This window comes from Megascapheus bottae, chromosome 11 (genome assembly GCF_031878675.1).
Source record: "Megascapheus bottae isolate mThoBot1 chromosome 11, mThoBot2.hap1, whole genome shotgun sequence".
Classification (NCBI taxonomy): domain Eukaryota; kingdom Metazoa; phylum Chordata; class Mammalia; order Rodentia; family Geomyidae; genus Megascapheus; species Megascapheus bottae.
Window position 1 is genome coordinate 59,140,702 of NC_143519.1, and position 60,948 is coordinate 59,201,649.

The 60,948-nt window shown below is 41.3% G+C and overlaps 1 protein-coding gene and 1 long non-coding RNA gene across 4 annotated transcripts in view; both read left to right on the forward strand.

Annotated features, from left to right (window-relative positions):
- LOC150057182 (uncharacterized) overlaps positions 1 to 84 on the forward strand; it is a 9,376-nt gene extending 9,292 nt beyond the window's left edge. For both annotated transcript variants that reach the window (XR_016537053.1, XR_016537054.1), the window contains exon 3: positions 4 to 84. This is a non-coding gene — a long non-coding RNA (uncharacterized LOC150057182). The remainder of the gene's footprint in view (positions 1 to 3) is intronic.
- Positions 85 to 32,822: 32,738 nt separating this feature from the next.
- LOC150057183 (zinc finger protein 627-like) lies at positions 32,823 to 60,464 on the forward strand. Of its 2 annotated transcripts, XM_090342366.1 has the most exons (6): positions 32,823 to 32,859; positions 33,845 to 33,904; positions 56,196 to 56,533; positions 56,728 to 56,788; positions 57,076 to 57,566; positions 60,287 to 60,464. In XM_090342366.1, coding segments are annotated over exons 3-6 (588 nt in total). In that variant the 5' UTR covers positions 32,823 to 32,859; positions 33,845 to 33,904; positions 56,196 to 56,499; the 3' UTR covers positions 60,289 to 60,464. The 2 variants fall into 2 exon arrangements, with proteins under 2 accessions (XP_090198492.1, XP_090198493.1); XM_090342367.1 differs by lacking the exons at positions 32,823 to 32,859; positions 33,845 to 33,904 and adding an exon at positions 48,996 to 49,106 and having other exon boundaries at positions 56,407 to 56,533.
- Positions 60,465 to 60,948: the final 484 nt, after the last annotated feature.

The following is a 60,948-nucleotide window of genomic DNA, read 5'->3' on the forward strand; positions in this document are numbered from 1 at the left end:
TAGGACAACCTGAATTACTTTGGAGAACGAAAAACTGACATGAGTTTCAGCAATAAATTTCAAGGAGTGGAAATGCCTTCCCAAGTAAGTTTCTCTTGTCACAAAAAGTTATTTATGGGGAGATGTTAGTGGCACATTTAGCCTGGTCGCATCTGTAACCCTTCTTTAACAATCAATGATGGCAGAGGACTTGTGACTCCTAACCATTTCCTGATCTTTAGAGGCCCACATCTGTAGCCTCATAGGCTAATTGGCTTGGTTCTCATCAGAGCATCACACATTCCATTTTGTATTCTTTATTCCCTACAGCTTCTGGAATTGAGTCCCCTCCCAAAAAGGAAGGTCAAATGTCTGAGGTTTTCTGATGCCTGAACATGATCTCTGGCTAGTAGATGATCTACTAGCCATTGATTTCCCTAGAAAGAGAGATTGGATCTTTCACCAGTTTTTGCTAAGGCAATGAGCAATTCAAGGTCTTTAGAACACTGCCAGGATTGTTTGCTGGTGACCCCAGTATAGGGGAAAAAAGAGTTAAGAGAAGAGAAAGAATGAGAGATCCTCAGACCAAGAACGAGAGATAAAGGCACAAAGAGATAGTGGGAGTATGAAAGAAAAAAACAAAATAAACTAGGAAAATAAGAATTTTACAAATCTTGTTCCAGCAGACATTATCATATACTTTCTCTCATTCCATATTCTTAACATTTTTTAAACTATCTACTGTTGTCCTATTTTCCTCTGATAATACTTTACTATGAAAATATGAAAAATCCCAATTATATTGGATTGGAGTGTTGGTCACTATAAAAAAATACCTGACCAAAGAACTTAAAGTTGGGAAAGATTCATTTGGGCTCACAGTTTCAGACTTTACTTTATGGCCACTTGATCCCATTGCTTTGGGCCTACACTGACACTGAACAATCATGTCAAGGAGGCGGGTACTGTGCAGAAGGATTGCTCACCTCAAGGTTCCCAGGAAGCTGAGGAGAAGGAAGGGTTAGCAACATGATCCATCCTTCCAGTGACTTCTTTGGTCTCATGAGGCCCCAACTCCTAACATTTTCCCCACCTCCTACTAATGCTTTAAATTTAGGAAGCCCTCAACGAATGAATCTGTGGATAAAGTCAAAAGCCTCATAATATAATTACTTCCCCATACCCACCTCTGAACGCTGCTGGTATACTGGGGATCAAGCCTTCCACCTATGAGCCTTTTAAGTGCACATTTCATATCCAAATTCTAACACACAAAGATGGAACCATACAGTGTATTCTGCAATCATCATCCCAACCTAGAGTCATGCTTTGTTTATTCCTTCCCCACTCTTCTCAAACCCTGGGTCACCCTTCCTACTCTTCTTTCCTCAACCAGGATTACTTTGAAGGAAATGCTGTTCATCATATCCTTTTATCTCACAAGCAGTTTGGCATGACACCCAACATATGCACTCTAAAAAAATCCAACAACTACAAAACATCTACCTGACACTGAAGACTGGCACCTGTCTGTATTTCTAGATACGGGCTGCGATTTGAGAATGGTGTTTCAAAGCCAGCCCTGGCAGGAAATCCTTTGCTTCTTAGCTCTAACTAAGAACCAAAACAGCCTGAGCTGGAGATGTGAAGTGGTACAGCACTGCCCTATTGCATCTTGCATTGCCCTATTGCATTTTCAGGCATCTTTCTCACTATTGCCCTTTCATTGTTTGCCCATCCTGGGGCTTAAACTCAGTGGCCTGGTGCTCAGTAGGCTTGAACTCTTCATAACTGGCACTTTACCAGGTGAGCTACATCTCTAGCTCAACTTCTGGCTAAGTATATAGAGATGGATTATCTCAAAGTTTTCAGCCCTGGCTGGCATTATTCTTCATTCTTCTCAGCTTCTGCCTCCTGAGTAGCCTGGATTACAGACATCAGCCACTCACATGCAGTACAAGTGCTTTTGCTTATTGGAAATGTGGCAGTTCACTTTATCAGCTCTTCTCAGTTGGTTCATCACCAGACATCTGGAGTTTCTCAAAGAGAATTCTAAGAAATCCTTTTTGAGCAACTTGCTGGGAGCCAAACAGTATTGAAAGGTTCCCTTACCAAAAAAAAAAAAACAAAAACCATATTGGAGAAAAAGGCAGATAAAGAATCTCTTCTCTGTAGAGGACCCCTCACTAATGGTACAGAATCATCTAGTGCAGCTATGTGGAGATGTCATTCCTCCTGATGAGGAACTATCTCCCAAACCACAGTCCTTTCTCTAGTGCATGACAACAGATTGTGTCATCGCTGTTTCAGCACCTTCACTGTTCTCATGGTCATAAGCAAGCCCAGAAGCAAGGGCTTGTTCTTTCCATGTTACTGTCTGCAAGTCTCAGGTGGGCTCTTTTTCCATGGTAAGTAATTAGTCACAATGAGGAAAATACCTAAGAATGTTGATAATGTAAGGGCTCATTCTAAATGTTGTCTTCCTTTCTTACTGCTGTTCACAACCTGAAAAAGAGAAAGAGATTAGCATACTGACTTTACTGTTGGGGTACGTGATCAAAGGAATGAGTCAGACACAAAAGCAGAAGTTGGAAGTTAAGTTAAACATTTTATTCCACTCCTAGCATCGAGATTCATACTTACCGGTCAGGGACACCTCTAAGATGTGAGAGAGCAACCTCACCTAATCTTACAAGCTCCTTTTATAGGCCCCAGCCATGTGGTTGGGCTGGCCATACACAGGTGGCCAATGGAATTCAGCATGGTTGATTGATGGCTGGGGCAACTACTGACACCTTTGCTATTTGAGGTGACCTCTCATCTTAGTGGGCTTCTGGTGCACTGCTCTGACGACAAAGGAAAGGGAGGGAATTCCCTGGCAGGCCAAGGGGGGTGGGGTGGGGAGGAATTCTGGTAACTTCACCTGGTTTAACTGCTCATGTAATCTGAGCTGTTACAGGAATTCTGCAGCCCTGGCCTTAGGTCAAGTCCTCCTTTGTCATAAAGATGGGAAATTCCTATAGGGGATGGATTTTGGGGAAGAAACAGATCCCATCATTTACTTCTAGCATTCCCACTAAAGTGGAGGCTTTTGTTGCTTTACAGAGTCGCTATGTCGGCTACTTTGACACAGTGAAGGATGTGTTGAACTGGGAAATGCCAGTTAAGAAAACTTTCAAAATTATGAAGATTGTCATTTACTCCATCCAAGGTAAGTGCTTTAGAAAGGAAGGAGAAGACAAGAGGATGTGCGCCCCACTATTTGGGAGGGTTTTGCTTATGTTATGCAAATAATCCTATATCACAGCTAAGTGTCAATGCATGTGACCTTCTCCCTCTTGAGCTGCCATGTCAACTCTCCTTAGATGCCTCTCTTATTCCCTTACCCATTTCCACTTGAGGGGAGGTTCTACCCCTTGCCTTCTGTTCTTCATGTTCTTGTCTCAACCTAGGATAGATTTTTTTTCATAGGAGATGAGAAGATTCAAGAACCCAGTAGAGTCCTTCTTTCTCAGATTCATTTCTCCTTCATGGTTCATCTCAGCATTGCTGGCCCTGCTTCATTTTCGTGGCCAGTCCTTCCAGCGGCCCTTTCTTCTCAGAACTATAGTCTTTCTTTTCTCTCTTTCCTCCTCCTCTAAGCATCTCCTCACTATCTTCTCCATCAGGATGCCTTATTTTATTTGTTGCCACCTTTGGCCAGGTCATATGCAAGCATTCAGCTGGGGTTGTGAGCAGAAAAGACAAATAAGTGCTTAGATTTTAAAAAACCAACTACAATGCAGGGGTTCTCAAGGCTCTTTACCTAAAAGCCTCCTTACTGAGAAGGCTGACATGTGGAGGACCACAGTTCGAAGGCAACCAGGACACTCTGAGTCTCCAATTGCAACCAAAAATGCAAAATGGGGGCATGCCTCAAGTGATAGAGTGTCAGCTAGACAAGCTGAGCAGGCTCAAGACCCAGACTTCAAACTCTGCTACTTGCAAATACAAAAGTTAGACTCTGTTGCAGGCCAGGTTTAGGTAGTACAGACAAGGTTCCTAGAGGGCAGCACTTGGATTCCCCTGACCGCCCTTGTTTGACACTCACACCTGAATCTCCATGGACATAGAACAGGTTTGGAGAACTTGTTCTTCTACTAGACTCCTCTAGCAACTGCCAAGTTGGTGCTGTTTCCAAGAAATCAGACTGTCTAGTTTAGACTTCCCAATATTGCTGGAAAGACTGGCACAGACCACCCAGTTCTCCAAAGTTTTCCCCTGGGTTCTCCATCTCAGTCTTCCCACAACTTGGACTACAGGCTTGGGCCGCTCTACTCTTTTCCTAGATGAAGTCTTTCTTTACCCAGGCTGGCCTAGATAAATAGTGAAAGAGGTCATTTATTTAGAAACCTAAACACGTAGAAGAAGGCGAGACAGAGAATTTTCACTTCATTTTGTCTGTATTTTGTGGGTGGGTGTGTGGGGGGATCATGAGATTCCAGCCCAACCTGTGAGTGGTACCTGAACTCTTTAGCTCAAGGCTACGACCCTACCCCTGGTCCTGGGTGTTTTCCCTAAGCTCTGCAGTACCATTGAGCCAAGCCCCAGTTCCTGCTTTCTGGAGGTTAGATGGAGATTTGTCCTTTTGTGCCCAGGCTGGCTTTGAACCTTGATCCTCAGATCTCAGACACTGAGGAGCTATGGTTACTATGGAAGCCACTGAGCCCAGCTTTGTCTGTATTTTTCAAGGATGAAATTCCTTTGTGTGATGTAAATTGTTTAAATGTGGGGAAAATAAAGGCTTAGCACATTGTACTTGTGAATTTCAGTGGCTTATTGCTAGAGGATATCAGTAGAAAGCAGTTGGACAACTGGAACAAGGGAGAAGAGAGTGCAGCAAAAGCCATGTTTCCATCAGAAATCTTTCTGATGATAGTGTTTGATCCATGAAATTAAGAGACACCAAAACAAGGCAAGATGAAAACCCAATCAGACATGCTTCATGTTAATGTGAAATAGGCAGGGTTGAAAGGAAAAATTTCATTGTGGACTCTGAAACCAGATCTTGGAGGAAAGGCTAAAGGAAGAGGGGCCATTTGAACTGAGGAAAAGGTCACACACCCTGGGATCACGTTGGTTATCCTAGCTACTTAGGAGGCTGAGAACTGAGGATTGTGGTTTGAAGCCAACCCAGATAGAAAACACTTATCCCCAATTAATTATAAATATTCCAAAGTGAAAGACTGTCCCATCCAGCGGGACATCAACTAGGGCCAAGAACCTAGAGGGAGGAATGAAAGGGACAGGAGACATGAAGAAGGCAGCAAGACAAGCATCCTGATCAAGCTGCCAATTTTATTTTTCACACAAGGGTTTATATGCCTCTTCAGGAGAGGGATTGGGGTATAGGAACTGCTCGGGGGAGGGGGTCCGGTAGTAGGATGTTTGCTTGGGGTAGAGGCCAGGTAGTAGGATGTTTGCATATCAACGCAAGCAGGCATGTGCTGCTTAGTGACCTACTTACAAGATGCAAGCACATTCTTACAGTAAGAATTCAGGGAGGGGAGAATGTCCCCGATCTCCTCCCGTCATCTTGAAATAAGTGAGGGGCAAGGATATAGGCAATATCTGAATTATGGTAGGCATTAACCTGAGAGGGGGGACAGAGGCCCTGATTCCTAGAATGGAGGCCATGTTGAGGAAGAAGCAAGACCCACTGGCTCATGTATCTGTCTTTCTGCTGAGGCCAAGTATCTTTTTGCGGGGGAATGGTTTTAATAGATACCAACCTCCATGCTATTGGGCATGTCCCGAGACTGATGGCTGTTTAGGCCGTCTCCTCGCTGTCTTAGCTGCACCTCATGCAAATGCTTACACCTGTCAATGGTAGATGCATATCTCTCAGGTGGGGATTACGGTTCCTCTGGGGGCCCCATAGTCCTCATAGCCATTTAGCCTCTCCCCTGTCTAGGCTGTTCAGCACTGGATGGAAAATTCACCCATCCAGAGTCACCATAATGGCTGGGACCAACTAGGGGACTTTGAGTTTAGCACAGAATGTCCTATCACCAAGAATTTTTGGTTCCAGTCCTCTCAGGAAACGGCTGTGGGGTGGTAGTAGAATCAGGCAGAACAGAATATGTGGCAGCAGTTTCATCTCTCAGTAACTCCAAAGGAATGTCACACTTCCTGCTTGGTTGCCTGCAAATTTCTGCACAAACTGGTTAAAGAAGCTTATCCTAAGGCCTGACTTCGGTGAATTCTCCCAATGATTCCCTGGTTGCTTTTCCTGAGCACACTCATTTTGTCAGGCTGACAACCCATTAGTTTTTTTTTTAACCTTTTCTTTTTTTAAAAAAAGAATTTATTAACGTTGATTTTTACATCATATTTTAAATGACAAGTTTAACATACAAGTGTTCAAGGAGGCAATCTCTATTTACAATCACTGGGACTTAGTATTTAGAACTTAATCACAATGAAGCTAAGGCTTGGATGTCATAGAAACACATTAATTTATGAAATAAAACATTATGTCTATAGAGTCATAGGTTTTTATGTCCATATAGTTACGTTTATATTTCCATTACCATGACCATAGCTTTGGACATGCAGTTATTGAGTCCTCGCTCTTGTACTCTTTGGATTTAATAGCCACATATTAAGGATACCATGCGCCTTTTGATCATTAGGTCTTGACTTGTCTCACTCAACATGATTCGCTCTAGATTCATCCACTTCCCTGTGAATGTCATTAAACCCAGTATAGGGTTGAGAATCCAAAATAATACCAGGGTGACAACTTTTAGTAACCAGATTAAACAAGGATAGGATTCTCTTAAACAGGCACAGAAGACTTGAAGCCATTCCCCACAAGTGCAGTCTCCACTCTTGCACATTTGTTACTATTTTTTCCATGCCTCTAACTTATCCTGTCTTAATTTTTAAAAAATGACTTTTGATCCCTTCATCTAAAGTGGATTAATGGGTGGAGATTCAGCTTCTGTAATTTCTTCATGCTGACTCAGGGGTGTTGTCTCTATCCAAGCTAGGGACCCTAAAACTTAGCCTATTTTACCAAGAGTTTGCCAAGATTTCATATCAGGAGTGATATTTTACTTCAAATCGGAGATCATATAAAACATTTAACAACTGCACAAACTTTTTCTTTGGCTACAACAGTGTAGCTTACTTAGCACCCATTTGGAAAGGCATTTTCCTGATTGTCAGGGGAAGTTAATCCCTGTGACTCTAACTATGCTTCAGTTGCCAGATCTAAACAGATCAATAGGGACACAAGCCTCAGATCCACAACTTTCCTCAATTTGTGGCTGGTGTCAAATCAAAATTCGCTCAGTTAGAACTTTAAACTACCCACTATCACAGATGATTGACAAGTTCCTGCCCAGTTATGAAAGGCATGGGCATTAGTAAAGCATGCTTACAAACTAGTCTATGACCTCTCAGCTCTGATTAAATATTGAGTGGCCAAGCACAAGTGACTCTAGGATCTGATACCATCTCTGCCATCCAAGCAGAGGCTTTCTGCGTCTGGATGCTTTATTTCTTTTGTCCCAGTGGTGTCTCTCCACACAGGGATGAACATCCCATTGGCATTTCACTTTGTTGGTTGCTGGACTTGAACTTGTGGCCTGGTCACTGTCCCTCAACTCTCCAGCTCAAGGCTAGCACTCGGCCACTTTGTGCTCTAAAGCAACTTTGCCCCAGCCTTCTGCTGGCAGATTAGACACCACAGTCTCACAGGAACATTGCTTTGCCCTGGCTGGCTCGAAACTGCAGCTTTCAGATCAATGAGTCCTACTAAAGGCCCCATTACTCCAATTAAAGCAACAAGGTGGTCAACACAGAAATAGTCTCTAAGGATGATCTTACCTGGAACCTGGTAAGAGCCAAAGTTACATCTGAATAAGGATTGCTGTCCTTCTCCATGGACCAGCTAGAAATTGCTATAAGGAGACTTTACAAGAGCAGGCTAAATAGCAATTAAGCAATCATTTTGGTAGTCCTAATTTTCCTTTTTTTTCTTTCTCTCTATTGAGACAAACATTTAGGACAACTTCACTTTCAAATTTTGTTCAGAAACCAATTTCCAATGTTCTTTAAAACTTTCACTGATATTTGTTTAAACAATTAACACTTTAGCCTTTATTTGCATTTGAAAAATCTTTAAGGGCCCAAGAAAGCACCCTTTGCCTCTAAGCCTCCTTTTAGAAGAGTAATTTTTTTTTTGCAGTCTAGATTATTGCCTAGAACTCCAACAAAAGTTTAAACTCAAATAAGTGTTCCTTAATGCAAGAACTACAAACATCCTTAGTACACCAAAAGTCTAAGTCTGGACTTAGTTTCCTTCTTTTTCTAAAATACGTCCAATTGCAATCCAGTAATAGGAAACCAAATTATAAACTTTTAAACATTCCTTTAAAAACTCTTTTCCCCAATTTAATACATTTTAGGGGCAGGTTAAGAAACACTAATCACATCACCTCTGACATTGATAAACAAATTCTGATACAGCTCTATGCATTACAATATCAGATTTTTAAATGCAGATTTCATTTAGAAAATACTTTTTCTACTTTAGAAAAATACTTTTTACCAGTTCCTCATTAAAACAATGCAATAATCCTTTGAGACATTGTAAAACATTCAAACCTAATAATTTTCTTGAAGTTTAGACTTAGATTTACCCAATTGCCTTTGTGTTTCAAATATGAGCTCATCCATTGTGTTATACAGGATGCTGACAGTTTAACCTTGAACATGTTCATTCATACCCATTCACACACAGGTTCATACTCAAAGATCTTAAAAACACACAAAATTAATATCGGGCGCACATTTTCCGGAAGTTTAGTGACAAGAGATTTTTTGCTAATCTTATTCTTGTGTGTGACAACCAAGTTTTAAAACAAAGCTTTTTAACAAAGCAACTAGCTGAAATTTATTTTTTCAGAGCTAGTTCCTGATATTACACATATTACATAATACCTTTTACAGATGAAAGTTTGGTGGGAGTCTTAAACTTAGGGAGAACTAAGACTGAAGTTTGTGTCCTGCCACCAACTGTCTCCAGACTGTCACTTCAGGAGGTTGTGGGAAAAAGGAAACTAGAGGAAGTCTGCAGCTGCTTTGTCTGTCCTCTACTCACCTCTCCTGCAGCTGACTTGGAGGGGCCATACCAGACCCCAGTGGGGCCAAAACTTTTACTTCCCAGAAATATTCAAATAGATAACAAGTACACACAGAAAATCCATAGGCTCCATATTTAGAACTGGTACCAAATTTAAAGACAAAACTAGACAAGGAAAAATACCCAAGGAAAAATATGTAACACAAACAAGACAGAGAAGCAGAGACTTTTAATAGACTCCTAAACTTTTGATGGCATGCCTGGTCTTAAACTACCAGAGTGATGGAAAGACGGTGGGGCCCTGAAATCGGGAATTCAGAGGGCGCGCCTCCCCTATGGAAATTTCCATTCCTTGGCAGCTGGCTGGCAGAGGCCATCCTAACCTACTCTCAAACAGAACCAGACATTGACTTACAACAGAAAATGGGGCTCAATCGGATACATTTAACACAACAACATGAACTCAGATGAACATTCTCACCAAACAACTTATTTAGACATGTCTTGCTAGTGAGACTCTCAGGCATGCCCTGTTACAAGAAATCCAGAAGGTGGTCAAGGCGTCCCTTGACCACCCAGGCCTTAGAGAGCTTGCTGCGTCCAACTTTTTGGCCTACCGTGCACTTTTTAGACAGACATACAGGGTGGTCAGCTGAATCTTACTTACCTTCGGAGGCCTTTGCTTTAAACCTAGGCATCTTTTCCAAAAATGGTTGTTAAAGGAAAACCACTGTTTCTAGAAAAATGCAATCTTTTATCTCAATAGCATAAGTATACAAATTATTAGGAATTGATGAAAGACTTGGGAGCCCTAGTTGGGTGGCTCCCATGGGTGTATTTACTGCAGGGAGATCATGAAGAAACCTGTATTTGAAACTTGTATTTGCCTGATCCTTATTAATTTTAGTAGCTCCAATTGTTTTTCCCACCAATAGGCCACTGCTCCCCATGTGATAAGACTGTGGTGGCCACTAGAATTGGGGGAGCAGTTCTATGCTAATTTTTCATAACTAATGCAGTCATCATAGAATGTCACAACATCTGTATCTCGTCTCTCCCTAAAGATTATGGGGCAGGTCCTCTTTAAGAGCCGCAGATGAATGGCTCTGGCCAGGACAGGGGGCGTGCCAATTGCTAAGATGCAGCTAAGCCAGCTAGCCCAGGAGCTGGGGACTGCAGCAGCTTGTAGGAGCTGAGAACTTAAGGCCTGAGAGGCAGGCGATTGTAGCTCCTCAGGGACAGGGTATTTTAGGTGGACTTAGGCCTTTTGTCTGGCCTGAAACAGGGTGGTCGGCCGACTCTTACTTAGCTCCGGAGGCCTTTGCTTTAAACCTGGTTGTCTTTTCCAAAAAAGGTTGTTCCTCAGCATTGAATGAGTATCTATAGACATAAATTCCCAAAGGGTACTTAGTGGGTATAGACGCAATTTCCCAAAGGGTGCTTAGTGGGTTACATCAGTCTGCCAGATAACATTCAAAAAATGCCTTTAAATATTTCCTTTTAACCCGGTTCCTTGTGTTTTGAGGGCCTCTTTTAAACCTGAGATGAACAATTCCTGTGATGATGATGCCTGTCCCATGGCCAGTCACTTACCTTGCGCTGTCTTCACTCCTCAGCGTTGACCGAAACTGATGTTGCGGATGGGTAGCTCCAAGCCGGTCACACAATCACTTGGATCCAAGTTTTCCTGGAAGACAGCGTTCCTCAGCCTCGTGGGCTCCCAGGCCCCACACTGGGCGCCATTTGTCCCTTCCAGCGGGCCCTCAACTAGGGCCCAAGAACCTAGAGGGAGGAATGAAAGGGACAGGAAACACGAAGAGGGCAGCAAGACAAGCATCCTGATCAAGCTGCCAATTTTATTTTTCACACAAGGGTTTATATGCCTCTTCAGGAGAGGCGGGAGTGGATTGGGGTATAGGAACTGCTCAGGGGAGGGGGTCCGGTAGTAGGATGTTTGCTTGGGGTAGAGGCCAGGTGGTAGGATGTTGCATATCAGTGAAAGCACGCATTTGTTGCTTAGTGACCTAATTACAAGATGCGGGCACATTCTTACAGTAAGAATTCGGGGAGTGGTAGAATGTCCCCGACAAAAGAGCTCTAGCTCTGGGTGGGTAAGAAAAAGAGTCTGAGTGTTCAAGTCCTACCTAAGTGAAGTGAGGTCCAGAGAGACAATATGTAGGTATTCTCTAATATGTCTAAGCTAATTTATAAATAGAAAAGTAAAGACATATGAGGTTGTGTACTAGATTACACAAATGTATTAAAGGAAGGAAGATATTTCTATGAAAGAACTCAAATGGTTTATTTCTTTAGAAAAATGAACTCATACTCCACTAAAACGAATACCAGGAAACTGGTACTTGAAAAGCATGGTATTTGCAAAGAGGAGGAATTTAGATTAATGTGGAGAGAATAGGGGAATCAGCCATAATATTTCACAACATATATCCTATGAGCCTAGGGAAATGGAGAAGATAGGTTGGGGGTTGATATATCCATCAAGATACATTGTACTTATAAACTGATTGTTTAATGTAAACCCATTTGTGTAACCACTTAAAGATAATAAAAGTATAAGTTAAAATGGCATAGAACTATTTCTCTGAAATGTACACAAACTGGATTGTTTGGGTATACCTGACCAATATTATCCTTGATATTGATTTATAAATTTGACTTAGAGAAAATTAAATTTAGATTATTATTATAGAATTCTAAAGGTAGCATTTCATAAGCAAGAAATTCTGGAAGCTCCTAATGTTGTTTTTTTTTTCCTGGAATGGTGATGTAGTAAGAATTTATCTTGTAGAAGGTTAAGATATGATTTTTCTCTTTCTCTGTAATATTGTGAACTGCTTTAGGAGCCAGAAACCATTTGTAAAGGACAAATTCTATGCAAGATCAAATGATTAACTAAACCCACAACCTTAGCTGGCCAATATTTTCTCTCTTTATTCTCCATTGAGTTAACTGGCAAGACATTTTGCTCTGTACTCTAACAAACATATATGTTTTCTTTTTCACTTTTATGCAGGAGTAGGAGAAGGTAATGGAGCAGACCTGAAAATTGAAATAATAATGCAGCACAAAACTGTATTTACTTGTACTCGCCAAACCTGCACGGTGAGCCAAAGCTCATAAATGAGAATTCTCATGTTTGTTTCAAAGCTCCCAGTCAAGTGGCATGATGGTCTTCCCCAAAGTAACACTCACCAAAAAGAGACAGCTCTTGCCCTCTGTCACCATTCCAGTTGGCATTGCTTAGTTCAGATGCAAAGCAGAGCCTTGTTCCAAACAGTTTCTGAAAGATATTGTCAAACTGTGCTTCAGTTTAGTGCTGCTTTGAATTCACTTGTGCCCACAAATGCTAAGAATGTCCCCAGGAATTACTCGAGGCTTTAAATGCATACATCATGTCAGTATTTGCCATATGATCTTCCTTTTGATCCTTTTGATCATTTATTACAAATCTCTGATTCTCAAATGCAGTGTTCTTGAAGGTCACATTGGCACTTGTGGAAGTGGAAAGTCATAGGTTCAAAGAGTGATGCAGAATCTGTCCACTCAGCAATGGGCTCAGTGACTGTCATTGAGATGTTTTGTTGGATGTCACATTGAGATCAGTAGAGACAGCATATGGACTGAGGAGATGGCTCTTTACCCATAGCCATTTCTGAAATGTTCAAGAAATTCTCAAGACTGTACACCTTTTCTGGGAGAAATTGGCTAATTTCCTTTTTAACCCCAAAGGATCTTTTAGAATGATTCCCAGGTTCCTGCTGTAACTTCTGTACATGCACACAAGTGTAGTGTGTGTTCCTCTGTGTGTGCTTTTTGTGAGACTTTGTGCTCAAGACTTGTGCTCTAGTATTTGACCCGCTACTTAATTTCTGGTTTTCAGGTAATTAACTGGAAATAAAAATCTATAGACTCTATCCTAGGCTGGCTTTGAATCATGATCCTCAGATCCCTAGCTACTCAGGCTCCTAAGCAACTGGCATTGCAAACATGAGCCACTGGTGTCTGGTTCCATAGGAACTGTTAAAAATGCAGTTTGTTTGTGGTTGGCTTCAGGTAGTGGAGACTATTCACCCAAAACCATTCGTGTTTCCTTCTTTTGTTACCTGTGGGTGTACTCTGTTTTTGGTTATGTTTACCAGTTATCCTTCCATCAACTAGAATGTGTTTCTTCGGGCCCTGAGCAGATATGAAGGAGCCCCGCTGGGGGAAGACACCACATCTGCCACAACTGCATTTGCCACCACTCATCCCTTTACTCTTGACTGATCAGGGAAGCTTTTCCTATGCTTGGTCAATGCAGGCAGCATTCTCCAACATGGGCTTTACAATTTGGAATTGCTGTTGATTATTTGCCTAGTCCCTAAACTCATTTTAATTAGCAGCTATTGCTGAGTAAGCCTTTGAAATGTCTCTTCTCTCATTTTTAATTCCCACTACTGCTGCTTAGTCCATAGACTTACTTGCTTGTTTCTGGGTTTATAAAATAGTCTGAATAAAGCAACCTGCAGACTATTGCAAAATGTATCCTAAAATACTGCTCTCACTGTGAGCAGAAGGCACAGTGTGCCTTGGTTAGAGCCAGTAACCATCTCCTCCTCCTCAAATTCTTATCTATGAAATTGGAGTATATCTCAAGTGTTGTGAGGTTTAGGTAATATATTTGAATTTAATCTATGTTATCAAATCAGTGTAAAAAGTGATCATTTTGAAACCACTTTGTCACATAGGACATTGCTCCCATTAATTCTTAGCCCATTTTCATTCTTATTTTTCTGGATTTAAGCTCTGAAGATATAACCCTAGTGTAGCCAAGCTATTTCCATCAATATCTGGACCTACAAACTCCCATTAGAGAAGACTGACTCATCTCTCTGGCTCTTAGAATAAAATTCTCAATTTCATTGATATTTTTGTGGGTTTCTCTTCTCAGGCCTATATTATTCCTCCTTTATTAAAATCCTCCAATGACCAACTGAAATTCTACTTTCTAGAAGATGCTTTCTTATTCAAACTTTCTGCTGTATACTGCCCTCCCATGGGACACACTTGCACATTTCCTTATAAAGCTTGAAAACTGGAATGGCTCATTGACCTCATCAGCAACATAATATTTGTCATGAAAGTGGGGTCAATTATTCATTGCTTTTTGAACATCAATATACTGTTTCAGACTGAAGTTAAAAGCGCATCCTTAAAAGAATATAAAAATCAGATGATTCACGCAGAACAGTAATGTGTATTACATTAGAAACTCCTGGTCATATAGGATGACACTAAATGAAAGTATCTCTAGGATATTGAAATAAGAGCTTTATCTTGTGTGATTGTGGCTCTTAATGCACTCTGTTATTCCTCCTCTGTTTTGTTGCCCTGTGGTTAATCTCATATTGTTACTGTATCTGACTTTGTGACCTGGTATGGTGTATGTATGTTTATTTGATTATTTAAAATAGGAAAGAGAAGGGGAAACAATATGATTGGAGAAGGTTTGGGGAGGAAAATGGGGACAAAACCATGAGAGGTTATATCAGTGTGTGAAAAGTAACACACCTACTATCTGGTCAATATAATTGTAACCACTCTATACATTACAATAAACAAAAAGAAACTTGTCAAAAATGAATACTTTGCTGTTCAAGTGTAGTCCTAAGATAGCTATCAAACTTTAGGAGCCCAGGACTTTTACCACTTTAGAAAAAAATTACTACTACTATCTATATAAAATTACCAAGCAATGAAATTATGAGTATATAATGAATTAAGGATGATTTCATGAGTGAAAAAAATACTAAACGGATCCAGGTAACCTGAGGAGAAATGGAAAAGATTGGGAGAAATTGGGAAAAATGTTTGAAGGCGTGCCATAGATCAACATGCATTGTACTCAAAAAGTGACATGTTCAATTGAAACCACTAATTAAATATAATGTCTCATGCCTGTAATCCTAGCTACTCAGAAGGCTAAGATTTGAGGATCACAGTTCAAAGCTTGCTGGTCAGGAATGTATGAGATTCAGATGTCCAATTAACCACTTCCCCAAAAAAGTAAGAAGTGGATTAAGTGGTAGAACACTACACTAGAGCCAAAAAGCTCATGACAGTGCCCCGGCCCTGAGTTCAAGCACACAATGGGCACACACCTGGGCATGTCCACATGGACTGGCTCTCTGTCTCTGTCTGTCTCTGTCTCTGTCTGTCTCTGTCTCTGTCTCTCTCTCTCTCTCTCTCTCTTGCTCTCTACCCCCTCCACACACATACATATGCACACGTGCACACATAAATTTTAAAAAGGAAAATAGATTTTTCAATATCATAGAAGAGCAAAGTTATTAGTGTACTTCGGTAGCTACTTTAGAGAGTTATTCATGATAATTCTAAAAATAGTAACATTTATAGAGCCCAATCATAATAAATCGCACTGCCTAGAAGCTCTTCAATAGTAAATTCATTTAGTCCTCATAATTCAAGTGCTATCATTACTTCTATTTTCCTGGGAAATTAGAAGTTTGGACAATTAGATATATCAAAAAATTAGTAAAGTAGCAAATTCAGGATTTACACCCAACATAGTAATCTAATACCTTGGATACCACGCCAGTAAGGGAATAGCTTTCTCTATTTTTTCTTATTCACTTGGTATCATAATGATGGACAGCTGTGGAGCAAAAACCAAGAGAAACAGGAAAATCAGAAATGATATTATTGAATTTTTCACATAAATTTCCACTAGAAATGTCTTCTTCCATTTCTGCTAAGTATCTTAAGAAATTGTGTGTGTGTGTGTGTGTGTGTGTGTGTGTTTAAATTTGTCTTCTGTTGCTAACTGCAGAAAGGAACTTAAATGACATAATTAAATAAAAAACATACTTTTATTTCTAAATTGTTGTCATGGACTACAGTATAAAATTAAAATTGTGGGCTGGGAAGGTGGCTTAGTTGTAGATTGCTTGCCTAGCATGTAAAGCCCTGGGTTGGAATTCCCAGTGTCACACATACATGCAAAAAGCTGGGAAGTTGCAGAGAGCTAACCTTGAGTAAAAAGAAGCTCAGAGACAGTGCTCAGGCACTAAGTTCAAGCCCCAGGACTGGCAAAAAAACATTATTTATTTATTTATTCATTGATTTACTTTTGTCTTCCTGCCTCAGGTTTATTGGTAGAATTGACACAGGCCACACCCCACCCTCTAGATGGCAGCCAGGGAGCCACAGCAGTTCACCTGTCATCACACTGGCAGACAAAGGTCTTCTCTGTGGGGCCTTCACAGAGCCCTCCAGCTTAGAGGCTGGAGTCAGTGCACCCTTAGGAGGCTGTGGCCTGAGCACCCTTAGGAGCTGGGGCCTGGGCCTTAGCTGGCATTGCAGCTGGGGTCTGGGCCTTGGATTGGGCCAGGTGAACCTAAGACCCTTGGAAATGTAGGAATGGATGCGATTCCCAAGCTTGGGGTGGGCGATGTAGGCAAGTTGCTGGAGCTTGCTGGTAGCCTGCTGTGGAACTTGTGTTTGTTGCTTTGGGCTTCTCCAGGGTCTGATGGCCTTGGGCCACGTTCTCATGGCCTTGGCATCGTTGACCTGCATCTTCTTAAAGCCCTTCTTGTTGTGCTTCTTAGCAACACGCATGTTCCTCAGGAACTTGGGGTCCTCCCCTTCAGAGATGCGTATCTTTGTGATCTGGGTTTCTTGACGCCATTTCTGTGCCATTTCCTGGACTGTGTGTGCAGTGTGGTTCTTGGACGCGGCCATGTCTATCTGAACTGCCAACCCGCCGGAGCTGATGCACCTGGACTCAGGAGGGAAAATTTGTTGTTTAAAATTAAATTCTGTACAAGTTTCTCGTTAGGTGAAAAGACAACAATAGTAATTTATACAGCAGCCCAAAGAACTGAGCTGAGGGACACGACAATATATCATGATTCCTGGCAGCTGCTCAGCGGGCTCAGCTGTGAAGACCACAGTGGATAGCCAGCCCGGAGAGACGACCCTGACAGCCTGACTGCCAATAAACCATGAAAGGGCGATACTAAAGCTGTGACTCACGTCGTACAGCACCAGCATTGAGCAAAAACAGCTAAAGGAAAATACATTCATCCAGTACCAGCACAAACACACACAAAAACTTAAAATTTTCTAGACTGTAGACCAAATCTAAGTTAATTCTGTTGAAAATTGAATTGTTCGTTCTGAAGACACGGTCCAGATTTCAGGGTCTCCTCCAAGGAGCTGAATCCAATGTAAGAGCACAAGAGTCCTTATTGCAAGCTCGAGCCTGGACTCAAGACCGACACTGACACAGCAGGTCTGAATTGAGAGTCCTGACTTCCTGTTGTACACGGTTTCTCTAGGGTTAGCTCACAGGGTTGATGTATTATTAATTGATTGGCTAGTGCTAGGGGATATGTGCCGAGCTGCAGGGCAGCTGAAGGGCAGCTGGCCAGGGTATCTCAATGGTTATCACAGGATGTTTCGATGGTTATTTTATCCTGGGGCCTCAAATCACTGGGAGTAGGCTGTAATTTATTACTTTCTTTGAAACTGCTATCTCTGCTGGTTTAGAGTTACTTCAGAGTAACCTTCCGGTGGGGCTTGCTAAAAAAATACCTTTTTGCTGAAGTTCATACAACTACAATATTCCCTTAGGTTTCCCAGTGGTACACTGACACAGCCTCTGCTTAGCAAGTGCTGGGTCTTAGGTTTGATCCCCAGCACCAGGCACACATACACACACAAATACTTCTTGGAAATGTCCTTTTCAGACAACCTTCCCATAAGTATCACGTTTAGACTCCTACTGGCCTTTGGTAAAGTCATGATTGGCATTTACTAACATCTGACCAAATCTGAGCCCCAGTACCTGACACCTACAATCCTGGCTACTTAGTATGTGGAGCTGAGAGGGTCAAGGTTCAAAGCCAATCAAGGCAGGGAAATCCATCAAACTTTTTTCTGCAGTAAACCACATAAAAATAATCAAAAGTAGACCTGTGCTTAAGTGCTAGAGCATCAGCCTTGCACAAAATAGCTAAGCAACAGCATGTAATCCGTGAGTTCACACCCAGTATCATCACACACACACACACACACACACACGCACTCTCGCACACAGGCACCACAAACCACCAGTTTATTCACACAAAATTGCATAGAATGCATGCAATGGATAGAATAAGATTTGATTCATGTGCTAATTCCAAGAACTAGACATACTTTGATTACTGTGCTGTTAACACAATCTTCTTATGTTACTCATCTCCCATGGTCTTGCCTGTCTGGCCAGCTGCAAATAGACAAAGTTGGCAGTTGTAATGGGAGCTCCTGTCACAGGTATTGGGGTTGGAGAGAGGCCAAAGTCAGAGGAGCTGGATAGCAGAAGGACTAGTGGTAGGCAATTATAGCAGTGGGGAGTGTTGTGCTTTACTTAATTTTTGTTATGTTTTGGGGTGTGTGTGTGTGTGTTTGTATTTGCCTGTGAGACTGTCCTGGGACTTGAACTCAGGGCGCAGGCATTAAACTTATACTTTTTTTGGTTCAAGTTTTGTTCTTTGTGCCTAGAGCCACAAATCCACTTATAGATTTTTGGTAGTTTCTTGGAGATAAGAGTCTCACTGACTCAGTACCAGCTTTCAATCACAGTCGTCATATCTCAGCCTCCTGAGTAGCTAGGATTAGTGGCAAGAGACACAACGACCTGGCTGTCTGAAGTTTTAACAAGGACTACCTTGTGTAGTTTTCCTCAGAAAGACTACAATGTGGCAACTGGGAAATCCATATTGGACATTTGGAAACTGAGGCTCAGAGGAGGGAAGTTCCGACCCAGGGGGCAGTGCCACGTAGGCACTCACAGCTTTGCTTCTCTGAAGTCCTGTATCTGTGGCTTCCTGACCAGGCTCTTGATTGAGCTATGGGTTTCTGTTGCTGCACACCCTCTTGTGGGGTGTCCCCTGAACACTGAGGACACTGGGGTGGGATCATCCTCTGGGATGTTCCTCATGAGCCCCACTGTGTGTGCAACGTCAGCCAGGGCCACCACCTTCTTCATGCCAGAAGTACCTACTCCCATGTGCAGTAGCCAAAATGTACTGTCTAGAAGCCCCCCTGCTTCTGCAGTCAGGGCAGTGCGCTGCCCTGGCATCGGGTGAACACCACACATTAGCCTACCTTCCTGGGGTGGCCACACAACAGCCCAGGGGAGAAAGAGGTGCTCTCCCTTCTGCTCATCCATGCTACACTGACAATATTAGCTCTCCCGGGTGCCAGGGATCAATAATCCTAACTACACAGGGAGCTGAGATCTGAGGATTGTGGTTGGAAGCCAATACAGGTAGAAACACCAGTCCACGAGACTTCCATGTAATCAACCACAAAAAAGAACATGTAGAACTGTGGCACAAGTACTAAACCACACTCCCCTTGAAAGATAAAGCAAAAGAACAATGCCAAAGGCCTGAGTTCAAGCCTCAGTATTAGCAAAATCATAAATAGGGAGAGAGCAAGACAAGTACTATGTGTCTTGCCTATAATCCTAGCTACTTTTGCAACTTAACACCTTTGTATCTCAGCTTTATAAAAGCAATAAAAATTTTTATAAATGCTCTCTAAAAGGATGATGGAGAGGAGGGTAGTGACAGGAGGCAGAGGTCAGCTGTGTGTGGGTCTGGCAGATCCCTGTGTGGTGCTCAGGTGCTGTGTTTTCTTTGCCCAAAGTAGAGGGGGACCCCCTTAGCATAGGGCAAAATGCTAGGTATTGAAGGTCTGTCTTTGGAAGATTCTAGAGACACTGCAGGGAGCATGTGTGTGATTCTTGGGATTGGATGTGGTGGCTGCTGTCCCTCTCTGTTTCAGAGCCTGTGGGCCAATAGCTGTCCTAGCCTCCATGTGCTCTCAGTTGTCCCCAGTGCCACTCAGTCACAAACTCTAAATCCAAGTGAACAGAGAACAGATTTACTAGATCCAAAGCAGATCTTGGTATGTAAGATGCAACCTTTTAGATGTTTTTGCCAGGCTTTGTGAATTCATTGAATGGCCTCCTATCTGGATCTGAATTATTCTGTGCTGCATTCTTTCACAATCACCTTTGGGCTCCAGGAGGATATAAAGACTCCCTGAGAATCATCCTGTGTGGAAACAACAGCCTTAAGATGCGTCTTAGCAGCTGAAAACCAATGGCCCAAATCTCAGGAGATAATTTGGTCCCTGTTTTGTTCCTGTAATCAAGTGATAACTTCTCTGGAATTCTTCTAGGGACAATGTCTGAGCTCACTAGTGGTCAACCAGGCCACCCTGGGATTTGGGACTATTTTTTGTATGCAAGCTCTTCTCCCTGCCTTCCCCTAAGCCTCCCTATTTAACCTAAAATCCATATCTGTACCTCTGAAGACAGCTGAAGAATAGTGCTATCTTCCTAAGCCTGCTATAAACTTAATATCCTTTATCCACACTTCACCATATCTCTTTGTTTGTCTTCTGTAGGTGAGTGGCTGGACCTATTGCGGGTAGGACTCCTTGATTTGGTGGCCGGAGTCTAAAGTCCTGGTTTCGGTACAATAATGGTACAGACAGTTTCAGACTGGGTTTCTGATTTCAAACCTGGGCCCATATGGTTCTTCCTCTCGTTAACCAAGAAGATAACAAGGACTTTCAATTAGTCCAGCACAAGGTGGCTCACGCCTGTAATTTAGCTACACAGGAAGCTGAGATGTGAGAATCAAGATCCAGAGCCAGCCTGGACAAATTCAAGAGAACCTTATCTCCAGTCTTCCAGAAAAAGGACACACGTGGAGCTTTGGCTTATAAGTTTTCTGCCTCAGGTATAAATAGTTAAGGGAGAGCATTAGGCTCTGCTTAAAACCCTAGTACGAACACACCCAATCATGAACATGTGCATATGTGGAGGCACACGCACACACACACACACACACACCCAAACACACACACACACACACACACACACACACACACACACCACCCAATGACTTCATAAAAATAATAGCAAATCATATTAAGCGAAGTAAGCCAGACTCAAAGGAACTTAGGCTCAATGGTTTCCCTCATTAATCATAACCAGTAGAAACCTTGGGCTCTAATAGGAAAGATTTGCAATAGAGCAATATCTTGATACATAAAGCCATACAGTATGAAGCTAATTGAATGGACCTCTAGGATATTGAAACAAAAGCCAGATAACGAATGATTGCTGTCCTTAATGTGCTATGTTATGTCTCATCTCTTTTGCTGTTCCTTTGTTACCTCATATTGTCACAATATGTCACTTTGTTATCTGATATATTGGATACATTTGTATTTGTTTACTTGAAATTGGACAGGGAAGGGGGGAAAACCAAGAGTGGGAATGGGGGAGGAGGGTAATGGGGACCAAGACATGTGGAAGGGTATCAATGTATGTGAATTAATGCACCTTCTATCTGGCAAATATCATGTAACCCTTCTATTAATTACAATAAAAAATATATGAAAAAAATAATAGGAAACTGATCACCAGGAAAAAGAAAGAATTGGCTGTTTTTTTATTTCCTTTCCTCTCTCTCTCTCTCTCTCTCTCTCTCTCTCTCTCTCTCTCTCTCTCTCTCTCTCTCTCTCTCTTTTTCTCGTATGTCAGCATGCTTGACCTCATGGCGTGGGCCCTCTATCTAAGCTTTTCATTCAAGGCAGGCATCCCACTACTTTCAGTCATAATGCTACTTCCAATTTTCCAGTGTTTAATTGGATGTTAGAAACTGAAAGGCTTTCCAACTTGAGCTGACTTGAAACTGCAATCCTCGGTCTCCTGTGCAGCTAAGATAACAGACGTGAAATACTGGCCTCTCACATTTTTTATTCCCCTTTCTTTTCATCTGGTGTTTCTCATTCTATATCCTTGGAAGAATGGGGGGGAGGAATGGTGGGAGAAATGCAGCAGTGGTATTCTCTGGATATTATATTGAAAATAATCTCTAAAACTTGTAGGTGGAGCTGGGCACTAGTGGTTCTAGCCTGTAATCCTGGCTTCTCTGGAGGCTGAGATCTGAGGATCATGATTCAAAGCCATCACTAGCAAGAAAGTCTGTGAACTCTTATCTCCAATATCAATTCAGGAAAAGCTGGAAGTGATGCTGTGGGTCAAGTGTAGAATACTAGCCTTGAGCACAGAGAGGCTCAGGGACAAAGCTCAGACCCTGAGGTCAAGCCTCAGGACTGGCAAAAACCAAAAACTTGTGGGTGGGGATAGAGGAAAAAACTGGGAGATAGTGAGGAAATGGATGCCACTGTTTCAACATCAATATACACATGACCTGACTGTTGACATAATCCCTCTTTATATAATCTTTCTATAATCAGTAAGAAAAAAGTATGTAAATTGAATTTAAAAAATTTATAGCTGTTTAATTGCCTATAACCTGTAGCTTAATGCCCTCTCTGCATTCCCTCCCCCATCACTCAGCTTCCTTCAGTAGAAGAGGATTTTCTATTCCCTTTGCCCTCCAGAGCTTTGAAATCTCCCAGAATCCTTGGGCCCCATTGTTTCTAGTCCAAGTCTCTGTCTCCTGAGAGTCCTGGGTCTGGCTAGCTCAGAGATATCTGTGCTCACAAATGGCTCTGGGCCAGAGCACCCAGAGTTCCCTGGGCTTCCCTATTCTTGTTTGTTAACCCAAAGAAGCTGTGTTTAATGTTTGCCGTTATGGTCTTGTGGTCTATGTCCCTGTTAGGCCTTGGATTGGAGGAGGCCTCTCTGAGGACCAGGCACCAGAGCAAAGTTGGGAGCATCTGAACCTAAGTGGGTAAGGTACCATCTCAACACCATACGCTAAAGCTACTACAAGCAAACTGGACTCCTAGTGGCTGAGCAGTAAGGAAGGAACCCAAAGACAATAGTAAAGTAGATATTACAGGCAATTAAAAGGCTGTTTTGTATTCTATTTTATTTTTGGTGCAAGGCCTGGTATTTGAACTTCTGATGTTCTTCCTTACCTATTTACATTCAAGGCTGCCATTCTACACCCTGACCCACAGCAATTTTCTGCTTTTTTTCTGGTCAATTGGATATCAGAGTCTCAGAGGCTTTTTTGCTTGGCCTGCTTCAAATTGCAATCCCAATCTTCAGCCTACTGAGTAGCTACGACAACAGGCATGAGCAACCATCTTCTGATGATTTTCTGTTTTTCTTTCTTTTTTTTTTTTCATGGGCCTTTCTCTTGAGCAGGGGACATTATTCACCAACAGGCATGTAATATGATGCAACACAGTTTAATGATTTAACATACCTTAGCAGAATTAACACAGTTCCTATATTCTAGTCCTAACTTGCCTAATTCTAGCCTGCCTATCCAGTGCACATGCTGGACCCACCACTCTGACATCTCTTAGTTTCTAAGTTAAACAGGGCCTGCCAGTCAGTTGGTAGATGCAGTTCCCAGTCCTGTCATGGTGTGAGCTCTGGGGCCCCATCAGTCCTCATCAGTCCTCTCAGTTCAAGAGTAGCTCCTGTAGAGCAAAGATCCTCAAACCAGTCTTGGTTAAGGCCAGAAGAATTGCTGTCCCTCATTTTTGGTCTTTTGCTTATATTGGGCATTGGCTATTCCTCTCTGGTCCAAACTCTTTCTTGTTTATTTTGCTTGGTTAGGGCCCAGAAAAGTCTCTTTTCAATTAGTTGTGCCCAGGGTTCTGATGGGTTCTTACCTTTTCTCCTATGGCAAGGTGTCTGGTAGCCATTTGCGATTACTCTATCCTCTGTGCCTGGGTGCTGGCCGTTTCCATCGTTATTGCCACATGCCCTGTTCTGGTGGTTTTATCTCTTATGGCCATATGCCTTTAGATACAAGTTGGCATTAACAATATACTTCTAGAAGTAGTTTAGCTATATTTCATCCCATTGTTTTTCATTCTAATCATATTCATTATATTAGCATTTTCACATCATATTCATCTAGTATTTTCATAACACATTCATTATTCTAGTATTTTCCCATCAGATTCATTATGTTAGTATTTTCACATTATTACCCCCTGTTCTACCTTCCTATCTTTATGGTCAAAACAGCCTTGAACTCAATGCCTGGACCCTGTTCCTGAGCTTTTTCAAACAAGGCTAGTGCTGTACCACTTTCTGTCACAGCACCACTTACTGTTTTCTGATGGGTAATCGGAGAGATGAGTTTTTATTGACATAATTGCCAAGGTTGACTTGGAATTCCAGTGCTCAGATCTCAGCTTTTCAAGAAGCAAGGATTACAGGTGCATTTGCTGCCTGTATATTAGTTGTAATCTTCAGACATCCAAGCCTATACATCTGGTATTTTTACCTTTTTTTTTTAGGGGAAACCTAGGTCTCACCTGGGGACATGAGCGAACACATTGTGATGGCCAAAATTGACACAGGAGTCCAAGGTAACCAGAGGGGTCCAGCCAGTTTAGGATTCAGGCACAGACAAATTGGTCCTCTATGCTGAGGAGATGCCATGCTCTCTGGGCCACATGTTCTGAATATCTGAGACATCACAGGAATCCAGAATGCTCCTGGCCACTGTGTGTGTGTGTGTGTGTGTGTGTGTGTGTGTGTGTGTGTGTGTGCATGTGTTTGTGATTATTGGTCCTTAAATTCAGAGCCTGTGACTTAGTCTTTGGAGAAAAATTAAGAAAGATGAGCAAGCAGGAAGGAAGGAAAGCAGGCAAGCGGGAGCTCAGGTGGTAGAGCAGTACCCTGGCTACCACGGCCCCCACTTCGGGGCCAGGGCCAGGGGGACCCATGTGGGGTCTGTGGCTCACATAGGACAAGGAAGGTCATAGGCCTGAGGGGCCCTGAGGAACTGAACCTTGCCTGGTAATACCATGTGTAGAAGGGAGCAGCGTAACAGGGAAGACAGGGCATCCTCCCAAAGTTCCCAAGCGCATCCACTATCCAGAGAGTAGAGCAAGGAAGTTTCCACTCAAGGAACCCAAGGCCTCATCTCCCACCCTGCCCTGTGCTGAGTGGGTGTGCCCGAGAGCATAGAATCAGTAAGGCCCAACATGTACTTTGGAATGAATAGATAGGTCTTTCGCAATGCAGAGTAAGTTCTGGTGGTCGGCACCCCAAATCACCATAAGGCAGGAATTCCCAAATTGTTCAATTGCAATGAGATATTGTGCAAAGATATATGATGGTAAGAAGCAGTGCTGTGGGCAGGGACAGAGATGTGTGGTAAAGACCACCTAGCATACACAGGCCCTGGTTATATCCTCAGCACTGCCAAAAATGGAACTATGTAACCCCTCTATACATTACCCAACAATAAAAATTAAAACAAAAACTGAACTAAAAAACCAAAAGCAAATTGTATGTTAATTTTGGCATTTCCTAATTTGTTAAGTATATTTGAGGATAATGAACATGTTCATTCATGTATTCATCCATCCATCCCACATAGCCATCCCTCCACCTATCCTTCCATGTCACTCAACCATTCATCCATCTCTCCAACATCCATCTTTCTACACATTCCTTTGTTGAAGACATGTCACAAATACATAAGAGATAATAACAGCTACCCGGGTAGATTCAGAAGATGGGTACAATCTGAATTACTTAACATGACAGCCACCAGACGCAGATATCTGTGTCATAGTACATTTTAATTGGTTCAGATGCGATCAAATGAAAAGTTACCACTAGCCACATTCCCAGAACCCAAAATCACATGAGGCTGCTGGGGTGTAAAGTATAGAACATTTCTGCTATCACAGAAGGTCAACTAAAGAATTGGACAAAAGATGAACTTATTCAATTTAGACTATTGCAAATAATCTCAAAAAATAACTGTTACATTACTTTCACCAGTAACCCTTCTATTAATTATAATAAAAAATAACTCTCATTAAGTCCCAAATGATGATATAAAGAAACATTAGTAAAACTGTATTTTTACATGATGTTTAAGGTAGTTTCCTCTAAATATCAGATTGTCATATTATAGACTCATTCAGACAGTTGAAAAATCAAATGAGTACTATACTTGTATGCATTTTTCAAAATGGTAATTCTCCACTTGTTCCAATCAGTTGAATTTACTGAGCTAGGGAATAGTGGGAACATGAGGGGAAATGGTGGTTGTCTTGATAATTGCATTGCTATAATAGTAGACCTGAGTGAGAAAACTGTATTTGAAAAATAAAAGTCTGTCATATGGTTCTGGAGGCTGCAGGGTCACAGCTCTAGCCTGTGTATCCAGTGAGGCAGATGCATATCCCACGTGGGTAGTGGATGGTGAGGCAGTGAGGAAGGGAAGGAACCCAACTTACATTTTCAGGAGGAACTCATTCTTAAGGTCCTTCAGCTGTAGCACTGGCATTTGCTTATTCTTTAAAGGACCAGCTGTGTTGGGTAGTTTATGCCTAGCAGATGTGGACTCACATGTGTTCAGAAAAGGGCTTGGCATTGAGGTAGAAATACACAAAGACAAGACAGGAAACTACCTGTTATTCACACATACTCCAGGCAAGTGATAACCTTACAAAACAGAGGACATCAGAAAGGTTTTCCGTAGCAGGGGAGAATTAACCCTCAATAAGCCCTGTCCTGAAATAGCTAACAATTTATAAAACCAAGAGAAAGAGGTCCGGAAGTTTGGCCTAGTGGTAGCGTGCTTGCCTAGAACGTACAAAGGCGTGGGTTTGATTCCTAGGTACCACATACATAGGAAAAGCCAGAAGTGGTACTGTGGCTCCAGTGGTGGAGTGATTGCCTTGAGAAAGCCCAAGAACAGTGCTCAGACTCTGAGTTCAAGCCCCATGACTGGCAAAAAACAAACAAAGCCAAACAAAATAAACAAACACAAATCCTAAGAGTAGGAATCAATTTGTTTATAAGTGACTAAAATGTTTCCAAAATTAGGGCTCAAAGAATCAAATTATGTAGTACTCATATAAATGATAGAAATCATACAGAAGGTTGATAAGGATTACTAAAGTTACCCATGTGTTAACCATCTGTGTCTTATCTGAGTAGTCCTAACTGTAAGGGATACATTTTCCTTTGACATTGGGGTGAACTGAATAAAAGAAAGAAATCACATGCTGATAGACCTGGATGCCAGTAGCTCATAGATATAATCCTAGATACACAGGAGGCTCAGAGGATTAGGGTTCTTAGCTACCCGAGACAGGTAAATATGAGATACCAGTATCATTAGTTAACCAGTAAATAGCAAGAAAGTCGAGGCGCAAGTGTACTGATACAACACCAGTCATAATCAAATGCCAAGCCTTACTATACACAGACACACACATATAGACGTTACCAGATTCCCCACACTACTACGCCTAATTAGCTTTATATCATATTCATACTGTATATGCTATATGTACTGGGCTTCATTGGATTGCCTCCATTTTGATGAAGCTCAGTAGTCAGTGTAAAATAAATGTATGCCATCGTCAATTAAAATGTGATACCCAAATCACTGCACTTCTAGTAGGAGAGATAAAATTTAAAAAGCCAAAAACACATGGGGTCACCAAGGAGAGAGAACAATTGGAACATCATACATCACTTTGGATGTAATGTTGGGGAAACTCTGACATTTTCATAAAATTAACATTTATGTGTTATGAGCTAGTAATGATTTTCCAGAGTATTTACCTGATAAAATGCAAGTATTATTCTAAACCAAGACTTCTAAGGAATGTGTAGCCCAGGCTCAGTGGCTCACGCCTCTAATTCTACCTACTCAGGAGGCTGGAATTGAGAGTATCTCTGTCCAGGGCCAGACCAAGCCAAGTGCTTGCAAGCCCTCATCTCAACAATAAATAGCTGGGCATGGTGACTCATGCCTGTCATCCCAGTTCTGGAAGAAGCCAAAGTAGGGGGCTAGAGGTCCAGGATGGCCTGGGGTAAAGGAAGGACCTATCTGAACAGTAACCAAAGCTAGCAATCTGATCTCATTTGTTTGAAATAGAAAAATAAAATCACATTCTGCATTTTGAGGATAATTTGCTTTTAGCCTTTAGGTTCAAAACTACTAGCCACATGCTGGTAGGTCAGGCTTGTTATCCTAGCTAATCAGGAAACTGAGATCTGTGCATCAATGGTTCAAAGCCATAAGGGCAAGAAAGTCTGAGAGACTCTTATCTGCAAGTAACTACCTAAGAGCTGGATGTGGAACAATGGCTAAAGTGATCATGTACTAGCCTTGTGGAAAAAGCTCATGGACAATGCTCAGGTCCTGAGTTCAAGTCTCAGCACTGGCACACATGCACAAGTATTAGGACAAGGTAACTAGGTGATAGGCAGTCAGTAGTTTATTGGAATTGGCTAGGTAAATCTGTGAAAGCTTTTTAGTGCTGGATACATGTCTTACTAGGTCAACACATGGTGTTCTAATGCTAGATGTGTTGAGTCCATTTTCCACTCATGAAACAAAAACCTGAGAATGAACGTCTAAATCAGAAAGGTTCATTAGCAGGGCATTGTTGGCTCTGTCTTGTAATTCTAGCTGCCCAGAAGGCTGAGAACTGAGGATTGCAGTGCAAATTGAGCTTGGATTGCAAAGGGTATGAAGCTCTTATCTTCAGTTAACAAGAAGATGGAAAGAACCAAAAAGAACAGAAATCCTGGCCACGTGTGAGAGATCAGCGCTGCAGCTGCAAGAGCTGTTTCGTGGCAACCAGCTGGTTTTCGCCCATCTTCTTCCAGATGGTTTAGCAGAGTTCGGCTGGCTCTTGCTCCACTGACCTTCCCTCAGAGCTCAGTGAGGGCGACACTAGCAGCTGGGCTGGCAGCCTGCAGGTGGACTGCAGTCCATCCAAGCCCCGCCCCCGGCCCCACCCACCCGCGCTTAGACACGCCCCTCCTGCCCAGAGCACCATGGGAGCTGCTTGCCTGGAATCCCTGTGGAAAGCACAGTTGGAGGCCAACGGACAGGGCTCTTGGTAGACCTACGAAAGGAGCATCTGGAGTTTGCTCGTACATTGACTTTACCTTAAAATAGTACTGCAGTTATAATGTAGATGTTTATTTATATGTAGTTTGCTTATCATTAAGAAGTTGTTCGTTTATTTCGTGGGGAGTGGGTCCTGAACTGGGTTGGGGAAAGGTCTGGGTTTCTTGCGCACGGTTAGTGCTGTACCATTGGAGCCACACTACTTATGGCTTTCTGGTGGTAAATTGGAGATAAGAGTCTCCTGGACTTCCCTGTCTAGGTTGGCTCCAAACGGTCATCCTGAGATCTCAGCCTGCTGAGTAGCTACGGTGAAAGATGTTTGCCACTAACAACCAACTAAAAGTTTTCTTAATAATAACATTGTCATTTTCCATATATTCCAGTTTCACTCAAATAATAACTTACAAAAAGTTGTTAGGAAGTACAGAGAATATTGATCTGGCAATTGTAAGTTAACTTGATGAAGAGGTCACCACTGAAATTTATATATCACCTTTTTCTCTCATAAAAGTTTAAAATTGCTGGATAAGATGAAAATTTAGGGCTGGGAGTTTGGCCTAGTGGTAGAGTACTTGCCTAGCATGCATGAAGACCCGGGTTCAATTCCTCGGTACCACATTCATAGAAAAAAGCCTGAAGTGGTGCTGAGGCTCAAGTGGTAGAGCTTTAGCCTTGAGAAAGTCCAAGGACAGTGCTCAGACCCTCAGCTCAAGCCCAGGAATGGCAAAAAAAAAATAAAAAAAGATGAAAATTTATTCAGGTTTTCAAGATAGTCAAGCCTTGTGTGTTACAGTTTTAGGTATAGAATATTAACATTTGCATCTAAGCTGTGTAATTCTAGCTAGTCAGTGGACTAAGAGCTGAGGATGGTGGTTTGAAGCCAGGCCACGCAGGAACGTCCATAGTTAACCAGTGAAAAGTGAAAAGTGGAGGAGAGTGGCTCAAATGGTAGAGCACAACCTTTAAGCTAAAAGCTACAAGGCCGCACTTAGGGACTGAGGTTGTGTCTGTGCCAGTGCAGTCCCCAAAAAGGCCACCATAAAATACACATTGTGTGGCATCTGCTTACTACAGGAATGTCACACTCGTGATCCTTCTGCCTCCAGAGCAGCTGAGATTAAAAGCATGGACCATCACACTCCGTTTCTCCTTCTGGTCCTTCTTCCTTCCTTCCGTTTACTGTGCTGCTTCTTTTGGGACAAGGTCTGAGACAAGGAGAGCCTAGTTGGCCTGGAATTCCAGATCTTTCTGTCTCAGCCCTCTGGGAGCTGTTATTACACATAAGCTTCACCATAGCTGACATATTATTGTTTCCTACCATAGTATAGTTTTTACATTTTTTAGGAACACTGCAGAACGCACCATTTCATGTAAAATTTGTTTCAGCCTGAGATACTTACATTAATTACATAAACACTCTGCATTATTTTCTTGGTTTTTATTTTTTTCCTTGTTACACTTAGTGAAGTTTGAACTCAGAGGCTTGTGCTTGCCAGGTAGTTTGGGGTTGATTTTATTTTAACCATTGAGCCATACCTATTGTTAGCTTTGTGCTTGTGATTGTCTGAATAGGGCCTTCCTTTATCCCAAGCCGTCCTGGACTTCTATCCCCCTATTTATGCTTCTCACAGAACTGGGATGACAGCATGAATCACCACGTCCAGCTTTTTATTGTTGAGATGAGGGATTGTGAGTACTTGGCTTAGTCTGGTCCTGGACAATGATATTATCAATTCCAGTCTCCTGAGTCGCTAGAATTAGAGGTGTGAGCCACTGAGCCTGGGCTACACATTCTATGGAAGTCTTTCTTCAGATGCATTTATTTTTCTCAGGGAAATGTCTGGAATATAAGTGCTAACTCATAAAACATAAATGTAAATTTTATGAAAATGTCAGATTTTTTTTCCCCAACATTTTATCTAAAATAATTTAGAAGTGTAAAAATTGCTCTGTATCCTTGATGATCCCATGTGTTTTGGGCTTCTTAAATTTAATTTCTCAGGCTAAAAGTGTAGTGGTTTTGGCCTTTCATTTTAATTGTTGATGAGGTACATTTATTCTACAGTTACTCCAGGGCTTCATCAAAATTCAAGTCATAAGAAGCCCTGTATATATAGTAATTATATTATGAATATACATGAATATAATATGAATACATGGAGCTGTTGGGTTAGTAGTTTGTTCATAAAATCTGAAACCAAAAAGTATGAAATATTGAGAACTGGTAAATCCAGAGAGCAGAATGCTTTCCTAGGTAGGAGCAGGGAATTAGTCTGTCCAAAAGATTGTAAATGATATAGTATTTGAATTAAGGATTACTCCTTGACAAAAGAATGTAGCTTCATCATGTACATAGTGTGTATGAAGCCTTTGCCTTCAGGTCTCAGCGTCAAATTAAAGACAAAAAGAAAAATAGCATTTTTATACCAATAATACATTTACATTGTCATTTTTTCCACAGGTGCAGATGGTGCACAAAATGCCCTTGGCACCAGAAATGTAATCACACCATCTAATATATTTATGAACACTACTAGAACTATGATACTGAGATAAAAAACTCAGTCTAGTTGTTTTTTTTTTTTCTGTGTTGATCTTTTGCTCAATGGCAAGACATATGTATAAAGATTTTCTTTGAGCTAGGCACCAGGGACTCATGCCTGGAATCCTAGCTACTCAGGAAGCTGAGATCGGAGGATCAGATTGAAGCCAGTAGTGGCAGCAAAGAATCAGAAGTGGAGCTATGACTCAAGTGGTAGAACATTAGCCTTGATTGAGAAAAGGGCAAGGATAACATTTAGACCCTATGTTTACGGGCTAGTACTGTGTTAGAAAACAAGAGCAGGCAAGTTTGCATTTCAATGTAATCTGCTTTTTCGCCTTTCTTAAGTAAGCAGATTTAAAAATGTAGAAAAGTGTTATTAGTGAACAGACTAATTCTCAGCAGTGCTATTAATTGGAACAAAACAAAGATCAATGTATAGGAATGTAGGGTTATGTACTTTCTTCAGCAACAGATATTTGAATGTCCTAAGTAAAAAGACTATGATTAACTCAAGCTACTTGAGACTAGTTTTAGACACTCTGGGTTAGAAAGGTCAAGTATTTATTTTTTCTTTTAATTGTTACATAGCATTTCACAGAAAAATTCTGAAGCAATGAATAGTGATGAATATAAAGATAAAAACTAGTCATAGAAACTGTCACCATACAAAAAGTTTCAAAATTATCTCCTAGACTTCCATAACCGGTTAGATTGCTGATGTCTTTGAATATTAATATGTTCAGATAATTCCTCCCTGAATACAAGTACCTCTGTGCAGATATGATTATACAATCTATCATCTATAAGTCTGTCTTTTCTATCTGTCATTTATGTACTTCCTGGTATTGGAATTGGGGCTTGAACTCAGGACTTGTCCTCCTGTTTTGCTTTTATTCCCAATAAATTCCTGGTTGAACTATGCACCCTAGCTATCACTCTGTGTGTCAGGAAGTTGTGTCTGGACATAGGAGTTTGGATTCCTGGTCAATGGCTCTACATCTTAAAAAGACATACTGGCCATACAAGTCGTGTATCAGCCCCTGTATTCATGATCTTTCATGTCATATACATGTTTCTCACATTTTCCTGTCCCATTCCTGCTAAGAGAGGAAGTTCAAGCATCTTGTCAGAATGTGATCGCCACACCTCCCACTGGCTCATTGTTCATCCCATTATTCTGCAGACTCCTTCCTTAGTTCTTTTGAAGAAGTGTGCTGCTCAGTCCTCTGAGGCTGAAAAGCTAAGGATAGAAACTCCAGTGAAGGCACGAGGGCAAGGTAAGTAGTCCAATTTACTTCTAAAAAGTCATTTAACGGAAATTTTCTCAACAGATTTACCGTTATGTTAAAGGTCAATCAAAATGATAGCTAATAAAGGTAAGCTTAGAAGTAGATCCACAGAATAATTAAAGTAATACCCTGCATTTGCCTTTTTCATTACAGGTCAAAAGTGACCTTGTGAGTTGATAATTTTTTAAGTCATCAAGCTCTCTGAATAGGATCAGTGGAGCAAGCCACAGAATGGGGCTTCGTAATGAGTTTCACTATCCACTCCTGCTCCTGGCCTTACTGTTTAGTTTTTTTTTTTTTTTTTTTACCAGTGCTGGGCTTGAGCTCAGGGCCTAAGCACTGTCCTTGGATTTTCTCAAGGCTAGAACTCTACCACTTGAGTCTCAGCACCATTTGTGGCTTTGATCTTTGTATGTGTTACTGAGGATTCGAACCAGGGTCTTCGCGCAAGCTAGGCAAGCACTCTACCACTATGCCAAACTCCTGCCCCCCCTACTGTTTCTTTTTATCCTGTTGCTTCAATTGCACCCAATAAATTAGCCACCAAAATGGTTCCATGCACTTATCTTGGGTAAGCTTCTGTATATATTCAAGTGATGAAGATCTGGGTCACTGAAGTAATTCCTGCTAGGCCCGGGAGCATGGCCTAGTGGTAGCCTTGTTGCCTGGCTTGCATGAGGTCTTGGGATAGATTCCTCAGGACCCCATACACAAAAAATGCTGGAAGTGGTGCTGTGGCTCAAGTGGTATTGCTCTAGCCTTGAGAAAGCCAAAGGTCAGTGTTCAGGCCCTGAATTCAAGTCCCAGGACTGGCAAAAAAAAAAAAAAAAAGAATTTTGCTCTTGGTTACTTTGAGTACTTGAGGATTTGCACTTTTGCTTCTTTAAGGATCAAATTTTCTTTTGCTCTAAATACCATGATTAATCTGATTTTAGTAGGTGACTCTGATAAAAGATAATGGTTTTCTTGGCAGGACATGACTCAGTCTAATGCAGCAGAAGGGCAAGACATGTGTGAGAGAACATAACCTTTGGTATGTTCATTATTTACATTCTATCTTCTCCTATAAGCGGTCTTTGTATTTTCAATAATATAGCCAAAGGAATTTATCTCCCAGGTTACTCTATAAACAAGCAGTGGGACAAAGCATTAAGTGCTCTATAATTCATTTCATAAGTATGAAAATTTAGACAATCCTTAGAAATGTCAATATCTTATATTCAATATGATACTTAGAGTTATACTCAAAATAGATGATTATGATTTGTGCTTCTGATAATAAATATGCCTCATGTAGCTGGGCACGGTATCTCATGCCTATAATCCTACCTAGTCAGGAGGCTGAGATCTGAGGATCAAGGTTCAAAGCAAGCCCTGGCCCTAATGTCCATAAGAGTCTTATCTCCAATTAACCACCAGACAACTGGAAGTGGTGCTGTGGTTCAAAGGGTAGGGCAGTAGCCTTGAGCTGAGGAGCTCAAGGAAATACCCAGGCTCAGAATTCAGGTCCTACAACCCAGAAAAATAAAAAAAATAAGTAAATATGCCTCATGTGATAAAAGTTTAAATCCCAATCAAAGACTAAGCATTCTGAATTATGAATCCTATTTTGTTACTAACTCTTAGCTTCTTTTCAAAGAGAGATAATTCTCAGAGGCTTCAAATTCACAATTTCATATTGAAATCACTAGTGCCAAAGTTTTGTGTAGAAATATATCGTATGCTGTGAACTTCAGTATGTGGATTGAGCGAGTGAAGAATCTGACATAATCTAACTAGTTGTGTCTGAGAGGTGTTTGAGAAGGGTGTTTAATATCACAAAGCAGAATATTTCATTTTAATGAATTGGATCTGAAAATAAAATCAAATGTTTATTGGATAATTTAAATATAGCTCAGCATAGATTCACATTAGATATTTTGCTGTGAATACACACAGATTAAAGAACCAATATGCATGATAACCAAATGGAAGAAAGTCCAGGAACCCATATATACAATAGGAACTTAGGAATCATGGCTTCATGCCATGTTAAAATTGTGTTATATATTCAAAACTGAATCAGTTTCCCTTTCTGAATATTAACCTATGGAGACACCATCGGTGAACGAACTATGCATGTTTGAATTGTATTGACATGATGGACAAGGTATCTGTCAGCAAAGAATTTTAGCTCTAGCACCCCTTCCAATGAAGATGTTGAGAAAGATTTAAATTTCCTTTGTTCCTGAGATGGAAGCCAGAAGGAGGAAAAGTCCCTATTCAGACAACGGATTTCCTAATGAGACCTTGATCCTCCATGGAAAGAAAGCTGACAGACAAGTGAATCTCTAGGGAGATCATTGTCCAGGGAGACGAGCAGAGCATGCCAAGGTTCATCATTTTACCCTGACAGTCAGGGGTTGAGCAGTTGTCAGCTAGAAAGATACCCATTATCCTGGTGTTTACGTTGTAATCAATTGGAAAGAAATTTTGCCAAAAGTCCAAGACTCATTTTTCACACTTAACAAATAACTATTCTTATGCCAGACTCAAAGGAACATAGGCTCAATGGTTTTCCTCATTGGTCATAATCAATAGAAACCTTGGGCTCCCCAGCAGAGATTTACAACAGAACAAACCGAGATCCATAAGGCCATATAGTATGATACTAAATGAAAGGACCTCCTGAATATAGAAACAAAAGCCATATAATGAGTGATTGATATCCTTAACGTGCTATGTTATCTCTCATCTCTTTTTGCTGTTCCAGGCTTATCTCATATTGTTACAGTTTTTCAGCTTGTTGTCTGGTATATTGTACATATGCTTATTTGGTTATTTGAAATAGGGTAAGGAAGGGGGAAAAACAATATGAGGGGTGGAGCGGAGGGAGGGAAATGGGGACCAAGACATAAGAAAGGGTATCAATGTTTGTGAAGTAATGTACCTTCTATCTGGTGAATATAATGTAACATTTCTAATAATTACAATAAAAATATATGAAAAAAAGAAATAGCTCTTCTTACCAGATACTTCTCCTATAGGTAATCAAGAGCCTGGGATTTGGTAGGTCCATGTTCAAAGCCAACCCATCACGAAATTCTGGGAGACTCCCTGTTCACAATAAGTAGCATTAAAGGAGGCAGGCAGTGTGGCTTATGAGATGAGGTCGAAGCCAGACATGGTGTAGAAAGTTGAGCAAGAGTTAAGAGAAGCCCTAAGTTTAAAAGTTGACATGGTCAGAATCTGAAATCGAGAGAGAGAGAGAGGGAGAGAGAGAGAGAGAGAGAGAGAGAGAGAGAGAGAGAGAGAGAGAGAGAGAGAGAGAGAGAGAGAGAGAGGGGAGGGGGCGAGCAAGCGCGCACAAGCAGTAAGAAATCCTCCTTTTAATTTCTTTAAGCTTATTATACCTTTTTTCTTCCTAAGGGAAAGTTTACATTGTGGTAAAACTTTCAGTATTTAAAACTAACACACTGAATAAAATTACATTGAGTTTTCTTGTCAGTGAATGCTTTTTCTTAATGTATAGATCAATATGCTCTTGTGTCCTTGTGCATCTAGGAAAATACTCTTTCTTTTTCTATTACTGTTGATCCTAGGCCTTTAATTGAAGGCATGGGCACTGAGATGTTTTTCTTTTTTTTCTTCTTTCTTTTTTTCTGGGCCAGTTCCAAGGCTTGTACTCATAACTGGGGCCCCGAGCTCAGGCGCCAGGACTAGCACCCCCCACCCGTCTTGGTTTTCCCCCCTTCCCTATCAAATTTCAAATATCCAAATACAAATAAATTCAATATATCAGACAACAAAGTGAGATACTATACCAATATGAGATAACCAAGGGACAGCAAAGGAGATGAGAGACAACATAGTACATTAAGGCAATAATCATTCATTATATGGCTTTTGTTTCACTGTCCTGGAGGTCCTTTCAATTAGCTTCACATTATATGTCCTTATGTATCAAGATTTTGCTCTATTGCAAATCTCTGCTAGTAGAGCCCAAGGTTTCTACTGATTATGACAAATGAGGGAAACCATTGAGCCTAAGTTCCTTTGAGTCTGGCTTACTTCACTTAATATGATTTTTTCTAAGTCTTTCCATTTCCTAACAAATGGGGTGATATTCTTTCTGACAGCAGCATAGAATTCCATTGTGTACAAATACCACAACTTGTTGATCCACTCATCAACTGAGGGACATCTAGGTTGGTTCCATATCTTTGCTATGGTGAATAGTGCTGCAATGAACATTGTTGTGCTAGTGGGTTTAGTATGTCCTTGTTTCTGGGTGGTTGGGTAAATGCCAAGTAGTGGAATTGCTGGGTCATAGGGGAGTTCTATGTTTAGCCTTTTGAGGCACTGCCACACTGCTTTCCATAGTGGTTGAACGAGTTTGCACTCCCACCAACAGTGTAGTAGTGATCCCTCCTGGCCGCATCCCCTCCAGCATCTGTTGTCATTCGTTTTCCTGATCCTGGCCATTCTAGCTGTAGTGAGGTGGAATCTTAGAGTTGTTTTGATTTGCATTTCTTTTATGACCAGAGATGTTGAGCATTTCTTCATGTGTCTATAGGCCATTTTTGTTTCTTTTTCAGAGAAGACTATCTTTAAGTCTTTGGCCCATTTTTTAATGGGATGGTTGTTACTTTGGAGGTTAGTTTTGGAGTGATTCAATTTTTTTTTTAGTTGTTGATATATTTTAGATATGAGGCCTTTGTCCGTTGTTTGGTTGGTGAAGATCTTCTCCCACTCTGTAGGCTTCCTGATTAGTTTACTAGCTATGTCCTTTGCCATACAAAAGCTCTGCAGTTTAATGCAGTCCCTCTTATCCAGCCTTTCTCTGATTTGTTGTGATTCTTGGTCCTTATTAAGAAAGTTTCGACCTGTGCCAAGGAGGCCTAGTGTATCTCCTATTCCTTCCTGTAGAGTTTTCAGTGTGTCAGCTTTTACCTCCAGGTCTTTGATCCATTTGGAGTTAATTCTAGTGCAAGGTGACAAAGAACAGGCCTGAAGACCAATGGAATAGAACTGAGGACCCAGATATTAAACCACAGACCTATGGCCAACTAATCTTTGACAAGGGAGCCAAAAAAACAGAATGGAAGAAAGATAGCCTGTTCAACAAGTTGTGCTGGCAGAACTGGTTAAGCACGTGCAGAAAACTAAAGCTGGATCCTTCTTTGTGGGGGGGAGGGAAACGGGTACCAAGACATGTGAAAGGGGATCAATGTATGTGAATTAATGCACCTTCTATCTGGCAAATATCATGTAACCCTTTTACTAATTACAATAAAAAAAAAGAAAGAAAGAAAGAAAGATAGAACAAAAGAAAGAGGCATTGTCCCTGCGTTTTCACAGGCTAGTGCTCTACCACTTAAGGCACGGCACCACTTTCAGCTTTTTCTATGTATGTGGTACCTAGGAATTGAACCAAGGGTTTCCTGCATGCTAGGCAAACACTCTACCACTAGGCCATGCTTCCGGCCCACTGAGGTGTTTGTACTCTTGGTTACCACTCACCCATTTGAGCCACAGCTCTACTACTGAATATTTGAAGGTTTATTAGAGATATGTCTGTTAAACTTTGATTCCTAAGCAGATTTCAAATATGGATGCTGAGATCTCAGCCTCTGAGTAGTTAAGATTACAGATGCGAGACAGTAGAGCCCAGCTGACCATTACCTTTTCTTTTGCTTAATTCAGTGTTAGGATCCTTCTTATCATACAAATATCATCTTTTGATACATAAGCAAATTCTCTCCTGGAAAGTGTTTCTGTATTTTATTACTATCCTAGTGAAAATATTAGTACTTTAAAAATATGTATTTGATACCCCATCCTCCAAAGCTTATGGGATGTGGAAGGTTGCTTTCTGTGTTCTTGAGTTAATTGCTTGCTGAAATATTCTCACCAGCCGTACTTCTGTATATCTGTAAGGTTTTTTCTATAGTCACATGCTTGAATGACATGAACAATGACCTGACAACAACCATGGCTGCAACAACAGTGGTTTCACATGAAAATCAGAAGAAAAGAGCTCAGTGATAAAGACACTGAAAACAACAAAGTTAATTTTTTATGAATTCAAACATTTTTACTTAATTAATTTTGAATACCAATTAAGGAATGGTAGCCATGAATTATAGCTGAAATAGGATCTTTACATCTTTATCTTATGTATTTCCTTTTTAATTTTTCCTCTAATCTTTAAGAAGAAGAAAGAACTCCAGGTCTGGTAATGAATAATTATTTCATTTGTATATTTGATGAATGGGATTGAATGTATTTTCTGAAATACATATACATTTTCAAATACTGTTATTTAATTTATAGATCACACACCAAATAAATGGAGCAGATGATTCTAATGTCTTCTCTCAGTTGTCTGAATTGGTCTCAGAAGAGTCTGCCTTGCCTCATTATGAGCATTTCTCCATGTAAAATACCACTGAATACCTCTAAGTTCTTTTTGTCTTCCCCCAGTCCTGGGGCTTGAACTGAGACTCAAGCTGTGTCCCTGAGCCTTCTTTGCTCAAAGATAGGGATCTACCCCTTGAGGCACAGCCCATAGCTGTCTTTCTCTGAGTATTTTACAGGAGATGAGAGTCTTATGGACCTTCCTGCAGCAGCACCCTTCTCCTCTGTGCTCTCCCATTCTCACTGACGGTCATACCGCTTCCACCTACAATACTGCAAGAACCATAGGTGCCTTTCACATTCACCACAACTCCAGAGACCATGGTCAGTTTTGTAAATGCTAATCCCATATTTAGTGTACACCAGATCTTTTCAAGCAATGGTTCTCATGGCCACAAAGTTATAGCTCTCATTTCTGTAGATTTCTCATATATCTTCTCATATCCTCAAAGGGGGATTCTTGTAGCAGAGCTTTCAGTATTCTCAAGGTTTTTTAGGTGTTACTGATGCATGATGAACTATAATTGGCATGAAATTTACAATTTAATGCTTTCACCTCTGAATTCTGTGTATGTTTAATCATGGCTGCTAAAGAAGTGAACACACATCAGTCACAAAAGTCTCTTCCTGCTCATTTATGTGGCTTTCTTGTGAACTTTGCAAAAGCCAGGCATGGTAACCCATATCTGTAATCTCAGTGTGTCTGTGGCTAAGACCAGATTTGAAGTTCCAGACCAGCTGGGACTACATAGTGGGAACCTCTGTCAAAAATTAGCAGGCGTGGGCAGGAGTGGAAGAAAGGAAAGGTACAAAGAAGGGAAGTTCAAAAAGCTTTGTAACTTCTCATTGCCTTTAGCCATTAATTGAAGCTTCCTTTCTGTTTTCACAAGCACACTGTAGGGTAAGATTTGTTGTGTGTTTTAGCATTCTAGTTTGTCCATGCCTTGAATGCACATTGGTGCATTACTGAAGACTGCTGATGTTTGCTGTCCTTCAAGGGGTGATTTGTGATTGTGTATATTCTTTGGAGATCTGCCTTTCCATACTTTCCATCTACAAGAGTTCAGATTACCATAAATCTAATAACTTTCTTTTTAGAGTGGATACTTCTGGCATTAATATGATTAGTGTGTGTGTGTGTGTGTGTGTGTGTGTGTGTGTGTGTGTGTGTGTGTGTGTATAGATGTGTGTAGTAAGGCTTGAAATCCAATACACAAATCTTGCTTGTTTTTTACTTATGGCGGGCTCTGTTCCACTTGAGCCTCCACTTTCTAGGTTTTGGATGGCCCATTGAAGATAAAGGTCTCCTATATTTGCCTGCCCCTGGTAGCTATGAACCAACATCCTCTAAGCCTTCTGAGTAAATAGGATTATTAGAGATCAACTACTGGCATCCATATCTATTGGCATATGACTTTGATCTTTATTCACTTATAAGAAATGTCAGAGGAAATCAAATGACATCATTAGGATTACTCTGAGAAAACACTGATGTTTAACACATGGGTTAACATTCGCTGTGCTCATCAACCTTCTGAATGATTTCAATCTTTTATATCTGTAATGAGCAATTAGATTTCTTGAGCCCTGTTTTTGGCAATGATGAGGTCACTTACAAAAAAGTTGGTTCTTCCTCTCTTGGTTTTATAAATTGTAGGATATTTCAGGACAGGATTTATTGAGGGTTAATTTTGCCCTGCTGAAGCAAGGCATTTCTGATGTCCTCTGCTCTGTAATGACATCAATTCCTGGCAGAGTGTGAACAATAGGTAGTTTCCTGTCATCTCTTCATGTGTTTTATTCCTCAATGTCAGGCCCCTTTCTGAACACACGTGATCCATTGCTCTGTTACATATGCAAGGGGGTCCTGTGTAGCTCTCCTGGATTTCCCTCATACCTCTCTGTACTCTCCAGTGCGCTGTCATGTGACAGTCAAGCTCCTAGCTTCCTTCAGCCTGTTTTCCTCACCATTGCATCATGGGAACTTGGAGTATGCACCACCTAGCTTTCTTCTTTTTGTGTCTTGGTCTGTACCCCTCTCACAGAAGGGCCTGGGCACTGGGAACATTTTCTTCACTGTCTCTTTAGGACACCCATCTGTAATAGTTTAGCAGTGCATTCACTGACTTCATTCTCTCAAATATGTTGTCTTCAAAGTGCTTTAGTGTGGTTTGCTTGAATACTTTTGGATTGGCTTCATAGAGCACCACAGCTCAGTACAGCTTACTGCACGTTAGGTAGAAACAGACTGCCATGAAGCATCAGTAAATATTGTAGATTGATTGGATACATATCAGCTCATAGTCTCTCTTCCTGTTTCCCTTTTGGAAAGCTATTTTCTTCTGGAAAGTACTTCTGTGCCTAGTGAAGGTCAATTCCTAGTGCAAGGAGAAAATGCATCTTATCCCAATATCTACTGAAGCGACAGTGGTCATTTTTCTGCCTTTCCACTGCCCTAGGCTCTAAGCTAACCCAGAACAGGGATGTAACTCATTTATCTGCAAAGCTTCATGCAGTGGTTTCATGGAGTAGAGTCTTTTTATGCACTTGGACAGAAGAATGAATGAGAAAATATGGATACATGTGTTCCTTTATGGTTAAAAAACTGAGATAGCCTTTTTACTGTTTTTTTTTCAGGTTGTCTATTTCACCCAGAATGCACTTCATTTATGTAATGATCTTTACAACTTTAAAAAAAGACAATGTAAAATACATATGAGAATATATTTGGAAAATACGTGCAAATGCCGAGAAAAGGAACAAGAAAAAAGCAAAGAACGTATTATCACAATTACAGTGTGAAGAGCAAGAAGGAGAATTTTGTCATTTTGAGGTATGTGCCACTGTATATGGAAATTCTTGAACAGCATTTAGATCTATACATACAACTTCATAGCTTTCTGACTCCCCTCTCAGGTGCTTAAAGGTGTGTTTTTGTAGTGTTCACAGTTGGGGATAAGTTATTTTACCAATGACACCTGTAATAATTAAAGGCAAATTTCTTAACTCACAATTATAATGACTTCCTAAAATTAGAATATACTGAGATCTCATTGTAAGGCAAAATTTAGTATATAAAATATAGTATTTGTTGATGCTGTCAGGAATAATATTTTGTATATGATAATTTTATATGTTCCTATTCACTTACTTTCAATAACTACTTCTATGCATAGTATTGTAAAATTTAACATGCGTAGTTAACAAATTTTTTGATCAATACCTGCAAAATACTCATAAAAATTTGTTTGTTCACAATTCCTCAGCATTCTACCATGTTGTCATACTTTTCCATTATTGCTGACAGTAAATGCATGCAAAGGCATTTTTCATTTATTCTTTTGTCCTGGTCCTCAGAAATTCAAGTTCCTTAGGCATTCTTTATTGACTAACGAAATGCTGGTATCTGTCCTTGGCAAACTTCACAGGACTGTGGACAGCATGAAGAAGGCCATTGAAGGAATTTCCTTGGTGATTGCACACTCTCAGTCTCTTGCACATACTCCTGTCACAAGGTGTTGGGAGCAAGAGTGGAATCAAACTGTACCTTGACTTGCATCAGACCATGGCTTTATTGTCTTATTGCTTTCTGGCCCTATTGTATGTAAATGACCTGAGAATTACCATATGAATGTGACACCTGGAGGTTCCCGGGGTCTGGAGGAGGGGAGAAGGGGGAGTGGAAAATAAACGTGGCAGTCTAGGCAGTCTTTGCCTGGACTGCGGACATCCCGGACCCCGTGTGTCTGTCTCTCTTCTTTTTCTTCCTAGTCCTTGTCCCCTATTTCAGGAACCCCAATCTGCGAACCCTGGTTTGCTGCAGGTTGGCCCCGGCATCAAGGCCTAGCATCAAGGGCTCTTCTATGAAAAGACTGCCACATGATGCAGAATTGAAGGGAAGTTTCCCTCCTAGAGAAAACCATGTGACTTCTTCATCAAATGCATACCCTTCAGTTAAGAGCCTGGACCAGTACCTGAGCAGGGTCAGTTGCATTTTAATATGTTCCACTGGTTTGCAAAGTTTGAGTGATTTCGCTTCAGTTTTGACATCCTGACTTGTTTGACTGCCTTGTGTTCAGTTAATATTGCTATTATTCAGTGTTCATAGAAGAATTGAATATCTGGGTACTTTTTTTAAACTTCAAGCTCTCATTCTGAATCTCTACATATTTGTTTTTTTTTATTGGAATACCTTTGTTGTTTACAGTGGTGCTTCCAGTATCCTCCATACATGTGCTCCCCACTCTTGGAATAATTTCAACAGTTGCTCTGACTTTATTAATTTTGATCAGATAGTATATTGAAGAGCATTTTATACATGTGCCATACTCCCCACTGCTATCCTTCCCCCAAAAGTTCCTCTTGTACATTCCTATTATTCATCTTTAAGTCTAAATTTACAAATGGAGAGAAAAATGTGACATTTAACTCTCAGTGTGATGTATTTGGCTTAGCATCTGAGTTCTCCTATCCATTTTCCTGATAATGATATCATTCCATTTTTAGAGCAGACTCATTCCTCATTTTGTCCACACACAGCAGTTTTATATGTACTCATTGGTGAATAGGTAGCTTGTTTTGTTTTGTGGATCCTGGGGCTTTAAATCTGGGCCTGGGCACCTGAGCTGTTCTGCTCAAGGCTAGGGCTCTAACACTTTGAGTTTCAATGCCACTTCCGTTTTTCTGGTGATTAATTGGAGATCAGAGTCTCATGGATTTCCTGCCTAGGCTGGCTTTGCATCGTGATCCTCAGATCTCAGTCTCCTGAGTAGCTAGCATGGCAGGCGTGAGTCACCAGTGCCCAGCTTCAGCTCTTTTGAATAGTGCTAATATAAGCACAAAGGTACAATGAGAAAAGATACATTTTTGTGTGCCTTGACCCCATAATTATTAGAAATTGAAATATTTTAACTTTCTGTGGTAGCTGAATCAGATACAATAGCTCTTAATGTTTTGAAGCAGCTTCCACAAAATAATGAAGTAGAAGTAAGGCAACTTCTTTGAACTAATCAGATAATTTTGAAACAGAAAGGTATAATTCTGAATGTTTTTTTTAATAGCAATCAGTGACATGTGAGTAAGCTCACATAGAAATGCCATTGATACAATCAGACCACTACACTTAATTTGCAACGGTCAAAAAGCATAATGTAGCTAAAAAACTACAAGAAAGACAATGTTCTCTTTTAACATGTTATACATTTATCCAAATAAATCAAAAAGGTACCTCTCCTGCAACAATGAACATGCAAAAATGGTGACAGTGATATCTGTAGTGCAGTTTTTATATATGAACTTCCCCAATGCAAATTCCACATTCTGAGTATTTTGTGTATGAATATATGTTATATATGCTTGTATGTACTGTATATATAGTAAATCTGGTTTATATTAGGTATTACATATAGCATAGCTTATATAATACTGTTATCTGTGTTGTGGGTATAATATGTACAATATATACTTAGATAGAAGCTCATGTATGAATATGTACATACATATATCCAAAAACACAAAGATACCTATGTCCACACATATTTCATATATATGTGATTAGAATAAATTACTATTTATCACCTTGTATCTATGCATATTATGTGCTCATTTATCTCCCACATTTCATTATACTGGGAAAGGAAAGGTTTGAATAATAACCTTTTACACTTTTTTCAGAGAAATCCAAAAGATACAACAGTGCAAGCATATACTACAATATGACTATGCAGAAATATAGACAGTGACACTTTGTGTAAGATTAGTCCTCGTTATGATCTTCCTACATGCCAACTTCAGGCTTTCTTTGTGTGTACTCAGTTGGCCGCGGACACACTTGCCTATATATATACAAATATATACATATACATACATAGATACATGTGCATGTACACATGCATATATACACACAAGATACTTCACAGGTAGTATGGATTTCTATTTGACCATCATTATTTCCCACATATTTTTTGTGAATATTAGTTTCCAGTCTATCCCAGGTAATCAAAATGTGAGCCATAAAAATAAGAATGCAATATTGTTATATAATTAAAAAGTACATATGACTCTGACATCATATGACTTCCTAGATCATACATTCTGGTTAATATTTCTCTACAGCTAAATGATTAGTGTGATTTGTTCTCACATAAAGTAGTTGCTTATAATTTTTTCATCATTTTTCTATGTCTTTGAGTTTGACAGATTTGTGATAGACCCATTTAGTTTTGCAACATCAGTTCAACAATGGAACCTTTCTGTTTAAGTGTTTAGAGTGGCAGCTTTTTGTGTTGTGCTTTCTTGCTTCTTTTGTACTTTTCTTGTTATTACATAGGTGATATACAGAGGGGTTACCATATCACAAGTCAGGTAATGAATATATTTGTCTTTAGATAATGACATCCCCTCCTTTATACTCTCCCATTTTTCACCTCTGTTCCTTCCACAAGTTATATAGTTCATTTTCAACATGATTTCCACTGAATATCACTACTTCATTTGTTCACTTTCTGTCCTTCCACTTTTGTGTACCTCCCTCATCCTCCCCATAGACAGAAGCAGAGAGGCATTATACCTCTTAATTCCTCCTCTAAGAGTACCTGCTTTGGTCTCACTATATATGAATGACCACAGTCCTCTATGACTTTTCATGTCACCATGTATTTTAGATTTACTCTCTGCCTATGTGTCATTTGTCTTTCTGAACTTGACTTATCTTCACTTAATATGATTTGTTCTGGGCCCATCCATTAACCCCCAAAAGACAGATTTTTTTTTTGACATTCCTGGAGCTTTAGTTCAGAGCCTGGGCAGTGATTTCTGAGGCTAGCACTCTACCACTAGAGCCAGAGTACCACTTCCAGCTTTTGTCTATATAAGGAACTAAGGTATTGAACTCAGGGCTTCTTACATGGTAGGTGAACACTCTACCACTAGGCCACACTCCAGGCTCCCAAATTACATAATTTAATTTTATTTTTTGGTCAGTCCTGGGTTTGAACTCAGGGCCTGAGCATTGTCCTGTCAGTATAACAGAGGTGTGGGGTACAGAAAACTGATTCATGCTCCATTAGCTACTCTGTATGTGAAGTCCGCTTCCATTCCCACCAGTAAGTGTGAGCTGCATACATGCACTCTGGCAATCTGCATTTGACCTTGTAGCTCCTCCTCCTTGACTTCCAAAGAGAACAGGAGAAATTGTCTTTCCGCATAGTCTACTTTTGCTTATTTTCGAAACTCAATATTAGGATGTACTGTTACTGATAGCCTGTCATGTGTACTGTCTATGGTTACAATACTCCATAAATTGTTTAACACTCAGGTGAAAACTACATGCACTCACTTGGCATTGATAGCTGGCCATGAATGGCCAGCTTACCCTTTTGGTCATCAATACCTTCACTGTGAAGGCATATAAGTCTAACACAGGTCATTAGTCCTCTGCGTTCAGGAAAAAAAAATCCTATTTTCTATATACAGTGCTGGGTTTTGAAACCCTGGCCTCTCTATGTTAGTCCACAATCTTCTATTTGAGCTACATCTCCACCTCTTCTATCCCTGCCGCGCCTCTCTGCAGTATTGAATATGTAATCCTAGATCTCAAGATGTTCATATCCAAAAATCATGGTTTGAGGCCAACCTAGAAATTCCATGATACTTGCTCCAATAAGCCAATTAAAAAAATGGAACTGGAGATATGGTTCAAGTGGCAAAGCAATAGTCTTGAGCAAAAAGAGCTCAAGGACAGCACTCTGACTCTGAGTTCAAGCCTCAAGACCAGCAATAACAATGAATGCATGAATGAATAAATAAAGAAAGCAGAATAGCTAGAGGATATAGCTCAGAACTGGAAGGCATGTCTAATAAGCACAAACCCTTGGCTTCAACCTCCAGTGAATACTTCCCCAAATGATAACTTTACATTCAATGTAAATAAATCCTTGTAAAATCTAGGAGAGTAAAATTAGGAGACAAATGTATTTGATATCCAAACAAATAAGATGAATATAGAGGGTGCAAAAATAAATGGAAAGGCAGAAATGGGAAACATTATGCAAGTGAAAACTCTGATGAGTAGAAAAGTTTACCAATACTACTAAAAATCGAGTATCACTTCGAATTTGTGTAAATATGTGAAGAAGCACAGTGTACTAAAAACCAATACCAAACTGTTGTCTACAGGAAAACTCTTTTAAATTTAATACATTTTAGCATAAAAGAGATGGATTGGAAGAGTAAATACTGGCCAAAGAATTAAAATGTTCAGTGACAGCCAGGCACTCCTTACTCACATCTGTTAATCTTTTGCATTTAGAAGGCTGAAAACTGAGGATCAGAGTTTTTGAAGAAAAGTACAAGAGATTCTTATCTCGAATTAAACACCTGAAGTAGAAAATAGAACAATGGCTGAAGCGGTACAGTGTCAGACTTACAGTGGATAAAATTAAAAAGTCAGAATCAGAGCCTAGGCCTGAGTTCAAGCTCCTGGAGCCACCCCACAAAAGAAAGGAAAGAAGGAAGGAAGGAAGGAAGGAAGGAAGGAAGGAAGGAAGGAAGGGAGGGAGGGAGGGAGGGAGGGAGGGAGGGAGGGAGGGAGGGAGGGAGGGAGGAAGGAAGGAAGGAAAGAAAAGGAAGGAAGGAAGGAAGCAAGCTAGCAAGCATGCTGCAATGTAAGATTCAGTGAAAAAGGAAGGATGCAATGAAAGTAATAAAATAGCATGTTGAATTCTGTGTGTGTGTGTATAGCTAGGATGACAGACTGCATCTCTGCCAAATTTAAAGATAAAAAGCCTTTTAAGCTGGGCACGGTGGCTCAAGCCTGTAATCCTAGCAAGTCAGGAGATTTTAATATGAGGATCGCAGTTCCTTTATTGCCATCCTGGGCAATAAAGTCCATGAGACGCTTATCTCCAAAATTAACCACCACAAAACCAGAAGTGGTGTTGTGGTCAAGTGGTAGAACACTAGCCTTGAGCTGAAGTGCTCAGGAACACTACCCAGGCCCAGAGTTCAAGCCCCAGGACCAAGAACCACAGCCTTTTAAACAAGCCATGTGGAATTGGCTCATGCCTGGAATCCTTGCTGAAAGGAGGCTGAGATTGGAGGATGACAGTTCCAACTCATCCTGGGAAAGTGAAGTCCTTGAGACTGTTACTGCCTAGTAAATACTCAAAAACCTGACATGACAGAGCCAATCTGAGTTAAAATGCTCAGAAACAGCACCCAGGCCTTGACTGAATTCAAGCCCCTGGTGCTCACACACACATGGATGCCTGGGGAAAAAAATCTGATGTATCCCTAAGCTGAGTTCGAACGCCCCAAGAGCTAAAGCTTGAACTGATAGAGGTGTTTTACTAGATTCTTTCCCTGGAAGTCAGGGCAACACATCTGGTGACTGAGGCCTCCAGGAAGGGAAGGGGGTGGGGCTATGCTAGGCGGAGACAGTCGCACAGGTTGTTTCTGATTGGCTGAGGGGAAGAGCGGCTTCAGGAGCTGACCAATGAGAAGCGTCCTTGGTAGGAGGCCCCTGGCGAGGGCGGTGGGGCTGTGTCTCCCAAAGGCTCCAGTTTTATTCCCTCTCTGCTGCCCGGTGGCCCAGGAGGTCACAGCCTCGGCTCTGCGGTCTGGAAGCTGAGCTGCGGTCCCGAGCGCGGCCTCTCGGGCTCTTCCCTGGACGCCAGCGCCCTCCACCCCGGGCCTCGGCCCCGCTGCTGACGTTTCTCCGGGTTAGACTCCCACAGACGTCAGGGCCCGGGCTGGTTTCAGAGCCGCCAGCGGGGGTGTGGGGTGCAGTGCCTGTGGATCTCCGCGAGGACAGCGGGGTGCGCGGGGAGCGGGAAGTGGTGAGTACGGACGCCGGTTGGCGGTCAGGATCCTGGGCGGGGTGGGGGGCGGATCCGGAAGGCAGGGCCTCAGCTGGGTCTGGTAGGCCCTAGGGGGCCGGGTAGTGAAGAGCTCCTCCAGGTAGGGAAGGGCTCCTCAGCCCTCCAAGGCCTGCGAGAAGGGCTGGGGCGGGGCGGGGCTGGCAGCGGGCACCTGAGTCCTAGGAGTCCTGCCACCCGGTCCTGGCCATCCTGTCTGCTCCAGAGGAGGTGAAGTCACCACAGGCTGGGGCTTTTCCATCCTGGAAAAGACTCCTGGTGTAATGGTGGAGAGAACTGATGATTCATTTGTGACATCTGAATTTCCACCTGTCTCCCACATTGCCACCCTCCTTGGAAAGGGGGATCCATACGCACCCACGTGGTGGCGGTGGATGTTGGGGAGATCTGTTGTCCTCTCTGACCTGTAGGGATTTCAGACTTGTTTTATGATATTGGTTGTGTGTGTGTGTGTGTGTGTGTGTGTGTGTGTGCTCACACGAGCAGGTGTGGGCACTAAATTCGGGGCCTGACTACTGCCCCTGAGCTTTTTCATTCAGGCTGGTGCTCTACCACTTGTGCCACAGCTGCCCTTCCTGCTTTCTGGTGGATAATTGGAGATAAGAGTCTCACTGATGTTCCTGCCTAATCTAGCTTTGAACCAGAAACTACACATGTCATCCTCCGGGGTAGCTAGCATTGCAGGCTGCCTGTGTCCCTGGCAACAAGCTAGATGTTGACTTTTGATTATCAGGGTTTTTTTATTGTGATTAATAAGGGTTACATTATATTCAGCAGATGAAAGGTGCATAACTTCACAAACATTGATACTCTTTCTCATGACATGGTCCCCATTTCCCTTCCAACCTCCCCCCATCTTGATTTCCCCTCTTCCCTATCCAATTTCAAATAACCAATTAAGCACACATAAAATATATCAGATAACAAGGTGAAATATTGTAATAATATGAGAGAACCAAGGGATGGCAAAAGAGATGAGTTCCTGGTGCAGGTCTGCCAGGTCCAAGCCCCTAGCCCTGCCTCTAGGAATTCATGCAGACCTCTCCCTGAGGGTAGGTGGGGCCTCACCTCTTAAGAGTTTTCAGGAATTTCCTATCCTTCACCACAATTCTAAGGTGCTAACTTTGGACAAAGTTTTACAGCTTACTGGTCATAAGCTACATCTATGTCATACTTATCGTTCTCATCCATGACTCTTTTGGAACCCACCAAACTTCAGTGGACTGACTGTTTTTATTCACCTCAAATATCTTTCCTTTTAGATAGAAAAGAGTCAAACCTTAATTTCCACCAGGTGTGTGAGGATGTTTGTGGGTGTTGAATGAACCTAGAATTGTACATATACAGAAACATGTTTCCAGAATGAAGGGTTAAGAAGAAAAAAGGGGTTAGCAAGCAGGAACCAATAATCAGAAAGCCCAAGTTAGAACACTGAACCACTTTGTCTCTTGATGCCAACTTTGAAGGAGAAATGGGAGAAAGAAAGACAAAATTGTAAGGATAAACAGATTCTTTTTCTCAATGATTTACTTATATAGATTATTAGTCCTGTTTCTATATACATAACATGTCAAACTCAACTACCATGAAATTTCTAAAATGGACTCACATTTTTGTTTTGTTTTGTTTTCCTTTTTAGAAAAAAAGAAGGTAAAGATCACATGCTTTTCTTCTACTTTCTTCATTTCAATTTTTTTTTTTGCCAGTCCTGGCCTTAAGCTCAGGCCTGAGCACTGTCCTTGGATTTTTCTCAAGGCTAGAGCTCTACCACTTGAGCCTCAGCACCACTTCCGGCTTTTTCTGAGTATGTGGTACCAAGGAATTGAACCCGGGTCTTTGTGCATGCTAGGCAAGCACTCTACCACTAGGCCAAACTCCCAGCCCATTTCAAATTCTTAACTGAAACATTAGATGTAACAATAGCTGGTCCTAACTTCTATAAAAGGCTATACTAGTGGCAGGGAATTTGGCCTAGTGGTAGAGTGCTTACCTAGCATGCAGGAAGACCCAGGTTGGATTCCGCAGTACTACATTCACAGAAAAAAGCTGGAGGTGGTGATGAAGCTCAAGTGACAGAACTCTAGCCTTGAGAAAGTCCAAGGACAGTGCTCAGTCACTGAGCTCAAGCTCAGAACTGGCAAAAAAAAAAAAAAAGACTAAATCACATTATGTTTCTTTGCCAACATAGACAGTTACAACAATTCTTTTATAGTTCCTTAAACATAGGCATGAGAAAAACTTACTGAAGGAATTGAAAAGGAAAAGGAAAACCATAGAGAAAAGAAATGGATGATAAATGTAACAAATAATTTTGAAACACTCAGATCTGAGTGTTTCTATTTAAAAAGCCCCAAAGGACAGAGTGAACACAATCTATTGTTCTAGTCAGCAAAATAAGACAGAAATCTCACACGTAAGAAATACTGTTTTGCATATGCATTTCAGAAGTTTCTGTTAGGAAGTGAGTGGAAGATAGAAATTTTCTTATTCAGGACTCGAGAGCATAGAATAAAGAAACAGATTTCTTATAATCGATTACTTCAAGCTGAATGTGCATGAGATTATTAACATGTGCAGTATCACTGTCGGTGAATGTAAGACCATGCTCACTCTGGTCTCTCTTTCTAATGTAATCTTTCTCTCTATCCACATTGGACAAAAGATGAATTACGTAGACATTCTTTATACGTTGTAAACACATCTTGTCTAGCCAGCACTCTAGTGGTAGAGTGCTTGCCTAGCATGCATGAAGCCCTGGGTTCAATTCCTCAGTGCAACATACATAGAAAAAGTCAGAAGTGGTACTGTGGCTTAAGTGGCAGATTCCTAGCCCTGACCAAAAACTGTCCAAAGACAGTGCCCAGGTCCTGAGTTCAAGCCCTAGGAATGGCAGACAAAAGAAAAAGGGAAAAAAAGAAAAGTAACTTGTCTATGTTGTTTCCTTGTCAGAGTAACAGTGACTTCGTAGAATGAATGACAGAGTTCCTTTCTTTCCATGTAGTGGGACATTATTGATACTTCTTTTAGTCTGGAAGAATTCTATAGTGAATCTCTTCATTCCAGGGCTTTTCATTACCTTGGCACTGTTACTTCTAGCAGTGAGGGGTTCAGGTGGTCTCCCTGCAGTTTCAGTTCGCTCAGATCTCACCCATGTAGGGGGAAGGGGGCCACCTGCTGCCATATGTGTTGCTGATTGCTTTCAGTCCCATCTAGCAGCCAGCACCCAGGGGCAGCAGATAGATCCTGAGTGCTGACTCTCTTCCTTCCAAAGGCTTGGATGATTCTCCTCCAGGGATCCCAGTCTACTGATCAGAAGGCACACCACTGTCCAGCATCTTGGAGCTGCTTTCATTTATCAGCTTTCAGAGTTCCTAGAACCTGGCCCCTGTTTCACTATGGAAACACTTTTCTTTGTTGCCTTGGAAACACTTAGGTTTAATTTTTTAATCTATAAGTATACATAGATATGTATATGTATATATATATATATATATATTTTTTTTTCAGAGCTGAGGACCAAACTTAAGGCCTTATACTTGCTAGGAATGTGCTCTTCCACAGAGTCAAACTGCCAACTCCTTAAGAGGCTCTTAAGCAGGGGCTTCCAAGCTATTCCCATTGGATCTTTCAGCTCACCTAAGTCAAAACTGGTTCTGGAAGCCATTTCCCCATTGGACAGTACATGTACACTGTGACAGAGTGTGCCTGACTCAGAGTTTCAGAATCGAACCTGGGCCTTGTTGGATGCTAGACAAGCACTCAACCACTGGGCAAAACTCCCAGCTGTAATATTTATTTACTATTTTTTCTTGCCAGGCCTGGTGCTTGAACTCAGGGCCTGGCACTGTCCTTGGGCTTTTTCAAGGCCAACACTCTACCACTTGAACCACAGCACCACGTCTGGCTTTTTCTGTTTATGTGGTAATGAGAAATCAAACCCAGGGCTTCGTGCATGCTAGGCAAGTACTCTGCCACTAGGCCATGCTCCCTTTCTTTCTTCCTTTCTTCAATGCAAACCCTAGGTCTTAGATGCAGGGCAGTGTTCCTTGTTTTTTTTTCACTCAAAGCTGATTCTCTACCACTTGATTCCCCCCACTTCCAGATTTTTGCTGGTCAATTGAAAATCAGAGTCTCATGGACTGGCCTGTTTACCCTGGACTTGTGACATGATCCTCACATGTCAGTCTCCTGAGTAACTAGGATTTTAGGCATGATCTACTAACCCCAGCCCCATGAATCCTTTTAGCCATGTCTTCTTCAGACACTGTGCTGAGGTCTCTTAAGACTCCTGGAACTGAAATTGCTCCTATTTTCAATAGCTTCAAGTACTTAAGTCTTGGATAGAAGGCCCTCTTCCAAGATAATGTTTTCTTCAGCTTTCTGCAGTATGAGAAGCTAGATTGTCTTATCCTTTGCCGATGTGTCATATGTCCCATGCTGGGAGAGTCACTACCCTGCCAGATCCAAACACTGTAATTTGGCTCTGAATAGAAGTCACTTCATTAACTAGGTCTGTCACCATATTACTTTGTGATGAGGATGGGGCCTCTAGACTCACTTCCCGTGCAGCCAGGGCTAGAGCTGCAGTCTCTTAGTTTCTACTGTCACATTCCTGTGTACATGCTCTCCCTGTCCTGTCTGCTTTTCATAGGTCCTGGAGCCCTTGCTTTCCCCTTAGAACTTTTTTTTTTTTTTTGTCAGTAGTGAAGCTTAACCTGAGCTTTTCCACTCAAGGATATTCTTTAAGTCATAGCTTCCCTTCAGGCATTTTTGGTGATTAATTGGAGATAGAGTCTTACAGAGTTTCTTTCCCTGCCTGACTTTGAACTGTGATCCTCAGATCTCAGCCTCCTGGTAGCTTGGTTATAGCTATGAGGTGGTAGCACCTGGCCTTCTATTTTTAATTGTATCTCTGTATGATTGCACACTGAACACTATTCTTTTACTTTTGACCCTTGAAAGTTCCAAAAGCAAATGCTGAAGTTGTTCCAGATGAAATCCTAGGATCTTTTTTGCCTTTGTAGGTTTCACACATGTATGAGGTTAGAGACAGCCTGCTTCCTCATTTATTAAGGTGGTCCTGATGTTGGGGCCATTTAAGATGACTTTTCAAAACACATATATATGCGAGAGAAACAAATCCACATTACATTTTCTGGATATTAAAAAGATGGCACATGTTTCACAGGACTACAGTCATTTACCACAGTGAGACCAAAGGAGGACATTTTTAGGAGAGGAACATGAAGGGGCAATGCTTCTGTGCATCAGATCATATAAAATAATGCTTATCTAAATGAACTCCAGCATATGGAAATGGGGATTCTTTTTCTTTCTTGTTGTTTTCTTTTCTTTTCATCTTCTTTCTTTGTGTATATATGTCTTTACCAGGTTAAGGAGAAACAGAAATGGCCAGGCAAACAGTGAATAAATGTAACAGTGGTATGTTTAACTATAAGGAAAATGAACTAAGAACTTGTGGATTGGGATGAAAAGGCAAGGGATAACATTGTCCAAAAAGAAATGTATTTAGTCCTTGACTGATATAACCATGGTCTCCTGTACATGACCTTTACAATAATAACATTTTAAAAAGATGGCATATAGAGCCTGGACTTTAGCTTAGTGGTAGAATGCTTGTCTAGCATGCACAAAGTCTGGGGTTCAATTCCTTGGTATCACTAAATAGAAAAAAACTTGAAGTGGTGCTGTGGCTGAAGTGGTACAGCTGTAGCCTTGAAAAAGTCCAAGGACAGTGCTCAGGCAGAGTTCAAACCCCAGGACTGGCCAAATAAAAAAACGTTGCATATGTCCCGATGCCAATGGCTCAGATCTTTAATTTTAGCCAATCAAGTTAGTAAAGTGTGCATCATTTTCAATTTTATTCATGCATAACTAAAGGTATGTATGGTTTTAACACGTTTTACTTTGTGATTGTGAGTCAGTCCCAGGGAAATTTGTTGATATGTACAAAATTATCTTGACTAGCTAGTCATTCCTTGTGTATTTGGTTTTTTTCTTTTATTTATTTATTTTGCCAATCCTTGGCTTGAGCTCAGGGCCTGAGCACTGTCCTTGGCTATAGCTCTTCTACCACTTGAGCCTCACCACCATTTCTGGCTTTTTCCTATGTACGTGGTAGTGAGGAATTGAACCCGGGTCTTCGTGCATGCTAGGCAAGCACTCTACCACTAGGCCAAACTCCTGGCCCCCTCCTTGTGTATTTTTATATAGTTTCATTCATTAGTGTACTGAACATATTAATCCTTTGTTTTGACTTGTATTGCACCTAATTTTCTTTTGTCTCCCTTAGTTTACACATATTAAACTACTCCATGTGTTGGGTAATATTATTACAGACAAGGTTTTATTGGCTACAATACTTTGTGACAAAAGTGTTAGGACATAAGTCTGGAGCTGGGCCAGATGTCCATTAGCTCATTCCTGCAATCCTATCTACTCAAAAGATGGAAATCTAAGGACTAGAGTTCAAAGCTAGCCTAAGTAGGAAAGTTTATGGGTCTCCTTTCACCACTTAACCAAAACATGACTAGAGGCTGTGCTGTAGCTCATGAGGTAGAGCACTCACCTTGAGGAAAAAAGCTACATGACAGTGTTCAGGCTGTGAGTTGAAGCCCTGACAAAAATACACGAGTCTGAAACAAATTATTTAGCCCTTGCTGACCTTGAACTTCAGATTGTGCTACATCATCCTCTCCATGCTTTAAATTTTAGGCCTTTGCCATTATGTAGGGGAAAGTGTTCTACATTTAGCTTTCCTGTTTCAAGACAATTTAATTAATGTCTCTGATACAAAGAAATGAAGTACATGTTTCCCGATAGATGTCAGATTGTAGACTTGCTCTTACTGTGTGCTATCTACTGTGTCCTGAATGAATTTATGTTTTATCCTAGTAAGGATTCATGTCCCCTCCTTTGATCTATTTTGCCAGTCACTTTGTAGAATATCATCTGGACAAATTCAAAGTTCTTTTGTTCTTCCTCTGTTACATCATATTTTTCCCGTTTAGCTCTTTCTTCCTTTCTCAGGTTTAAGGAGTGCTAGAATTGTGGGTTTGTGGGGAGGAAAAAGTAACAAAGTACTATGTGAGAAGTACCATGTAGAAAAGATGTCTGGTGAGTATTTAATAATGGACTATATAGACAACATTAGGTATCTTTTTGAAAAAAAATAAGATGAGACTCATCTCATTTCTGTGACTTTAACTCTTGCTTTGGAGTTCTTTGTGGAATATTTTAGGAGACTGTGAACTTTGAGGATGTGGCCATCAATTTTACCCTGGAAGAATGGGCTTTACTAAGTCTTTCTCAAAGGAAGCTCTACCGAGATGTGATGGGGGAAATCATTAGAAATCTGGCCTCTATAGGTAAATATTGCCTTACTTAACCTGTGAGCTGTTCCTGCCCTGAGTGATGCTGCATGATTTGGAATGAAAAACTGAACATGTGGGTGAATATATGATTATAAATATACTGTGATCACATTATTCATGATGATAGTTGCATTCTTAATATTTTTTATATTGTTGAAAAATCATTGATTTCTATGTTTGCATTTTAGAAAAGAAGAAAGAAAAAGAAAAGACTGAAGTTAACTGCAAAAATCCCAGGGAGGAAGTTAGGTAATTGCACTAACCAGAGATAATACTATGCAGAGTGGCAGGAAATTTTTAAACCAAGCTGCTATACAAATGCACACAGATAGAAATTGATTTTATCCTAGAAAACATTCCTTTTAAACTGTATACCAATGGAGCTCCAAAACTAGAAAATTCAGGAATCTAAAAAAATATGCCAATATTGGGAGCATTTGGAGGACATCATGAAAGCTCAGGAGACACTTTCTAATGGTTTCCTAGTTTGCAAGCAGTTCTCAGTTTCTGTGTGTGTGTGTGTTTGTTTTTCACAGAACTCAATTTGTAGAGAGAGTGTCTGAACATGAACAGGTCAGTCAGTGTGAAGAAGCCTTCCAACAGAATGCGGAAAGCATTTTGAATAAGAAGACTCTACCTGGAGTAGCACCCTTTAATACCCATGTGTTTGGAGAAACCATCCTTACACCTTCCCCCATGGGTATGCCTTTCAGAGCTCACACAGGACAGACAGCCTTTGTGAATCAGGAATGGGAGAAAATCCCCACCACTCGTAAAGAATGTGGGAGAGCCTGCAGGAAATTCCATCAGGATCAAACTGGCCATAGAATGCACCATGAGGAAAATCCATTTGCAGCTATGCAATGTGAAAACTCCTGTAACCATTCTTGTGTTTTTCACAGACATGAAGAAATCGACACTGAAGTTGAACCCTGCTGTGAATGTCTGCATTGTAGAAGACCCTTTCCTAACTCCACTACCCTTCAGGCGCACAAAAGAACTCTTCCCACGGAGAAACCCTATAAATGTGAGCAATGTGGGAAAACCTTTAGTTTCTCTAGTTATCTTAAAGCACATGAAAGAACTCACACTGGAGAAAAACCCTATGAATGTAGGCAATGTGGGAAAGCATTTGTTTCTAGCAGCACCCTCGGAAGACATGAAAGAGGTCATACTGGGAAGAAACACTATGGATGCAAGCAATGTGGGAAAACCTTCCCTTCCTCTCATTACCTTAAAGCACATGAAAGAATTCACACTGGAGAGAAACCCTATGAGAGTAAGCAATATGGAAAAACATTTGCATTTTCCTGTTCCCTTCGAAGACATGAAAGACTTCACACTGAAGAGAAGCCCTATAGATGTCTGCAGTGCGGGAAAACATTCATTCTTCCTCGCTACCTTGAAAGACATGAAAGAATTCGCACTGGAGAGAAACCCCATGGTTGCAAGCAGTGTGGAAAAACATTTGTTTTTTCTAGTGACCTCGAAAACCGAAAAGTCTCATGCTAGAGGGAAACCCAAACCCCATGGATGTAAGCAATGTGGGAAAACATGCTCTTCCTCTAGATCCCTTAAAGACCATGAAAGAATTCACACTGCAGAGAAATGCTGCACATGTGTGCAGTGTGGGAAAACTTTTGCTTTCTCCTCTCTCCTTCGAAAACACGAGCAAATTCATACTGGAAAGAAACCCTATGAATGTAAACAGTGTGAGAAAGCATTTGGTCTTCCCTATCATCTTCAAAGACACGAAAGTATACACTCCAGAGAAACCGTATGAATGTAAGCAGTGTGGAAAAACATTTGTTCTTATTGTCTGAGTATGAAAAGTTCCAGAGGTCTAGGCATGAACCTCTGGTTTCTGGCTTGTTTTGCTCTTTTGAGACAGCCTCTCACTGTTAGTGTAGTCCTGGGTAGCTTAGAGCTAGTGATTTTTCTTTAAGAGGAGAAGCTGTTTCCTGTATATCCTTACAGTTGCTATTGCTATTTCAGATCCTGAGATGAGGAGAGCTATAGGTATAGATTGATCTTTTTCAATAATGATAAACCAACCCAGGAATAGTGCCCAGTGAACCTCTGTATCCTGAGATTTGGGAGAGTAGCTGGCTGGCTGTTGAAGTACAGGCATCTGCCAAGTCTCCAGCTAGGGATGGGATTCCTGGGATTTCCAGAAGAAAGTGGACAAATACCAGCAGCCTGCCTGGAAGATACCAGTCTGGCAGCTGGATGAGGGGTGGATGAGGAGGTTCTGGTAGGAATGTACCTCAGTCTTTTATTCACAATGGGTCTCACTAACCCAGGGTGATATGAAACAGCAAAAGAAAGCATTAATTTTGTACTACTGAACATGTAACTTTTCTCTCCGTGTGTGTGTAAGTGTGCATTTGTGTGCGAGTGTTACGTGCACACAAGTATGTATTGAGGCTTGAACTTAGGAATTGGGCACTGCTCCTTAGCTTTTGAACTCAGGGCTGTAATTCTACCTCTTGAGCCACATCTTCAATTCTGGCATATTTTGCTGGTTAAGTAGTGTTGAAACTCAGACTTTTCTCCCCCAGCTGGCTTTGAACCTCAATCTTCAGATCCTGACTATCTGGAATTACATGTGTGAGCCTCAAACCATCGCTTTATGTTTGAATATGCTGTACCTAAAACCATAAGAAGGAAAAGCATTGACTGTTTCAAAACATGAACAGGCTGGGAGCTGGTGGCTCATATCTGTAATCCTAGCTATGCACGAGGCTAAGATCTGAGGATGGAGGTTCAAACCCAGCCCTGGCAGGAATATCCATTGACTGACACTCTTATCTCTAATTAACCAGAAGAAAGAAGAGGAAGAAAAAAGAGAACAATTGGAAAGAAAATCAAGGAGGAAAGAATGAAAGCAAGCAAGTGTGTGCTCAGATAGTAGAGCAGTACCCTGGCTACCATGGCCCCCTGGGACCCATGCAGGCTTGTGCACCTTGGGTGTGGATATGGAAGGCTATGGGCCGTGGGATTCCCTCCCCCTCCCCCACCCAGTAACTGAACCTCGCTGTTCCTACCTTGCGCTGAAGGGAGCAGCATGACAGAAAATACTGCATCTTCCTAAAGCTCCAAGCGCATCCACTAACCAGAGAGCAGATCAAGGCAATTTCCAGCCACGGAACCCAAGGCCTCCTCTCCCACCTTCCCCTGTGCAGAGTGGGCGTGCCCGAGAGTGTGGGGGCAGAGGCCAGAGGAAGAGGGTGGGACAGCACAACCCCAATGCCAGTGCCTCCAGCCAGTCTGCTAGGGTCTAGGGGCATCCTCACTGAGGACTGAGCATTGATGGTTTAGCTAGATCCTGCCAACCACTGGATGTCATCCCTGAGAGAGGAGACATGATGAGCTGCTTCCTGTAAATTACCCACAGGGGCAGCACTAGTCCTCTAGATCACGTGTGTGTGTGTTTGGGCTTGACCTCAGCGTTAGAGCTCCATCCTTGAGCTTGTTTGGCCCAAAGCTACACCTATCACTTGAGCTATGTACTACTATCAGCATTTTCTGAAAATAAGAGTCTCATGGCCTCTCCTGGCTGTCTGAACCATAGCCCTCAGATCTCAGCCTCTTGAGTAACTATGATTGCAAGACATGAGGGGCCAGTGAGTGCACGTTTTCAAGGTCTGGTGTGTGTGTGTGTGTGATCCTGAAAGTTCTTTGTCGCTGATGATCGTTATGTGGGTGGTGGTGACTTAGGCCCTCTTTTGCACTACGTTCCCACAGGACCCTGTGAACACCTCTGCTGTAACATTTAATGCCCACGTGCCTGGTTTCTCCTCCAGTGAGTGCCTCAGGGACAGTGACAGAAGCATTGTATCCAAAGCATCTAGAAAGGGGTCATATTTTGTGAGTGAATTCAACTCAGGTATTAAATAAGTAAATAAAATTCGTAAGGATTTGATTGATAGCATAATACTCTTCAATGCACTTCCATGAAACTGGAACCTTGTAAAATGAGGGGAGATACATAGGGTTGAGGGAGATGGGGAAGAAGGAGACAATTATCAAGGTGCAGTGTACTCATTAACTCATTGGCTGATTTAAAACCTCTTTGTACAACTAATTAGAAATAATCACAGAAAAAAAAATCATCATCACATCGGCTCCTCTCATTCTCCTGAGGTGGAAAGGTAATCAGATGCTTGGCCTCTCAGCTGACAAAGGGGCATGACAGTTCCTTGTTGCCTGCTCCCTGACCTTCCCTGCACGCTGTCTTCTCAATTCGTAGTCCTCTTACCCTGGCTCAGCCTTTCTCCATGCTATGTTTCCGCATCCCTGTTATATTAGTTATCCAACTTTGCCATTAAACACTACCACAGAGATCCTAAACACAGGCATTTATTTCCTCACACTTGTAGCTACTGTGTAGAAAGCTAGGTTGGGAG

Bases quoted from the DNA above. Each gene is read 5' to 3' on its own strand.
- LOC150057183 (XM_090342366.1), top strand. From the start codon at position 56,500: ATGGGGGAAATCATTAGAAATCTGGCCTCTATAG. The intron at 56,534-56,727 runs GTAAATATTGCC...TTTGCATTTTAG, and splicing joins TAGAAATCTGGCCTCTATAG to AAAAGAAGAAAGAAAAAGAA. The intron at 56,789-57,075 runs GTAATTGCACTA...TGTTTTTCACAG, and splicing joins AATCCCAGGGAGGAAGTTAG to AACTCAATTTGTAGAGAGAG.